This window comes from Mixophyes fleayi, chromosome 2, assembly GCF_038048845.1.
Source record: "Mixophyes fleayi isolate aMixFle1 chromosome 2, aMixFle1.hap1, whole genome shotgun sequence".
Classification (NCBI taxonomy): Eukaryota; Metazoa; Chordata; class Amphibia; order Anura; family Limnodynastidae; genus Mixophyes; species Mixophyes fleayi.
The window spans coordinates 341502813-341574901 of record NC_134403.1 but is presented as its reverse complement, the minus strand read 5'-3'; positions in this window follow the sequence as shown (position 1 = coordinate 341574901).

Sequence of the window (72089 nt, the reverse complement as noted above, 5' to 3'; positions counted from 1 at the left end):
CATGTCTAGCAGTACAGCATCAAGTGTTTTGTACCAATATCGACTACTTTAAGTCCATAAAGTGACTTCTTTAGGAGGCAGACATTACCTTCTTGGTAGACACCCTTGTTGCAGTGTTCAGGTGGCTCCATGTAAATCTCCTGTAATAATTTTCCATTCAAGAATGTAGAGTCAAAGTCAAGCTGATACAATAACAAATCATGGATAGTGGAGATGGCAATCACTAACCTCAGGGTGCTATATCTGGCAACAGGTGAGAAGATTTCTTCGTAATCGATCTCAGACTATTGTGTTTAGCCCTTGGCAACAAGGTGGGCTTTATAGCGTGCAATGCTACCGTCCGCATTCACTTTCCTACAAAAGACCCACTTGTTCCTGATCGTTTTTTCGGTTTCTCGGCCTGTCAACTACAGTCCATGTATTAATGTCATCTAGAGCTGTTAACTCTGTATCAGTGGTCATTTTCCATTGTTCACAGTTGTCGCTTGATTTTGCCTCTTCAATGCTTTGCGGTCACACAAGAGGATAGATTAGCGTACTCCTCGCTATATCTCCTGGGGGAATACCTTTGTTACTCCTCTTAGAACTTCTGTTTTCCTGTTGGGTATCCGCAATTACATTTTCTGATTCAGACACGCTTTCTGCTGCCTGTACATCCAGTGTCACTAACTTTTCTTGTGGTTGCTGTTCCACTACTCCATTAGGTGGCGTGTTTTCGTTAAACACCACATCTCTGGATTTGATAAGACGTTTGTTGTTAATGTCCCAAAGTCTGTATCCTTTACTCTGTTGGCAGTACCCGAGTATGATACACTCCACTGAGTTGCTATCTAACTTACATTGCATTTATTCAGGAATATGTGCATACGCCTTACAGCCAAATACACGGAGATGGTTGACACTTGGCTTTTTTCCGGACCACACCTCCAGTGGCATTTTACCTTTAACAGCTACTGTGGTGGTTCGGTTTTTAGGGTAAACTGCAGTGGACACTGCTTACGCCCCAAACCTCCAGACCTGAGTCATTCAACATAGTCCGTGCTTGTTCAACAATTGTTCTGTTAGCTCGTTCCCTCACACTGTTTTGTTCTGGTGTGTAGGCAATTGTTAATCGGTGCTGTATGACATATTTTCTTAATAATTCTGACAAAGTCCCATTGTCGAATTCTGTGCCATTGTCGGATCTCAAGACTTTTAGTTTCTACAAGGTTCTTGTATTCCCCAGTTTTCCCTACGACTTCACTCTTAGCTCTTATGAAGTAGACATGTGTCATCCTAGTTGCGTCATCAATGAGGGCGAGAAAATATCTGTAGCTACTGACTGATTTCACCTCCATTGGACCACACACATCAGTATGTACTAGAGCTAGGGGTGCTTCAGCTCTAGTTCTTGACTTAGGTAAAAGGCAACGAGTTTTCTTACCCTTTATGCAGCTCTCGTATGTCGGTCTCTCCGAACTGTTGACAGTGATGCCTGTCACCATCCCATCAGTGAGCTTCTGGATGTTGTCATATCCCAGATGACCCAATCTCCTATGCCATAGCTCTATTGATTTACTGTTATCTGAAGCCTAGACATACAAACATGAGAGGAATACACTAGCGCTTCCTTAGAAACATCAAGGAAATCAATATATATATATATATATATATATATATATATATATATATATATATATATATATATATTGATGTAATACACCGAATGAATCTGGTATAATAAAATGAAATGAACTAAGATATAAAAGTCTAATTTGACAAATCTACTTAGCACGATTAAATGCTTCTCCATACAAACATGAGAGGAATACACTAGCACTTCCTTTGAGACTTCAAGGAAATCAATATATATATGTGCTTAGATGTTTATATGTATAAAATAATAGTATAGGTTTAATACACCGAATAAGTCAAATAAAATGAAAATCTAACTCGACAAATCCACTTAACACGAACTCCTTCCAATTAAATGCTGCTTCACTGCAGCATCAAAATCCTTCTCCATGAGTTTCTCCGTCACTGTATAAAGTATGTGCACGATCTGATTTTCAATTTTCCACACAATCGCTGAACTTCCAAGTTTTTGTCTCAGATGGAAAAAGACAGAGAGCGTCCAAACAAAGGGCTGACACACCCGGGCTGTTGCAGTCCTGATGGGCTTCTTCTCGAGTAAATACTCCACAGGTTGATCTACTGCTGCTGTGCAGTAGATCAATCTAAGCACATATATATATATTGATTTCTTTGATGTTTTCAAAGGAAGTGCTAGTGTATTCCTCTCATGTTTGTATGTTTAGATTTCTCCTTGGCATTTTGTGGGTGTTAAATGTTATGCGGAATAGTAGTTGTTACACTTTACTTTTGCTATTATTATCTGAAGCCGCCATCGCATGACATTCTCCAGTGTCTAGGACAGAAAGCTGGTTACACCAGGTTGCTGTTGCAATTACAGTATCTATCTGGTTTTTAACCACACATTTGCCCTCTGTGAATTTGACCTCATAACCTTTTCTTTCATGGATGCTTATAGCGATGAGGTTGGTTCCCAACTCTGGTACATACAAAACAACTTGGATATTTGTGATGATGGTTTCATCTTTTATATTCAGATGGACTGTGATAGTCCCAACTTTTGTTGCAGTAAGAGGCTTTCCACCGATTCCTTTTACTGTAACTGGATCACATGCTTTCAATGAACTGAACCAATCCTGATTGCAGCTGAACTGTCTTGTGGGCCCCCATATACCAACAGTCTATCTTATACATTCAGTGCTGACTCATTAGGTTTTTCACGCTTCTTCTGTTGCGCACCACTTGAAACTTTTAGTCTGCATTCAGATGCCTTGTGCCCCATCTTATGACATATGAAGCATTTGTACTTAGGCTTCTTGGACTTCGCACCTCTTGTGAGTAGAGCGGTACTCTCAGCATTTGCCTCGATAGGAATTCTCTGTTTGAACCGCAGCAGCTTAGCTCTCAAAATATCTGTCGTTAAATTGGTTTAGTTGGACTCCAAAGCTATTACAAGGAAATCATACTCTGGTGTAAGATTCTGCAGCATTGCCATTGCGACTTCCTTGTTGTCCACCTGTGCTCCCACAGATGCCAATTGCTGGGATATCGACAGAATTTTGTCTGTGTACTCATCCATGCTTTCACAAGTACTCAATTTAGTCCCGTACAGTGTATGCCAATTTAGTCCTGTACAGTGTACGCCAATTTAGTCCCGTACAGCAGTTTATGCTGTTGGCACAGACTCCTTAATATATAAATATACATATATGTAGTGGGATACAGTAGAGAGCCTCCAGTCATCTATAGGACACTTTGGGGAACTTATTTATACATGTTGCACGCAGCTTCTATAGCTGCGACTTGTTCCGTCTCTGTCTTAATGGAAGTGCAGTGCGAAAAGCCGAACTTCCGGTTTCGGAGGTCTGGGCATGCGCAGTAGCGCAAAATGGACATTGGCGTCCTGGCCCACTTCCTGTTTCCTCTTAGACCACCCGGGAAACTAGTGATTCGATGGAAATGCGATATCGGAGACGGAGCAAAGCGCTCCTAATACCTTCACAACCCCCCTTTTTTTAATGGCATCTTAAATTGATGGGGTTCTCTTTCCCTTTACTACCCCTACAGGTAGTAAATTTGTGCTTCGCAGCATGAGCCATGCACCCCCCTCTTCACCATCTACACCAATAAGAAGAAACGTGTGTGCTGTTCAACTGCCTCTCTTACCCATGCCTACAGAGCAGTAAAGGAGAATGTACACTGTATGGGAAATATATTCTATTTCACATATAGATTTATTTATTTAATAGCACTTGTAATAGTATGTTGTAATAAATGCTTTTATGGGTTTTCGGACATGGGCATATCTACCAAGGAAGCAGAGGACACAGCTCAGGGGGCTATCTAACTACCACCACTGCTGCTCTGTGCCCTGCACCCCTCTGCCACCTGCCCTGAGCGCTTCAACAGCGGGGAGCTTAATAAGGTCATTGCTGCTTGAAAAGTGAAGGGACATCTGATTTCCCCTCCCTCTCTAAGCAGGTAATGCATCATAGACAGAAGGAGAAGGCAGGCGGCCGGAGTGTAACGTAGGTGAGGGGAGGAAAAGGAAGACATTGATGGGGGGCAGTGATATGAAGAGTTGGGGGGTGCTTTAAATGCTGCTATGGGGTCCACACAATTCTAGCTATGTCCCTGTTTTACCTGTAATTTGGACCAACGTGCCTGAAGGATACAATATTAGATTTAAAAAAGACCCTTGTATGTCCACATATTGTCTCCATAAAGTGACTACAGCAAAGGGATTGTACCAGTGTAAGAAAGACTGCTACTTCTGCCAAGAAGCACACACGTTTGCATAAATTTGGAATGCAAAATATATCACGAACATGTTACCTTTCTTTAATCAAATATATAATAATAAAATAAATAAATAAACACCAATACGAAATGTTTTTACATACCGATCTAATTCGATTTTTTTTTGGGGTGTGGGGTGGTTATATATACACTCTGTAGTCCTCTACATGTGGAAAGTGTTTCTTGAAAAACCAGAAAATTGTGAGCTCTATTTTAAATATATGAATTTAAGCAACCGCACACATGTTTAATATTACAATTAACCTAACTACTATTTTTTTTACAAGATTCTCTGCCAGCATTCTTCTGCATTGTTAAAATATACATAATGTTATCGTTGTGTATACATTATGTGAATTAGTATGTGGGCAAATTAAAGTAAAAAATGTGGGAAATTAACTAAAGAAAAGCATGCATAATTTAAAGACAAAATGTTATTCCGTTGATTGCTGCTTAAGACCCAGACAAATATAAATTATATTCTGAGCACTTTTAAGTATTTTTGTTTTTGCAATGATAGTGTCTAGATTATTTGTAAGCTCTTGGGATCAGTGGAATTTTGCTTATGTTTTAGTTTTCCTTATTTTTATTTATTCCCTTTATTGATATACGTCATGGGGAAACATACTGCAAATCCCAAACATATATGTAATGTATGCAAGGATGCAAGTGACTTATTTTCTTATTGGAAATTAATTTGTCAAATTTAAATTGTGCAGAACCTCATGGGTCATTTCTGCAGTTTTAATTCACTTCTTGAAATGTTTTTTAGTTACACTAAGATCACCAGACCAATGCCCTGTGCCAACTACCCCTTTAAGGGTAGTGTACATGTTGATGTTTTGCAAAACTTTTCGTGCCTGATTCATTACGGAAAGTAATGCAAAAAAATTAGTAGGTCTTCTCCTGGACAAAACCATGTTACATTGCAATGGGTGCAAATTATTATTAATATATAGTTATATTATATTATAGTTATATTATATTTAAATACTGTCTGTTTTTTCATGTAGCACACAAATACTTGATAGCCTATTTGTACACGGAAATTTAAAGTTGATCTAGGACATGTCCTACCCCAACTATAAATCTTCCATCACATTTTAAATTTACCTCTCCCTCCAATGCAACATGGTTTTGCCAAGGTGCAAAGTTGCTTATTTTTCTTGCTTCACTTTCCATAATGAATCGGGCCCCTCATGTTTAAAAATGTGCTGTCCAGAATTACGTCACTACGGGCTTGATTAGCGGTTAACTTTCCCTATATTAAGCTTATCCCACACCACACCCTTTGCATAGAAACATTTTGGGGGGATACTAATAAGATATTTTTCTGTAAAGAGTGAAGGGGGGTAGTTATATCTTAAAGTAATAATATGGGACAGTCGGCATACCTATTTGCATCCCTTGTGTCATTTCTCCCATTAGGTCCTCTTCATACAATTCTGGGGCCTGATTCATCAAGGTACGCAAACTCATGTTTCATACTTTGAGTGACGCAAACCCTTATATTTGCGTTGGAGTTTGAGATTGAGTTGACTTTGAGTGCCGTATCTGCTCTGTTTGCGCTGCGTATGTGGTGTTTTACGTAGCTCAAGTCCCGTTTAGCAGATGCGTATGAGTTTGCGTACCTTGATGAATCAGGCCCCTGGTGTCTATATTGTTTTCACATAGTATGTGCAGCTGCAAGCCAGTAATAGCTTAACCTGCTGTGTGAATGTCCCACATCATTACTGTATGGCAGAAGTAAGCAACCTGTGTTGTGAAATACAAGTCCCACCAGAAGATTCCAGGTGCATGTTGGGGATGGTAGCTCAAAAGCTATATTTTGCCTAATCTGTATACAAAACAAGAAGACAGTTGTTTCAGCATGTATCCTTGCCACTGCATATCTGTGTCTATGTGGCAAAATGAAAACATGAGGTATTGGTTTATATTTTGATATAACCATTTAAGCTTGCATCCCAGCGTCAAGGGTACCTCGTTGAATGGAGGTCCTACACTGACCTAAATGCTTCAAACACCAATAAAATGCAGTTACAATCAGATGCACTAACCTCCCAGATACAGGGGCATACATTTGGCCACACCCAAAAAGGCCTTAAATATGCCTGATAGATACAAAGATTGCATCTGATTTTAACTGCATCTTAATGGTGTTTAAAATATATAGGTCAGTGTAGGACATGCTACAATGAGGTGCCCTTGACATTGGGATGCAGGATTAAATGTTTTGATAAAAATATGGACCAATACCTCATGTTAGATACACACATTTGCAGTGGTAAGCACAAGCACGACAACAACTGTTGTTCTGTATACATATAGGGCATTTATATTGCTGTGCAGCTGATACCATGTATAATATGGGATTGACTGAGCTCTGGGTTATGTCTTCTGTGTATTTTGCCTAAGCTTTCTTTTTTAAGGACCCCATACAGTTCCTGGTCCCAGAAATAAAACATGCTCATCGCCTCTTTTATGTAGCTTGTCAAGTGAGGGTCTTGAATTGCACTGTTTTTCAAGATTGAACGCCACTTCCATGAATTACATGTTCATGACACTTCACAAATCTACAATATTTACATTTCAGTTATTCCTGGCAGTTTAATTATATTTTATTTAGTTAATAAACAATGTTATGCACTCTTACGGCATGAAAAATATTGTTAGTTATATTTTCATTTTCTGGTTTGTTTCAGTAAAAAAAACATACCTATTAATTACTGTGTTTCCTGAAATCGTATTCCGAAAAAGTTATTTATTTCTTGCTACAAAATGGCTAATACAAGTCACATTTTATTTCCTCTGATATTTATGTACTACATGCAATTAAATTTCCTCTATTTTCACTGTTCCATAAAATATGTATGGAACTTGCAGGCAGTGGGAAAATCAAATATTATTCATGTGTCTTGTAATATTCTGCAGAGAAATGATAGAAAGGTTTCTTTCAAAAAGGCTTCTCACATTGTGCGATGAGGCTCATTTAGTGTACAAATAAAATATTTTCACTTCTAAGGGCCTGCCTAATATTTGATTAAAAATAAATACATAAAAAGTAACAAAAATATTCTAGAAAAACTAGGACAGACAGATTTCACAAATCAAATATTCCTCTCTACCTTAAAGTGGATCTGACACATACACACAACCACATATAACATATAGATTAAGATTTATATTTCCTGTGTGGTACAGCTGTGTCGTTCCGTCTAAATGCACTGATGTACATAGTTTCATGATGTTAGTCATCTTCAGAGCAGGTACTAATATTTATTGTAATATGTATTAAAAGGCTTTTCCACATTGTTGGTGCAGTTTGTGAACAACTGTACAGGGGAGGGCTGGCAAATTTTATCCTGGGGGGCAAGCAGTAACTCAGCAGTCTATTAGGAACATTTTAAAAGGAACGAAAATGCAGGTGACCCAGTTACTCAGCCCAAGGAAGCCCACTATGGGACCGGTCCAGGGGGCAGGTACAGGGCCATCTTAACAACATTATGGGCCCCCGGGCAAAGCAGTGCACCGGGGCCCCTACATATATATATATATATATATATATATATATATATATATATATATATATATATATATATATATATGGATCTATAGGGATACAGATATATAGAGATAGAGATAGATAGATGTACTTGCTCAGTGACCCTTGAAGGTTTTTTTTGCAGTTTTTTTCTTTTGCAGGATTATTTATTCTAATTAAGAGGCCGCCGGGCACCTGTCCATCGTGCCCAATGGAAAAGATGACCCTGGGCAGATACCCTCTTACCCCCCATCCCAGCCTGCCCCTGCAGCTGTAGTTGTTAATGTAAGCTGACTGCTAATTATACGTGCACCAACCAAAGGTGATGGCTGAGGTGTATTTATACAGATAAATCTCAATATTATGCTGTCTCCAGAGAGTGCAGGCCTTGAAGCTTCTATCAGTCTCTTTTATGATTGGCTGATAGCAGCCCCCTTTCCTTTCCTTCAGCAGTGAAGTTCAGTACTGGAATGTGAATGCTAACAGTCTATAATTTTAGCATTCTGTTCAAAAGTCTGAATTCATTATGACAGTGGAAATAAAACTGCTATCAGCAAAGGTTGGGAGTAGTTTGGAGACGCGGTCAGAACATAGGGGTCAGGTGAAACATCAGAAAATGACCTCTGTATTTTCCATTGGCCGCCCGATAATGGACTCTGTATTTTCCATTGCCCGCTCGATAATGGACTCTGTATTTTCCATTGGCCGCCCAATAATGGACTCTGTATTTTCCATTGGCCGCCCGATAATGGCCTCTTTATTTTCCATTGGCCGCCATACTATGGGCTCTGTATTTTCCTTTGGCCGCCAGCCAATGGGCTCTGCATTGGGTACAAACTACCAGGGAGTGAGCTGTCCATCATACATTGACCACCAGGGAATGGGATGTGGATTGTATACTGACCAGCAGCCATTTAAAAAATGCCATGTTGGTTAGACACCAGACATTTGGTTCTGCATTGTATACTAGCTACCAGACAATGAACTCTATAGTGTATAAGAACCACTAAAACATTGATTTACTTTTTAACCTTTATTTAAATAGCACCAACATATTACGCAGCTCCTTATAGAGAATGTTTTTTTTAAACATTAACATCAGTCCCTGCCCCAGTGGAGATTACAGTTTAAATCCTCTACCACACACATCTGTGAGTTTTAATGGTGGGAATAACAAATGGAGCTTACTTACAGCATAGAGGGGGATGGGTGTTCTGCCAATTTTGTCTTGTATGCAAAAACATTTTGTCCAGCCACCGATGCAGACTAAAGATTGCAAAAAATTACAATAAATATTTTAACACTGATAATGTTAATTGCACTTTGAAATTCACTAATTGAGCATACTCTGTCCTAGCAGTTTAATATACATGGTGAAATATTATTAGCCATTTACAAATGTCTATTTCCTATGAAGTAAATAAGTATTGACTTGGGAATAGTCTTCTATAGAAGGACCACCACTAATCAATTTCCTCATCACAGCATATGTTCTCCCTCACAGTAAAAACAACTATACTTATATATATAAATGAGTACATAATCTGATCATGTACAATTAGCAGTATAGGAAAGACATCACTGTCATTTGGTACTTTTTAGCAAAGTACATAGAAACAAAGAAAATAAGTTTTAATTACACTTAAAGGAAATAATCAGCTTTATTATAACCATATGTTTTAGAAGCCATGCCTGTGCTTATATAGCAATAATCTTTGCACAGATGTTACTCAGTTTGCCTAATCATGTACTTAATCATACTGGAATGTGGCACAAAACTTTGTTTTGACAGTTTCCAATCCCCAGCAGACAATTAATGGTAAAAGAGTCAAATAACTTTCAAGGGAAAAGTACACTAGAATACACGATATTCTGCAGTTTTGATATAGGACACTTTTGTTGGCTGGGTCATGTGACCTGGTGTGCTAGTATGGTGCAAAATGAAATGTCAGCTTGATATGTACAGTAGCTCCACGTTTATCATATGTCTTGTTTTCAAAGCACACGTGCTTAGTGACTTTTAAGACTTGAAGCTATTTTCGCTGCATTTACTGCAATTTAACATTAGATTTATTGTGTTTGCTCCAAACCTTTTACTTTGTTTGGTACAAATTTGCACTAGTTATATGCTAGGAGCATATGGTCCTCACTTGTTATATCTACCCATACACGTATGGCCAAGGGCAAGTTGTTTGTGACTATGCCTACACGTGTCAGTGTCTTCTACCAATAGCAGTTTCCCATGTGTTTCTCCCCAACCTCCCCGGCTTATAAGGCAGTTGCCTGTTCTGCCTTAATTTGCCCACATTTCAGATATCTCCCTACTCCTGTGACTTCACATCAAAAATTTGAAAAAGATACATTTCATGTAACGCCCCCTGGTGGCAGAATAGAGTATTATGCTCAAAGTGGGAGAAGTCTTGAGTTCTACGGGTAAGTGAGTTCAGTTCAGCGTTGAGTTTATGGAAGAAGAAAGCAGGAGCAGAATGAGAGTTATCATGTTTTGATAACAATGAAATAGATGACTCTCTGAGTCAATAGTTTGAGAGGGAGTTAGAGAGAGAAAGGAACATGCAAGATATATGATTTTGGGTAAAATTACAGAGGGACAAGCCAAGTGTTGTGGTAGAGCATAGTGATTATGTGGTATAGAGCACAATACCTGTAAAGCTAATTCCAATAGAAGTTCCTATCTGATCACTGCAATTATCTGTTCTGTAGCTGCAGTTGAGCTTGATCATAAGAGAGTTGAAATCTTTTGAGTCACTGTTCAAATAGCTTGCTACTTCCTTAAAAACTTGCATGGGGGCAGTAAGTTGTGGAACTAAATGGAGTTTTTCTATTTGCACAAATGCAACTAATTTTCTGTATTTTGCCTGCGGATTCATCATTGTATGCCCACATCCCCACGGCTGCTGCAATATAGATCTACTTTTACAGAATTGCAAATACACACGGTAGAAAGAATGAAAAGTTCTCGCCGAAGTCCATTCTGCTATTTCTTTGGAATCCCCTGTTCGTTAATTTCAACATCCCCATATTTAAGGTGCCCATTAAAGATATTGTCAGAGGTCTGGTTTCACCAGCTCTCAGAGTGAGCAAAAATCCTTTTGCAGATGTAATAAAACTCTGCGATCTGACGCTTAGCAGTGAATTGTGCCTTCTTCAGGCTTTAAATCTCATTTAAATAATTACTTCCCGCAAGTGAAATCTACTTTTTGCATGGGCTCAACAATTAACGCCATAATTTTTCCAGCTTTTCCCATTAGAAGTTACAAAGTATTTCACCCATGCAGGTTTCACAATTTGGTCTGCCAATCCGTGCGCTTCCCTGTGTAATGTGAGCATCAATGCAAAAATTGACTTCACAAAACAGTATATAGGTTGCAGGTGTACATTTGTACTTTCATAGATTATGATATATTTTAAATAAATGTGTTTTTATTGACATCACTGGTCTGGACTATTAAGGTTTTATACAGATTATTATACTAGTTAGCTACAAGCGCTGTTTCTTGGTAATAATGTAAAAACTTGACTTTTGTGTAGACAGAAAAAAATTGTCCTTACACTATTGTTTCTACTGCTGTATTTTGAGTTGAACATATAAGATGTGCAACTTTTAATCTAGTTTAGTCTGGTGCAGCGAGGCGGCCTTCATCATCATCATCACCATTTATTTATATAGCGCCACTAATTCCGCAGCGCTGTACAGAGAACTCACTCACATCAGTCCCTGCCCCATTGGAGCTTACAGTCTAAATTCCCTAACACACACACACACACACTAGGGTTAATTTGTTAGCAGCCAATTAGCCTACCAGTATGTTTTTGGAGTGTGGGAGGAAACCTAAGCACCCGGAGGAAACCCACACAAACACGGGGAGAACATAGAAACTCCTCACAGATAAGGCCATGGTCGGGAATTGAATTCATGACCCCAGTGCTGTCAGGCAGAAGTGCTAACCACATAGCCTCCGTGCTGCCCTACTTGCGCCAGGCTTAAGTAACATTCATATATCTGATAAAAGTTCTTTCATAAGGACACGTTTAAGTAAGAATCAGAGGCATCTCTAAGGGGTGTGGTTGACTTGTGACTCCAGACACTTACTGTACTTAATGGGAATGCCGCTGACCCACCTGTCATAAAGCAAGTGGACACAAGTATAAGTTGCAGTCAAAATACAGACATAAGTCGTGTACATGCGCAGTGGAACAAACCTTATGCAAATCTAATTTTTACATTGCACAAATTGACTTGTGTTCAACTTTAAATTAATGTGTATTTTTGACACTCCTCAAATTTACTGTCTTACACTACCGTTTAAACGTTCTTCACTATAGCCTTAGCTCTTTGTTTGCATGGCTTTACAATGAACCTCAGCATTTATATATCTGTAGATTCTATTTTTTAAAGTCCACCTTTTAAGAATTCCATTGTCCAAGTAGATTTGTTTATTTCTGTTGTCCTTGACAACGGCTCTAGATAATCTTCAATTTGTAGAGTGCGGTTTGTGGTGGCATCAAGGGTTCAATAACAATGAACAAATCTGCCGGGACAATAGAGTTACCTGAAGGTGAACTTCCCCTTTATGTATGTCTCTTAAAAAAGCAGCCTATACTAACGTGTAAAAGGTAAAAATTATAATTATTGACTACATTTAATTGTCTCATGGAAATAGTTTCATTTTTATGTATCCCAATTATTTAGTTTTCAACTGCTACAGTCTGTTTCTCCTTTAATTATAATGTATTGTAATTGTGATAAGTAAAATGCAAAACAAAGAGATGTTTTAATCCACATGAAAACCACATGACATCCACATTTTAATTCACAATTGAACTCTTCTGAGTCTAAACTGCTATCGCTCCCTCTGGCAAAAATAGTGTTGATATTAAAATCATCACCATAAACCAGCCGTAAAGCTCAGCAGACCCTAATATATTTATTTTCAGTTTCATTTAGCACAGGTTGACGTTCATGCAGTTTAGTTGTAAGTGCAGATTGTTTCACGGGTAGAGAGAAATAAACATATGCTGGGTGGTAAGGAACGTTTAACGGTTATATGCAACAGCCTGCTGGTCATTAACACATTCATTTCCAAAGGGGGTTGGTAACTTTGACATTACCTTTGATTGGCAATCTTCCTGGCAGTGAAGAGGTTACAGAAGCAGATGAAAAACTGAGTGCAAAATTAGAACAATTGGAAACAATTTGAATTCTGCTATAACATTTTATAGGATTATATTGAAAACTTAATAAAGTGTCTTTGTTTCTATGTGCTAGTATATGATTCCCAGCTAGTTCTCTAGGGGGAGGTGGGGATTATATTTTTGAGCATATACAGTTGATGACTTCAATCTTGTGTATAATAACAGCATTTAGTAAAAACGTCTATAGTAGTCAAAACTGATTTTAAAAGCATCTACTTTACTAATGATGTTCCAATTTAAAAATATTCTTAATGCACTCGGGGCCTTTTTACAGGTGGAAGCATTTTCACTCCGAAAATATGTTGGAAAAGACACACACTTAAAACGCATACTTAAGTGCATATGTTGAGTATCTCAAGATGCATCTGACTTAAAAACAGTAGTATTTGCTCCAGACATAAGTCAGGAATACAGTTGGATACAATTATGCCCCACGAAAAACAGACACAGTTGGGTCTGACACTAATGGCACGGTGGTTAGCATTGCTGCCTCACAGCACTGGGTTTATGGGTTCAATTCCAATTAGGGCCCTATCTGTGTGGGGTCTGTATGTTCTTCCTGTGTACACGTTGGTTTCCACCAGGTTCTGTAGTTTCTTCCCACACTCGAAAGACATACTGATTGGTTAATTGGCTTCTGACAAAATGAACCCTAGTGTGCGTGTGGCAGGGAATATAATGTAGATTGTAAGCTCCACTGAGACAGTGAGCAATGTGAATGATTAGGTATTCTATCTAAAGCGCATTGTAATATGCAATAATATGCAATGTAAATAATTGTTAATAATAATTATAGTGTTGATATGTGACTTTGCCAGTGTACCCTAACTGTACACAATATAATTATCTAATGAAATGTCATATACATAAGAGCAAAAAGACTGCCATTAATAAATGCAAAAGACACATTTGCCATATAAAATGTAATTAATACAGAGACCTCCTCATCTGTTGTTTACTCCTTAAAGGGAATATTCTCTTCTGCAGTAGTCCAAACAAAAATGTAAATTAAGTAATGAGAATATATGGCTGCAGATCGATATAGTATACAACCATTCTAATGACTTAAGTACTATATGCTGGAGCGGTTAATCAGCCTTTTTTTTTGCCTCAAAATAGCATTCCCAGCGAAACGCGCTTCGGTGTTCGCTGGGTTTACATTATTCTCGTTATAATTATTTATTCTTAAGGGAAACTCTTACTCACTTGCACAATATATCATATCTGCAGAACTAGCTCTGATTAAGTCCCAAGTAAATGGGAGTATAGATAGGCATTTAGCAAATCAATGTGCTCATTTCAACCTGTGCTATATATTTGTCACACATTGCACCAACTAAACCTACATTATGGTCTGTTTTCATCTGTTTCCCTCTGCATTCACTTGCTGGGATGAACTGAGCATGCACAAACCTGGGGGTAAATGTATGAATCTCCGGATTCTTCATCTCCGGCGTGTTCAGCCTCTTCAGCGCTTAAATTTAAAGCGGCGCTGCATTGTAAAGGGAAACTTCCCTTTACAATGCAGCGCCGCTTTAAATTTAAGCGCTGAAGAGGCTGAACACGCCGGAGATGAAGAATCCGGAGATTCATACATTTACCCCCTGGTCTGCTCATTAATTCTTGCACTCTCTTGATTGGCTAATTGACGGTCAGCTCTGCCTATTTAAAGCACCTGCTTTTTTACCAAGTTGCCAGATTTTCAAGCCTCTCCTCCTGGTTAGAAGTGTCCCAGTACTGGCTCCTGTATCCCTGCTTATATACTTGTACTCCTGATTCAACGACGCTACCCAGCTCCACAGGATTCCACCAGCAACAGCTGCTGCAGACTATCTTATCTATTTGTGTTCCTGATGCAACGGTGCTAACCCAGCTCCACAGGATTCCACCAGCAGCCACTGCTGCAGAGATTCTTATCTATCTGTATTCCTGATTCTGGGCGCTACCAAACCCTCAGGATTTCATCAATAGTCTTTGCTTCTGGACTTCTCCTCCTGCTCACCAGTTTCTCTGTTCTTCAGGCTCTCCCTCAGGTTTCGCCCGTTAACCTCTGAGAGGACCGCGTCCTGCGGTTAAGGATACGCCAAGTCCATGCTCCCTTGCAGGAGCCTCTGGTAAAAACCTCTCTCTCCGTAAGACTCCGCACCTTAACGGGGGTAGTGTCAAACCATGCAAACACTTCAGGCTTCCCAAGAGCTTTCGATTGTGACAGTAAGATATGACCATAAATGGATCCCAACGGAGAGCATACCGCCAAGGACATGTTGCAACACCTTGTTGGCAGAGTCGAGCAGCAAGATGCCACCCAGATCAAACTCCACCAGTGTGTATAAGCATTGGCAGCCCGTCCAAATAATATCCAGGCAAGTCTTCCCGCTCCTCCCATGGCAGCAGCTCCTGAACCTCCGGCTCCTGTTGCAGCATCAATCACCTCCACTTTAAGATTACACTCTCCCCAATAGTTTGACAGTGACCAAAAAAACTGTTGAGAGTTCCTGAACCATCATCATTATCATCACCATCATCATCATCATTTATTTATATAGCGCCACTGATTCTGCAGCGCTGTACAGAGAACTCATTCACATCAGTCCCTGCCCCATTGGGGCTTACAGTCTAAATTCCCTAACATACACACAGACTAGGGTCAATTTGTTAGTAGCCAATTAACCTACCCGTATGTTTTTGGAGTGTGGGAGGAAACCGGAGCACCCGGAGGAAACCCACGCAAACACAGGGAGAACATACAAACTCCACACAGATAAGGCCATGGTCGGGAATTGAACTCATGACCCCAGCGCTGTGAGGCTGAAGTGCTAACCACTTCGCCACCGTGCTGCCTATAAACCAGTGCTCAATCCAGTTTGAGCTGCTTCCACATAGCTTTCCCTCAGGGCGCTCTAAAGTCACCTATATTATCTCTCTTCTCTCTGGACAAACATTGGCTTGGGCATCCCCTCTCTGGGAACGGGATGAACACATTCTTCATGAATCTTCAGTCTTCATCTCATCCTTCCGGAAGATATTCGATGAGCCGAGCCATGTCTCCTCTGCATCCTCTAGCATACTCAGACTTCGTCAGGGCTCTCAATCTGTTTCCCAATATGTGATCCAGTTTCGCACTCTCTCCTCTGAACTTCATTGGAACAATGAGGCTCTTCTTGCAGCCTTCTGGCAGGGACTGTCAGACCGGATAAAGGATGTCCTAACCTCTCAGGAACTCCAGCCAACATTGGATGCATTCATTTCACTTTGTCACCGAGTAGATTCTCGTTTCAGAGAGAGGTCTCCCGAGAAAGACGCTCCTCATCACCTCCTGTCCCAAGTGTCAGGGAAACGCCAAGCCCTAACCTGTTCTGGGGAGGTCATACTGGGGACATCAAAACCCTCTCCAAATCTGAACAAATCTTCAATTTGCCTGATCACTGTTACAATTCTGGAGTCATCGGGATCAGTTCATTCTTCGGCCCTACTGGACTCGGGAGCGGACGGTAATTTCATATTCGCTGCCCTGGTGAGGCATCTGTCCTTACCCACCGAACCTCTTCCTCAGCTAATCATCATCACAGCTATTGACAGAAGCTGAATTTCCATTGGAACCATATACTCCTAATCCAAGCCATTAACTCTTCAGGTTGAGGTCTTGCATTCCGAGAAACTTTCATTCTTCATCCTTTCTCAAGTCACCAATCCAGTCATCTTGGGCCTTCCCTGGCTCCGACAACATTCCCCCCATGTGGACTGATCTACCTCCCTGATATTAGCCTGGGGTCCTCTCTGCCATTCCCGTTGTCTCACTCAAGTGAAACCTCTACAAGTTGTATCTTCCTCTTCTGAATCTCCTAAGACAGTGCTGCCTCCTCACTATACCTCCTTCTCAGATGTCTTTGATAAAGCCAGCTCGGAAACCTTACCACCCCACCGGACCTGGGACTGTCCTATTTAGCTCGAGCCTGACAAGATTCCCCTTCAAGGTTCGTGAAACCTAATCTATGACGCAATATGATCGAGAAAACCTCCAACGTGGGTTTATTCGGCCTTCCACCTCTACAGCTGGCACTGTTTTTTGCTTTGTAAAAAAGAAAGACGGTTCCAGGCGCCCATGCATCGATTACAGGGGTTTGAACGCCACTAAAATAAAAAATTGTTATCCCATTCCACTCGTGACAGAACTCTTCGACCGGATAAAAGGGGACCAAATATTCACTAAATTAGATCTGCAGGGAGCTTACAACTTAATGAGAATCTGCAAGGAAGACGAATGGAAGACTGTCTTCAACACCAGGGATGGTCACTATGAGTACCTCTTCATGCCCTTTGGGCTTTGTAATGCTCCTGCGGCGTTCCAGATTTTCGGCAACGAGATCTTCAGAGATCTATTATATTCCTGCATTGTAGTATATCTGGACGATATCCTGGTGTTCTCTAGTGATCTACCCTCTCATGAAGGGAAGTGGCTGACGTGCTAGCCCACTTACAGCGGAATAAATTATTCTGCAAGCTCGAAAATTGCTCCTTTAAACCCACCAAACAACTTTCCTGGGTTATATTGTATCCGGTTCCGGCCTCAAAATGGATTCAGAGAAGGTTTCTTTCTTGAATGGCGTCTCTTCTTCGGGTATCAAGGCAATTCATTGTTTCCTTGGCTTTGCCAACTATTACAGACAGTTCATCCAAGGGTATTCTACTATAGTCTCTCCTATTGTAACACTTACTCGAAAAAGAGCTGAAACTAGACTCTGGTCTTTGGAGGCAATTGAAGCGTTTAAAGCCCTTAAATCGGCCTTCTCCTCTGCACCAATTCTCAGACAGCCGAACCTAACATTACCTTTCCTCAGCAGAGGGGGTAGAAGCAATACTCTCCCAGAATGTTCCTTCTGAGAGGAAGTCTCACCCCTGTGCTTTTTCTCTCATAAATTTCTGCCCACAGAGAAGAACTATGCGATTGGCGACAAAGAACTCCTAGCCATGAAATTAGCACTCTCAGAGTGAAGATATCTTCTAGAGGGCTCTCCATTCCCCTTTAACATCACCACTGATCCTAAAAACCTGCTTTATCTTCAAACTGGTCAATGTCTAAATCCATGGCAGGCACGTCTCTCTTTTTTTCCAGGTTCAACTTACGTATTACCTTTAAACCTGGTTCCAAGAACAAAAGAGCAGATGCACTGTTTTGAGCATTCCTCCACGAAACTGAACCTTTGGAGTCTTCTCCTCATCTAGTCCTAGACCCCGCGACACTCCAGGTTACATCCACTACCACGTCTCCTATTCCTTCTCCAGGCAAGACCTTCGTTCCTCCATCTCTTCTTAAGAAAATACTTCAATGAGCTCCTACCTCACCTTTTACCAGTCATGCTGGAGTTATTAAGACTATTGAGGTACTCTCCAGGAATTATTTGTTGCCAACCCTCCGCACTGATACGAAGCAGTTTGTAGCCGCCTGCAATATTTACGCACAGCATAAGACTCCTCGGCTGAAACCTGCAGGTCCCTTGATTCCGCTACCTCTTCCATCCAAACCATAGTCAATCATCTCTATGGATTTTTTTTTTTATTTTTAGAACCGCATAAACAAAAGTGTACATACATTTACAGTCATCTCTATGGATTTTATTACAGACCTTCCTCCTAGCAAGAAATTAGATATAGTATGAGTCATTGGGGGCCGTTTCTCCAAGATGGCCCATTTTGTGCCACTCGTGGGGTTACCTTCGACCACCCAGCTGGCTTAATTGTTTGTAAAAGAAATCTTTCTCCTTCATGGCTGCCCATTGGAGATCGTGTCAGATCATGGTGTCCAATTTGTCTCTCGATTTTGGAGATCTCTGTGCAAGATTCTCAATATTCAACTTAACTTCTCTATGTCCAATCACCCGCAATCAAATGGTCAGACAGAGAGAGTAAACCAGGACCTGGAGACTTTCATCCAGATCCTTATATTCCTAGTATAATTAGTCCGACCTGCTACCATGGGAGGAATTCACCCACAATAACCTTTTTCACGAATCAACCTCTTCTACTTCATTCTTTATCATTTATGGTCACCATCCAAATCTTCCCAGATTTTCTGCCTTCCCACCCACCCAAGTACTGGCAGTTGATGATCTCTATCATCAAAATTTTTGTTCTATTTGAACCCGAACCCATCCCGTTATAAACATTCTGCGAACAAGAGACGTTGTGCCATTCCTTTGCTGAAGGTAGGTGATACAGTGTGGCTGTCCACAAAAAACATCCGCCTCAAGGTACCATGCATGAAATTTTCACTTCGGTTTACAATCCTTCTGAACATGGGTTAAACTCAAGCTTCCTACTTCCCTTCGCATCTCACTACACCTAAGGTGGATATGGAAGGGGCCCCAAGCAGTAGCTGTATCGGTGCCCAAAATTCCTCTTGGCGGCTCTGATCAGGAGTGTGTAGATAGTGCTGCTGATATATTTATCAATGAGTATAGTTGCCCCGACTCTTCAGTTCCCACAAGAGATACACCTCCTAAAAGGCATTTCTAGGGATGTGCCCTTGCCCAATTGTGTCACAATTACACAAACATGCCTCTACTTTACTCAGCCTACTCTTGCCCACCTCTACCTGCCCCCATTCCATCTCTCCAGGTGTATGGGGACTCATTTTTGGTGCACATGCATAGTATGGAAATGTGTATATTACGCAAAAAAAATTGTGCACGACCAACCCTAAATAAGACCCACGGTTGTCACTGGAGAAATACACTTCTGAAATGCAAGCCACCACTCCACTGATATCGCCAGCCTGCCATTTCCAAGATTTAATATGATAACATCCAGCATAAGGAGCATATTTATCATGTTTTTTATTAAGCAGCTTTGACCAGCTACTGTACAATTATTTCCTAAATAGCTGGTCCTGCAGTGCCTCATAGCCCCCCAACCACAGACCTCAGTGTGGATCCTGGCTTTAAAAAATATATACATATACTGTATATATAATTATTATTATTATTGTCCAAGTGTAGAGAAAAATCTGCTTTCTCAATAAATTAACCTACAATGGAGTTAAATTCCGCTATTTGTTTTCATGGGTTCCTGAAGTCTGATGTGTTACAGCAATCAGCTGACCTCCTGGGGCTCACATCCAATCAGCCCTCAGCTGGAGGAAGTCATCCTGCTGGGAATCCTCAGTATCTTCTTATGTTCCTTTTAAACAGCAACTCAGCTGTGTCAGTCCCTTGTAACAACGTTCCTTTTTCTGTACACCAAGGGCAGCTATTTTTATACACACTTTTGGTTCAGTGATTACCAAATAAGTCCATGAAATGATTATTTCATTATGTTTAAATACAGAACAAAAACAGCATAACAAAACAGGTTTACAGTGGATTGAAGATCCTAACACATAACAGTGTTTCCCAATGTTCACTAAATAGAAGTGTTAAGTAAACCATTTTGTAAATACACTTTGTATATGCTTTGTAATATGGCTACAAATAAAATGGTTGCACTCATAACAACTGGGGCACAGGTAACTGTGCAAAAAAAGATGTTATAACATATAGCAACCAATCAGGGGGTAAATGTATCAATATGCGGGTTCTTCAACACCCGCGTGTTCAGCCTCTTCCGCGATTAAATTTCAAGCGGCGCTGCATTGTAAAGGGTTAACTTCCCTTTACAATGCAGCGCCGCTTGAAATGTAATCGCGGAAGAGGCTGAACACGCGGGTTTTAAAGAACCCGCATATTGATACATTTACCCCCAGGTGTTTTCAAATTGTACCAGAAATAGAGCAGATTCAGATTGGTTGCTATAGGTTACATCATCTATTTTACACAATTACCTAACTGTTTCAGGTGTGACTGTCTACGGCTCAGATGTCCAAAGGACACTGTACGAGAAGAATGATAAAAGTTATTATTCAATGATATTTGGTAGATTGTCAGCTGAACTACCTCAAAGGAATCCTAGGTGAAGTTCAATATTATGAAATTGAAGTATCTTGATGACCAGTGATGTCTTGAAGGTGCCCTGGCACATACCTGAGGCTATAAGATCCGTCCAGTGCAAAGCCACATTGGTAGATTATTGAGTCTATCTAGCTAGTGTCCAGCATACTGGTTCCTGTTCCTTCCTGCATCTCATGTTCCTGTTATACTTGCTATAGATAGTGAGGTGTGTTTAACAAGACTGCTGCTGGGTATTAGAGGTTGCCAGCCATTGGGGTATGTTCCTATATGTACCACTGACTGATACCCGGGCACCACTTTTTTTTAAATGTTGACCGTGTGATTTCAATTGGAGATCACATGTTTTCTGACTACTTCTGGAGGTGACCCTTGTCCTGCCGCAACCCTGCTCTGATTGACTGGTTTATTGATTATCAACAAATGTATTCAATTGTATCACCAGCCCTTGTTGTAACTTAATTTCACCCTTGCTCTCAGCCAAAAGAATATCTCCTTGTAGATAGCAGATTCAGTGTTACCTTTTAATAATTACAATGTATCTATAGTGACTTTGCTACAGTATAGGGCATTCCCTCATACAGCCACAGGGAAAATGTTATCCCTCACTGGGTCTTCTAAGCTGTAAACTCCATTATAGACATGTGTATATATTGATATTAATTAACCAATCTTGTCTGTTTATGGCTGACCTCTGTGGTTGTGAGGTGCAAGACTATCTGCACTTCGTGCCCCACTGTCTTCTCCTTATAACACTCTACTACCTATCTAAGGCGGAATAAACCGCTCTAGGTTATAATTGTCTGGCTACAGTTGAGGGCATACTGTCTGCACTCCGTGCCCCACTGTCTCCTCCTAGTCACTCTCTGCTATCTATCTATAGCGGAATGAACCGCTCTAAGTTCTAATTGCCGGGCTGTTGTATAGTTATAAGGGACTAACTGATTCAGAGCAGCGAGCGCGGCGTCCGCCGACGCGCGTTTCGCTATTAGCTTTCACTTAGGCAAAAAAAGTGAAAGCTAATAGCGAAACGCGCGTCGACGGACGCCGCGCTCGCTGCTCTGAATCAGTTAGTCCCTTATAACTATACAACAGCCCGGCAATTAGAACTTAGAGTGGTTCATTCCGCTATAGATAGATAGCAGAGAGTGACTAGGAGGAGACAGTGGGGCACGGAGTGCAGACAGTATGCCCTCAACTGTAGCCAGACAATTATAACCTAGAGCTTTTTTTTCCGCCTTAGATAGGTAGTAGAGTGTTACAAGGAGAAGACAGTGGGGCACGAAGTGCAGATAGTCTTGCACCTCACAGCCACAGAGGTCAGCCATAAACAGACAAGATTGGTTAATTAAGATCAATATATACACATGTCTATAACGGAGTTTACAGCTTAGAAGACCCAGTGAGGGCTAACATTTTCCCTGTGGCTGTATAAGGGAATGCCCTATACTGTAGCAAAGTCACTATAGATACATTGTAATTATTAAAAGGTAACACTGAATCTGCTATCTACAAGGAGATATTCTTTTGGCTGAGAGCAAGGGTAAAATTAAGTTACAACAAGGGCTGGTGATACAATTGAATACATTTGTTGATAATCAATAAACCAGTCAATCAGAGCAGGGTTGCGGCAGGACAAGGGTCACTTGTCTTCTTAACAGTTTATGTTACAATTCACATGATATGTCATTACAAGTTTTAATATTTCGCTACTAGGATAATTTTATTAATGTACTAATAAAGATTTATCTAAAGATTTTAACTACGAAGTCAATACACATTTATATTTTTCTAAACTCATTTCAAGAGTGCCCCATAAGATCATCCTTTTCTTTCCTCTCAATCTGTATAAATGATGTATTTGTTGATCGGTTGCACCCTTCCTCTATTAGTATCTCTTATATAATTAAGAATGAGAGAAATACGTATTTTGAGGAGGTAACAAATGGGATGCTTGGTGCAGTCTTCTTTTTCCTTTTGATACTTCTGGAGGTCTCAGGACCCATCAGTACTTTTGTATGATCAATATATTGGCTCTTGGCAACACCCACGTGGAGTTACCTTGATCCAATATAAATAAGTTAGGCCAGCAGAAACAAAAGGGTCAACTGCCTGGTGATTAGAGTACAATATAGAGCCTATTCCGTAAGGGTCATTATACAATACAGATCTCATTTAGTGTGTGCCAGTGTAGAATAACATGCAAGAAGCCAATGATCACAGATTATGATGTTGCCTCAGAGCCCCACTGTGTAGTGCTCAAAGGGTCTATATCTGAGGCTTTAGTTAGGCATAATTAGAAGAAGGGGTGAGGGGGTATCTGCTGTGAATGGGATTCAGACAGGACTGAATAGCATCCAGAAAGACATTTGTATTGTAGATAGCGCCCTCTCCCTCAGCTTCAGTACAGTCTATAAGTCAGGGAACCACAACATCAATGCCATATTCAATCCAAACCCCACAACTATATGTTGCAAGATGAAAAAGTTAATAAAATAAATTACCTAACACCTGAATGCACAGTCAAAATACATAGCAGGAATTACAAATTACTTTTACATATACATACGACAATAGATGCAGATGATTAATAAGGATGTCTCTCATTAATTTATTGTTTCTAGGTAGCTAACCAAGCAAATAACATGACTGGAGAGTTCAAACATTTCAATTGCTTTCATGGGACTGATATTTTACTTAAACAATATTAAAGCTGCAGGACCACCTAGTTGAAACGGCAATGGAGGTGGTGTGTGAGTTGGAAGACCAATCACATGTTCCAATCTCTTAATTACAGCTTGTGATTGGTCCTCCCACTGACCATCCCACACTTCACCTCCCCCGTTTTTTTTTAGGCAAGAGCAGTAAAATGAGCAGAGGAGCGCAGGAAAAATGGTTCCAGCACGATGAAGGGTCCCTACACTACCACCTTTAAATAAGTGGTAGCTCAGCTTTAAATGAAGAGAGGAAATTGTTCTGTCAGTCAATGTGAAGGCTTCAATTAGTCTTGAAATAAAAAGTCAGCTGAAGTAAGGAATGCTTTGTATGCTAGAAATGTCCACTTTCCAGCTATTGTATCCTTTCCAGAATGGAAATAAATACCTAGACTTGCAGCTGTTCTGAGTGGCCCCAGTGGAAGATCCATTTTCGCTGTTGATAGAAATCTGGCGTTACACAAGATCTCACTCAAGTCTCCACTGTTATCTGCATAGAGCATCAGCTTAACGTCAACATCTGTTTTACAAGAATCTACTAAACATTGCATGTGTAGATTGTTGTATCAGATGCTGCTCCGTTTCTGCAGGAAAAAAAGTAAAATAAATAATTGTGTAAATATTTTTATGCTACTGATAGATGTTTAACATAGCATGATTTTATAAAAATGCATCATAACTTGTCTTCTATACAGTTTTAAGTTGTACCTGTCCATTTGTGTCCATTGCAAGGATTGATACATTACGATCAAGTTTCTGTTTTTCAGTTTTAACCAAAAAAGCTTTAAAACCCCAAAGGAGTGCTTTCCTGGCATTTTCGGTTTTAAACAAAAATGTAATGTTTTTTTGTACTGTAAACGGTATTGCGTGAGAAACAGGGCATGCTGAGATCTTTAATTTTAATCTCAACAAGAACGACACCATTGATTCCTATATGGCCTTTTTTAATGCACTTATTATGGGTTATTAACAAGTGAAAGCATAAAAAAATGGAATGAGATCTTGCATAGAAAACACATGCACTCTGTTATAAGGTTTCCGCAAAAAGTCTAAGGCCCCCTCCAGGCTTCAATAACACTGCAATAAGCAGTGCTAATGATACACTAAGAGGTAAATATATGAAGTGCCGAAATCGGTGATTTGGAAGTGAAAATTTAAAGCGGCAATGGCTTTAAAGGCATTGTTTTGCCTTTAAAGTATTTTCCGGCAACTTGCAGAATTAGGTACTTAATACATTTACCTCTAAGGGTATTATGTATTGCGCTGCTTCAATAACGTTAGTGTAGGGTAACAGGGTGGATTGGATCATTGCTAAAGTGAAAGAGTGTAAGATCTCACAGTGTTGAGGAGGGTCCCTAATTATTAATACAAAGGTGCTATTACATTGGAGATGGAGGTATATAAAACATTTTTTTTATTTTTTTAAATATGATGTTATATACAAAAAAATATACAGGTCAGCCACAACATTTAAACTACAAGCAAGTTATCAGTTTGTTGGTGTTTTGCTGAAGGATCTCGTTGAATATTAGTGTAAGGAGCAAAAATTAAGAATGTTTAAACACTACGCACACACTAAATTTGGAAGTTTAGACAGAGGCATCAGTAAATATTTAGGTGGCCTGCACCCATACTATAAATCTTCAAATACTACATAATAAATTTAGAACATAATAGGGCCCCCATTATAGACACTGATGCTATAGAAACAGAGAGAGGTCAATGGATGGAAAGTGGTATGTATGAATGAATAGAGTTAGGCATTTATAAAGGTAAACAGACAAAGATGGTCTGCACCCATGCTAAAAAATTCAAAGACTAGTACTATGAACTTCTTAATGGGCAGACCATTCATTGGAGGGCAAGAGCTGAGCTTTCAAATACCTTGTTTTACTTATGTGGCTTATACTACAAGTAAGGTAGATGTGGGCCGTTATGCTGCCCTTGTGAATCAAACAAGGGGACTTTGATATATATGACAGTTACCATGTATATCTACATCCAGTTACCATGTATCTTCATACTAATGTCCAGGTTAAGATTAAAATGTTAATTTTGATTCATCCTTTTGGTTAAACTCAAGTGTAGTATCTGACCTCATTTGGTTGGTTTTGGACACCCTGAATGGGCAGGTCTCCTTGGTTTGATGCCACAAAGCCAGTGGTGTTTGGAGCCCGATGTGCGTGTGCCTGTAGGCAGGGCCATCTTTTCCATTGGGCATGATGGGCAGGTGCCCGGGGGCCCAGCGGGCAAGGGGGCCCCATAGGCAGGGCTCTTAATTAGAATAAATAATCCTGCAAAAAAAAAAACTGCAGAAAAAACCTACAAGGGTCACTGAGCAAGTACATCTATATATATATATATGTAGGGGCCTCGGTGCACTGCTTTGCCCGGGGGCCCATAATGTTGTTAAGATGGCCCTGCCCGTAGGTGACCTGAAAGTGCAGTGGTGGGGGAATAGGAAACCCTCATCTTGCACAACCCCGGAGTCAGTGCCGGATTTAGACCTCATGGGGCCCTAGGCAAGATACTGGTTTGGGGCTCCCTCCCTGAAAAAATCCATAGCACTATAGTTTTTTAGCATAACATATACCCCTATTCAGGGGCTGGCTGGCAGACTTTAGGGGGGGGGCAAGCATATAGCACTGGCCCATAAGTAGTGGCCCATTTTTAAAGGGTGGTCTCACCGCTGGCCCTGGGAGGGCCCTCTGGGGACCGCTGGGCCCTAGGCAATTGCCTAGGTTGCCTAGTGGTAAATCCGGCCCTGCCCGGAGTAAAGGGGACTGCTTGAAACTTGTGGTGGAGGCATTCCCGAATACCCATGTATATAAATATGGAATATATATATAAATATGAAATGTATAAATAACAGTCCAAAGAAAAAAAAAATTAGTACCTAAGGATATTTGAATAAGTTTAGGGTATTTTTTAGTTGCAGAAATCAAAAATGGAAGACGTTTTTCCAAATTGGCTCTAGTTATTGAGATAATGGATACCCTCAATTAATAAGAAGTGCATAAACATTATAGAAAGTGAAACGTGAATATTATAGGCGTTCACGCCACGATCATTCAAGATTATTCGGCCTCCGGATCTAAGCGATCGGTTATCCAACCAGCACTCAGTTGAGTGGTCGTGTTGTCTATTGTGTTTTCCTTGTTTCCTATCCATGCAATATATTTTTATACATGTAATTAATGTAAATAAGTCAAGTTGTATACAGGAGAGTTTCACGCAAGATTAAAGTCAATTGGTTGACAGGGAATAAAATTATTCTCCCACCACTCCATATCAAGCTGGGACTAATAAAAAAATTTGTTAGGGCCTTGGGCAAAGATGGCGATTAATCCAAATACATTTGTAGATCGTTCCCTGGACTAAGCATGCAAAAACTAAAAGCTGGAGTCTTTGATGAGCCTCAAATTCGTAAACTTTTAATGATTCTAATTTCACAAAATTTTGAATGGTGTTGAAGCTTCTGCCTGGTGCAGTTATGTCTCAGTTGAACTTCTATGGTAACCACGAAGCAAACAATTGTGATGAATTGGTGCAAAACATGCTCATAAACTTTAAAAATGTGGGTACTAATATGAGCATAAAGGTACACTTTCTCCATAGAGGACAAAATGTGGCACTCCCAACAAATACATGTATAGATGGAGAAATGATGGCTAATGATTTACGCTATGTGATGAAGTTAGAGAGTCGCAAAGACTGGTTAAATATATTTTTTATTGAATTGGAAAAACCAAATAAAATGATGGCAGAGTTACAAAATCGTTCATTAGGAAAACAGTGGACACAGGACCTCATCTATGGACAGCGGCATTAGTTAACATTTAAAAGATGATGAGAGGACACAATTATTATTATTATTATTATTATTATTAATTTTTATTTATAGGGCGCCACAAAGTATCCGTAGCACCATACAAGGACAAACAATGGCACAGTACAAGGTGAAACATCACAGTACAAGTAACAGTAAGCACTATAACTCTGGGGGCTCAGGCACAGCATGAAAGAGAGGGAGGAAGGAGAAAAGTGAGTATAGGCAGATAACTATGGCCCAAGAGGGTGGGCACGGATGACAGGTTGAGAGTCACTGAGGGGAGCGGAGAGAAGCGAGAGGAGACAGAGGGCAGAGGGACTAAGAGGAGGTGAGCTGAGTAGCTGGAGAGCGCAGTTAAAAGTGATGGAAACAGAAGGTAGGAGAGCTCAAAGGAGCAAACAATCTAAAGGGAGGGGAAGACAAACAGACACATGGATGAGACGGAGAGACGGGAGAAACGGAGATGGAGTCGAGGAAGGGGGAGAAGGGAAGAAGGGATGAGAAAGAGAGGTAGCCGACTGGTGGGAGTTTAGGCATGAGACTGGAAGGCTTTAAGGAAAAGGTGGGTTTTTAATGTTCGTTTGAAAAAGGACAGATTAGGGGAAGTTCTGATGGAGCGGGGGAGCTTGTTCCAATGGAGGGGAGCGGCACGGGAGAAGTCTTGGATACAATGTTAAATGGTGCAAGTCAAGAGGGCATCATCCTCGGATATGTTGAAAAGGACATGCACATAGTTTAACAAACTAAGCACTTTTATGGTTGAAGTGCTTGATTTTTTTGGGCTCCCACAAAAGTCAACATTTTGGTTGTTGAACTGAAGAATAGATATGGATGTTAACAAATGAATCAAGGGCATTTGGATAACAGTGGTCACTGGTCATCTTTCTCAGTGGTGACAATTGACAATGTTATCATCACCCTCATCAAAGTTGTCTACATCAGGTAACTGTTAGGCAGCATATGTGACACATTGGAGAGGGTCAGCAGAAATACATTGGAGATGATCAACAGCAATATTTTGGCCTAAATTGGTGAAAATTTGGACAGTCGTGAAGGGATCATTAGAAAATAAATTGTAAATGAGTGTTGATAAAATACAGACATTGTGATTGGCAACAGTCAAACCCCATGCTGTTTGTTCACCCGATTTTCCTCTGACCAGGCTGGCAGCACTAGGGTTAAAATGATTGGGGGGCAGACCTTTTTATTTTATTTTTATTTTTAACACTGCTTGCTGCAGCGTGGCTCAGTCGCTGGACCCACTGGCATTGCTGATTTAATTTCAGCATTGTGACTGTCGACATTTGACTTTCGGCAATCACAATGTCGGTATTTTATCAGTGTTGGCCAAATTGAAATACTGCCATATTCATATCAGCAGGTTAAGTGTCGTGTTTCTTCCATCGGAAATATGTACCAAATCCTTTTCAAAGTCCTTCCTACCATCACTTTTGGACCCAAACCTTAAGTAATTTTATTTCCATTTTTCCCTACAATATTGCTTGTTGGTCCCTCATGTCGATCTTAAGTAAGTCATGGGAATTAGAGGACATCAGAATTGTCCTTGTGCATTTTAATGTTTTTATTACAGATAGAGCACATTGTGTTTCAGTTGAACAGCGTTGTCATCTAGCCCCTTTCCACTACCTTTGCAATACAATTGAGTTGAAGACAGGACAATCTGGCAGATCCACTGTGCTTTGGGTTTACTGGATCACACCACTGAAGTAAAAGAAACAGGCTTCATCTGTACATTAGTATTTATGTAGGGATTCGTGAAAGCCTTCTCAATCCCTTGAAGTGTATTTAGCTTCTCATTCAACAGGAAATATTGTGTTTATGTTTTGTAGCAAAATAAGGAGCATTCCTGCACATAACAAGTAGTCAACAACTAACTCACTGACCTGATCAATTCCTCCCATCAGAAGGAGTAAGATATTGCCTCTCATAGGGCCTGATTCATTAAGGATCTTAACTTGAGAAACTTCTTATTTCAGTTTCCTGGACAAAACCATGTTACAATGCAAGGGGTGCAAATTAGCATTCTGTTTTGAACATAAGTTAAATACTGTCAATTTTTTCATGTATCACACAAATACTTGATAGCTTCTTTGTACACTGAAATTTATAGTTGATATTTGTGTGCTACATGAAAAAACAGTCAGTATTTAATAGAGATGGTCACTGACCCTCGTGTTTTGGTTTTGGATTCGGTTTTGGATCTGGATTACCGTTGTGTTTTGGTTTTGGTTTTGGTTTTGCAAAACCGCCATTGCGTGTTTTGGTTTTGGTTTTGGTTTTGTTTGGTTTTGTTTTGCTTTTTTTTTGGAAAATCCATGTTTTTGGGCCTAAATTAACCCAATTTAGTGCTCCAACTGTTTTAGAGACAAGTAATCTAATTGTTGAGGTAATAAATCATCCAAAAAAACAGTTTAATTCTTCATTGGTAGGCCTTCATTTATTCTACACACAAAACAGATTGTCTTCCTCTCCATCTATGCATATTGGCAATGCAGCCATCGTCTTTGAATGTATATTACACCCTACACTTATAGTTAAATATGTAAAGAAATGGAAAAAGCCAGTTTGGTTTCTGTCTCTCAAGGCCCCCCTCCACTTGTATAAAATACCAAAAAATTCAGCCATTATAGACTGTACAATATTAATTGACATGGAGAAAGCCAGTTTGGTTTCTGTCTCTCTAGGCCCCCCTCCACTTGTATAAAATACTAATAAATTCAGCCGTTATATACTGTTTAATATAAATTGAAATGGACAAAGGCAGTTTGGTATCTGTCTGCATCAGATCCTCTCTCCACTAGGAGTAAAATAGAAACCTATTCAGCCGTTATATAATCTAGAATATAAATAGAAATTGAGAAAGGCAATTTGGTATCTGTCTGCATCATAATCATTATCACCATCATTAGCGCCCTCGTCGCATACACAAATCTCCCCCTCATCCTCTTCTAATTCCAAAGTGGCATCCTCAATTTGGGTATCACCGGCTACACTCGGGCTATTAAGGCACACATCAGCAGAATGCTCACGATTAGACATCCCACTGTTGGATGGACTCTCCACAGGGATTGTTGTCATTTGTGAATCAGAGCAAATATTCTCCTGTAATGCCTCACTGTTATCTTGCAGCTCGGCTTTGACGCGTAACAGTAGTTGTGCACCAATTGTAGGCTGGGTAAATTTTTGGGATCTGCCACTAATAGCCAAAGGTGAAGGCCTCATTCTCTCTTTGCCACTGCGTGTGTAGAACGGCATGCTTGCAATTTTTTTTTTATCGTCACTTAACTTTTGCTCAGTTACACTTCTTTTTCGCTTCAATACAGTAAATTTTTTGGGGGTTTTTGTTTTTTGCACTAATTTGAAAACACTCTGTTGTTTGACATCGCCTTGGCCAGATGACGTACTGGGAACACTAACATCAGGACTGGTGACAGAACCTGGTTGCTCATTCAGATCATATGTGGACTGCTTTGAATCCATTCTGAGCGCAAACCACTGGGGAGTGCAAAAAATTATTTGGTAGATACTGCTAACAGATATGACTTTTGACAGCCAGAAATATTAATGCACAATTAGGGAGGACACCCCAAAAGCACTGAGGAGTGCTAAAAATGATTTAGTAGATACTGCTGACAGATATGACTTTTGACAGCCAGAAATATTAATGCACAATTAGGGAGGACACCCCAAAAGCACTGAGGAGTGCTAAAAATGATTTAGTAGATACTGCTGACAGATATGACTTTTGACAGCCAGAAATATTTATGCACAATTATGGGGGACACCCCAAAAGCGCTGGGGAGTGCCAAATTTTAAGAAAAAATATTAAACCTCTATCCTCCTCTCTGCACTAGCGATTTTGATTAGAGCAATTGCAAGAACAATATTGTATTCTCTGTCCCTGCTCTAATCAGCCTATGACTACACCCTGCTCTCTCCCTCTGTCAAATGGCGATGGATTGCTGTGGAGGCGTGTATTTATAAAGTTGAAGTATCGAGAGAACCGAGCCCCGAGATCCGACGACGTCACGATGTCGTTCGGCCTCGATTTGGATTCGGAACGGGCGGGAGAGTACCGAGCTGCTCAGCTCGGTACTCGGATACCCAAAGTTCGGGTGGGTTCGGTTCTCGGAGAACCGGACCCGCCCATCTCTAGTATTTAACTTATGTGCAAAACAGAATACTAATTTGCACCCATTGCATTGTAACATGGTTTTGTCCAGGAGACTGAAATAAGAAGTTTCTCAAGTTGAGATCCTTAATGAATCAGGCCCATAGTCACCACCATTCTGATTTGTCCATGTGCAATATCTCAGAAATTGCATAACATCACATAAGGGAATGAGCTCTCCCACCTTCTTGCAGCTTTGTAAATTATTATCAGGGTGCTGTACATACCCACTGGCAGATGAGGTGCATTTTCAATCATAGTAAAAGGGCAAATAGGAATGCATATGCATGCATACATGTGTGGTACGCAATTAATACTGGTTTTATTCACCAGCCTTTTTTATAGCACTTTAGAGGTGACTGTATAATTTTCAAATGCTTTGAAGCATTTAAATACAGTAAGTGCACTAAAATGTAACAACAAAAAATGCACCGTCATGCAACTTAAGTAAAAACGCACATGGGTATCCCTTGGAGCAATTTTACTGTTAGCTTCATTTCTATTTCTATGCATTAATTTGTGTTAAAAATGCCAGATTTAAATGTCACAGGGTGTATGCCCAAAGAGTCTGTTATTATTGTCAAAATTTGGTGCCGTTGTTCTGTTCTAATATATTAAATATGTTTGATAAATTTATTTTCAGTGCAGAATAATTTGTATTAAGTTTTAATGAATATTAGTAAAACTTCTGCTGGCTTAGGTTCTATCTGTTAAGGCTGTTAACAGGATATAGAACAACTTTATAGGATTAATGAATAGCATAAGACAGCAAATTAGTGCAAATTCAGGAAGTATTCTAAGGCTTTACATTAATCTTAGAGGCTTTACCATTTCCCATACCTAAAAAGTGATGTAAGCCTGTTGTGACTAGCTGTTGGTAATTTGAGTACAGTTGGGATTAATACTTGATATTTTTTCTCTCAGAGAAATCCTACAGGAAGCAAGTGCGACCAAAAACACAAAACAGAGCAAAGAACTATTTTTGTGTCACTTCTAGTTATCTCCAAGTCTAAGGCTTACATTAAACCTTACAGTTTCTTTTTGGTATCTCACTTACAAGATAAAACTTCACCTTAAAGATTATCAAATTGCATTACAGTAATAATATTGAATACGGGAGTTTGTATGAATATTGGTTACTTGCACAGCCTGGATAAATTCACGGAACACAATTCAGTACAAGTGTAGAATAGGTTAAAACTATTAAGGGACTGTCAGTCTGGTATCACACATCTAAATAACCAAACTGCAGCACTCTGTTCTAATGCAATTAGTTGGAATTATTTTACTTACAACACAGAATGGGAACATGTTTTCTCCATTGAATGGACATTGCAGATCTTCTTTTAATTTATCAAGGGGTTTGAACAAGAGAAATCAGAGATTTCCCCTGCCTTAACTGTTTAGTGCTGGTTCCCATAGATTGCAATGGGGACTGCAATGTTACCCAATTTAACTAGCTTTTTAAAAAATAATGCCATCTTAAGATGGTGTTAGCTTATCTTTTCCATACAGAGCTCAATTAAGGCTTTTTGGGCAAGGGGCACTTAAGAGAGGGGGGCTCTATGGTCTAAAAGTATGAGTTAGTGCCATCACTCAGGGTTAGTTACTTTCCCAATTTTGAGTCACATGGTTCTGAATATAAAACACTATTAGGTCCCATGATGATGTAAACAATTAATGGTGCCCCCTTGATGATCTAAATTAATAACAGTGTTCCCCCTATGATCATAATGATTAAAAGTGCCCACTTGACGATTTAAAGTAATAATAGTGTCCCTTTTATGATCACAATTAATAAGAGTGCTCCTTTATGATTGTAATTAGTTAACTTCCTCCTTTTATGATTGTAATTAATAATAGTGCCTTTTTGATGATTGTAATTCATAATAATTCCCCCTCAATGGTCTAATTTAATAATAGCCACATGCAGTAGACACGCAGGGGTGAGAGCCAAGGGTCAGGGGAGAAGACGGTTAGACAGGGCTCACCAATATGTCCAGGCTTAATAAATTCCAGCGGCAGTTCATTTGGTATCATTACGGTATCTTACTGCTGCCCACTAGCCACCAATGATAAATATACCCCTTAGTTTTAAAGTATACAGATTCAGCATAGAATGGCCTTGGATTTGCTTTCTTCTAGTGGTGCAATGTCATTGATGCCATTATTGATTACATATGGTCTCCTTGTGCTCCCATTGCTTGAGACATTGCCACCATTCTCCATGCTCTCCTGTCCGTCTGAGTACCTCTCTATTATATTTAGACAGACATCTGGTGTAGGTGCATCTCACCATCATGATACATGGGTGCAAGCTCTGTGATGTCAACCTCTGGGCTTTATAAGGGACTCAGCCCCTGTGAACTGTGACAGAGCTATGGGTTACTTAAATGCTTGTCCAGTCGTTAGGGTCTGCATATCATATTCCCACTGCATGTTCTTGACCAGGGTTACCTTTTGAGTATGTTTGTGTCAGGTGCCTTCGCTGTGCTCTTCTCTCCGTACAGGGATGGCCGCCCACTCTGTAGGAAGTCGTGTCTGGTTGCTCAGCAATCAGCATCAGACCAGGCCGCCTGGCGGCCACTTCTGCGCATGCGCTTCCTGTTGCCAAGCAAGGGGACGCTAGTTTGTTAGCCGACGGTGGCAGCTGTCGTTACCACTGCCGGAACTTCCAATTTCATTACGTCTATATAAGGGAGTCTCAGGTCTCCTCACTCCAGGCGTTTATGTGCTCTAAGCATCCTGCTCTGTCTCCCTGGTTTTGGACTCGACTTCCCTTGACTCTCTCTTTGGATTCTCCTTATGGCGTGGTTACCTGCTTCTCTGTTTTGACTTCCTGCCTGTCTGACTATTCTCCTGGACCTCCCTGGTACTGCGTTGACCGTATGGCTTGACCTTGGCTCCTCTGACTATCCGACTACTCTTATCTACCTCTCTGGTTGCCCTCCTGGTGAACCGTGACCTGCATGCCCCCAACTAATTCCAAACTCCCTTGCGGGGGTCCCTGGTGAAGACCAGGGGCACGTTAGACTCCACGCCTCCAGTTAGGATAGTGCTAAAATCAGCAGGTTGTTCGGCATTCGAGACACAGTTGCAGACAGTTTGATTACTAGTGACCCTGATCTTTGATCGTTTATCTAACTGCCACACTTTGCTGCCTACCCTGAACCCTAGGCTGTTCCCTGCCTATGTTCAGTGTTCTGATCGTGCTATTGCCTTTTCTTGTCACTTGTCATCAGCTGCATAGTAGGGCTCACTTGAAGACAGAGAGCTCTTCGCTTGTTTGCAATACCCAAAACTTCTTTATAGGAGTTCCAGGAAGAAAATCGGGGGGCAATTAGACTCATCACTGAAGAACCTTCACAAAGTGTTAGTGGCAAAGTAAGAACACATCTGGCATTCATAGTAGCAGGGGCGGACTGGCAAATTTTAGCCCGGGGGGCAAGACTCGACTTTTTAAAGGAAAAAAAATGCAGTTGGCTCAGTGACCCAGCCCAAGGAAGCCCACTATGGGACCGGCCCGGGAGGAAGATGCTCCCCTGCCGCCCAGCCCAGCCTGCCCCTGCATAGTAGTTTGTTAAAGTTATGGGATCCTTTTATCAGCCACAAGCAATCTGAAAGCTCCATAGCAATATTTTTATTGGAAAGATTGGAGGGAGAACGTCATTCAACCTTGTCTTCTCAGGGTTCACAGTGCTGAGAGTGCAAAAGAAATACTAACAGACCAGGGTAAAGAAAGTAAACAAACTGCAGGGGTAGAGGAGAGTTGAGCCACTGGTGTCACAAGAGAGACCCAAAGTGCTGACAGTTTTATTGAGGAATGATGAGTGTGTGTAGACATCTTATAACACCAAGTCAAGCAAATCCTTGGTCTGAAAGAGAGACTCCAGACCTTGGCGCATTGTGAGTGAACTGTGAAGGATTTCAAGTAAGGTGACAAGGCGGAGCACTGTCAGCATCCCTGCTTAAAGCTCTGGATTACGATAAGTGTATCTACAATCTCATATACATTCCAGCACACCACTGCTCGTTAAATATGTGCCTACAATGCAGGCTACTCTCGGGAATAAGCACACTTGCCTACCACAGTCTGTCTATCTATCTATCTATCTATCTATCTATCTATCTATCTATCTATCAATCATATGGAGACCATTTGATCAGAGATGAGCTCAGTTCAAGTTGTTAAACCCTGTTGAGAGTAACAATGGACATTTTTAAGTTACACTTACTTTACCATTCCAACATATGTAACCTAGGTTATCGACTATTAAGTACACCAATGGTACCAATTATTATCATTGTTTACATAGGATTGTATTTAAATTATTTAGATGTTGCTGAAGGTGTTTGAGAGGCAGTATTTTGTTTGAAATATAGACCCATGAAACCAATAACCCCATCCAGTTGCTGTGATTACCAATTCGTTATTATTTATAATCTGCATTGTTTACACTGCTTTTAAGTATTAACGTTTTCATAATTGTCTTTTGTCAATTGCGTTTTACCACCAATCCACCCTTAGCCTTATCTACCTTTAACAAATGTGCTGTGGTGGTTTTTATAAAGTGTTGCCTGTGTGGCTCTATAAGTAAGCTTGGTGACAGGTACAAGGGGGCTTCCAAGCTGACCTCTAGCAGAAGAATTCCTTCTGCATCCTTCAAGCCATAACTAAGATTTGAGTCAGAGATATGAAGGTGAGGCCACATATTCCAACAGTTCCACGCATTATAAACACCCCCTTTCTGCTGAGTAAGTGTTCATTTATTTATTTATTTTATTTTTGTCTCTCTGCAAAGAATATATATGCAATAGAATTTTAAAATTATTGTTAAAATTAAATTTTAAAGAATACTAATTACTATAAGCAATTATTATTATTATTATTATTATTATTATTATTATTATTATCCAATAGAGAGATTCAAGAGACAAATAAATAACATACAATGACATCGGACAGAAGGGTAAAATGGCCCTGCCTTAATGACCTCACAGTTTAAGAGCTCACGGCAAGAGTCTTCAACTTGCAACAATGGCTATCCGTCCCCACTGAACCTCCTTCATCTGGTTCTGGAGAAAGCTTTCACTTTCATGCTGCATGGGAGCTCTTGCATTTATCTTATTTTATTATTTAATTTTAAATATAATGAGCATGAAATTTACTAATTTAATTATTTTTTATATCATGTTCTGTGTTAATCAGGGCAGTTGCTACCAATAGGCAAATCTAGACGGTTACCTATTGTGCCAGGGTCTAGGGGGCACTTAAAAACTGAATGAGTGACATAATGTCACTTATTCAATGTCTTTATTATCACCGCTGTACCCCACAGTGAGAGCTGGCCACTGGCATGAAGGGGTCGGCCACTGGCATGAAGGGGTTGGCCACTGACATGATCTGTGAAGCTGTTGAATGCCGCACCTCCATGTTTGTATTGGGCTGTGGGTGTGTTGCTGGGCTATGATGTAGCAGCCGAGCGCGGCAACTCAGAATAGAAGATGCCGTCATGCCCCCCACTCCACACTAGATAAGAGGTGGGGGTGCGACAAGGGTGATGAGCACTGGTACCCCTCTCTCATGCTCCAGCATGTACTAACAAGGCTCTTAATTGGTAGTATTGTTACATAGTTAAAGTAATATTCTTACCTTTGATTAACAGTGAATAACATTAATATTTTTTTGAATAACATCATTCAAACTGTCCTCTTATTGTATATTTTGGTAGATGTCTTGCAAACTTTCAGTAAAGATGTAGCAATTATTGCAACTATTTTTAACTGTTATTGCAGTTAAAATTCTGGATATTTGGCATGCAATCCATGTAAAAAGTTTTCCACTTGCTTTTTAATGTGTTACATACTGACCTACAATATATACATGTTGTAATATTTATGCTTTTATTAGTAGTTTGCACATTTTGAAATCTTTGCTTTCACAGTGACCTGCAAATGAAAAGTGTACCCTTAGCTTATTACAGTGTATTATATTTACTAGCACAGTATAAATATACACTATTTAACTATGCTATTAAACACTGCACAGTATAATGAGGCAGTAGCCAGTGGGATATCTGGGATAATGGGATTGCCTTTGCCATGTCAGAGAGATCAGACCACTCCCTCCGGCTGTCAGCCTGGAAGACCAGTTACGAGGCAGAGAACCAGTGATTTGTTCCAGGCTCTGTAGCTGACTGCTGTAGAATGCTGACTACCCAATGTTGAAATGCCAAAGAACTTCTGCATGTATTAGTCTGGGCTACAGATGAGCAAAATTTTCAAAACGCTCCTCGTGTTGGAGCTGACATTTCACACATGTTGGCAGCAGACTTTGGCTTTAAGTCTTACCCCAATAACACCACACAACACAATGAACTGACTGTGAAATTTGACTGTGTCAATTTACAAATATATTGCAGAATGGCATTCCGTGAAACAGCAAGCAAAAGCGAAACACAATCACTAATGCCATATTTCTGTGAAATGCCTCCCCAGCCAAATTTCATTTGCGTAAAATTTTGTTGCATCTTTGCGCATCTCTAGTTAGTTTTGGGCACTCCAAATATTTTGAAAAAACAATCTATATGACTCACTGCAGCTCTGACAGATCAAGATGAGAGGAGAGTAAAGAGGTAAACTCTGGAAGTCAACTGTCTTATTGCTGACAAGAAATATGACCAGTGAAATCAATATACACCCAATTAAGCCCATACAACATTAAGGGGTCTATTTACTAATACAGTGTAGTAACAATCAATATGCTTCGGTGGAAATCGCAGCGATGCATAATAAAATACTGTTGTAATTTAACATGCTGGGGCTGCTCTCGGGGCCCCGGCAAACACTTCCCTCCTCAACAAAGATTTTTTGGTGTTCACCAGCTGCCGACGAATGGAGGAAGTGCTATGTACATTGCACTTTCAAAGGAGAGAGATCCAGCAAAACTGGAGAGGCTTCAGGTGGATCCCGCTATAAAGGACAGGTAACGCCATCCTGAGATAAAGTTACTTTGTGTAAAGCGAAGCTTTTCTCAGCTTGATAAATTAACTAGTGCTTTTGTCACTGATAGAGTTATAAGGGAGCAGTGGTAAGCTCCATTAAAGGGGTTAATCTCTGATTTCTCAGGAGTTAACTCTTTTTAAATAGCAAAAAGCCCCCTAAATATGGTAATTCTCTTCAAAGTCTCTTCGAACTTATGAAGTAGTGTCACAAATCGTGGAACAACAGCTCTAACAAACACTATGACAATTTAGACAGACATACAAAAAGAAAGAGTTTTTCGAATGGTTTCAGTATTGATGATAGTGTAACCTCAAAAGGTTCTACGTTTAATTGTGCTTAGCATGGGGAATAAGCAGATAGATCTCATGTTTATATGAAACAAATGATGCAATGTGTCTCTTGTTACACGACTCGTCATATTCACATACCACATTCACAGACACATAGTAATGCCCATAAATTGCTGTGCGGGCTTCAAGCTTACATGACACAGAGGGAAACTCTTCATAAATATGAGTAAATATAGCAGTAACATATGTGGCAATAGCTGCACATTGAATCAAATAGTTATTGGTGTTCAGACTGCAAATCACACTGTATACATATAACATAGAAGCAGGAATTATTGGAGAGACTGTACATAGAAACCGCTGCTAGTTTGTGTTGAGCATGTCTGCACAGGAGCGTGATCACTCCAAGCCTTGCACTGTGCCTATGTTTTGAGCCAATCAAGACACAGGGCTCGAGCTGTGGAGAGCACAAGCTCAACAGGATCATCTGTTGTGTGATGTGGGCAGCATCTGGAGTCGAGCTGCCACAAAGAGACTAGAAGCTGACAGGAGAGAGATGAGGGAAGAAAGAGAATGAGAAACAGCTCAGAAAAGTAGGAGTAGGGGAAGATGTTATTGAAGGGAGGGAAAGGGGACGAGCAGGAGACCAAGAGCGGACAAAAAATAAAAAGGTGAAAGTGAAGGGGGAATATGCAGATGGGACATTTCAGAGAGGGGGGGGGAGAGTATGAAAGAGGAGTAGACAGAAAAGTAAGATACACATTGAAAAGTGAAAAGCAAAATAAAGTAAAGTAAATATAGACACAACCAGACAAAAGAAGTAAAATCAAAGAAAAGGAGGATGGAAATATAGCAAAACCTGAAGAGAGCAAGACTACCTTACAAGATTACCTAGACAAGTAGGAGGGGTAATAGAAAGCAAGCAGTAGGGACATACTAGTATATCGCCAAGTCCCATAGCAACAGTTGAGTAAGGGCGTGGCAATGTCGTTATAACGAAACAGGTCTCTGAAAAAAGTAGAGAGTGGGCCCCTTCTGAGCATACACGGTCCAGCACATTCAGCTACTGCATATGAGCCATTCAGAAGAGGGCACTGTCCTATTCATTTCAGAGCACAGAGGGAGCATTGTGGAGTGCTGTTGGAGCCTAAGCAGGTGCAGGTGCCTCAGAGGGGATGAAGAGGTGGTATTGCTGGTCCCCTTCACTTCTGGGCCCCGTAATGGCCACATCACCGGCACCCATGGTATTTCCGCCACTTGCAACCAGAGAATGACAGTTAAAGATGACTAGGTATAGTGAGAAGTAACAGAGTAAAAAAGAAATGCAGTCAGTTATAAGAAGTGATAGATAGAAGCACCTAAAAGGGAACAACATCTGAGGTAAAAATCAGAGACAGGACCTAGAGAGTAAAGATAGACAGGGGCAACAGAGACTGTAGCATCTGGAACGCTCTGCGTTTGGATTTGGCAACATTCAATCTCCAGAAGAAGGCAACCACAGTGTAACGGATGAGGATCTGTCTGTCTGAAACTACAACCCAGATGGTGTTGAACCCATTAGAAAATGGTAAATCTGTAATAAAGTCCATAGACAGATGACTCCAGGGTTGGTGAGGAGCAGACAATGGTTGAAGTTGTCTAACAAGATATTTTATGCTGGGCACACTTGGAACAGGAAGCTATGAATTTCTGGATGTCCTGCTTGAGAGTAGGCCACCAATAGAATATTTGAATGAATTTGAGAGTCTTTTGAACTCCAGAATGTCCGGAGTTTCGGGAAGCATGAGCCCTTTGAAGCAATTTCTTGCAAAGTGCTGGAGCTACGAAGATTTTCCCTGGAAGCAGAATAGGAACAATATTGGTGGTTGAAAAGGACACAGGATCGATGATGGAACCTTTTTTTTTTGTGAGGCAAAGATCCTCATCTTGAACCATAGAACGAGAAAGGACATCGGCCCTACAATTTTGGGGCCCTGGCTGGTAGGCTACCTTGAAGTTAAACCTGGAAAAGAACAAGGCCCATCTAGCTTGTCTTTGATTGAGACACTGGGCTGACTTTAGATATAGAAGATTTTTATGATCTGTGACGACAGAAATGGGATATTTGGCACCTTTCAACAATGCCAACTTAATGGCTAAAAATTCCTGATCTGCTGTAGAGTAGTTTTTCTCTATGCGGACAGAAATTTGCAAGGAAAATAGCCACAGGGATGAAGATATCCATCTTCGAAATGCTGGGATAAAACAGCCCCTACACCTACTGCAGAGGCATCCACTTCCAGGATAAAAGGTCAGGACATATCATGCTGGTGAAGAACTGGAGCAGAAATGAAGAGTTGCTTGATTCAATGGAATACTGATTTAGCTTCTTCAGACCAATTGGAGGCATCAGACCCCTTTTTGGTAAAGGCTGTGATGGAAGCCACATGAGTGGAGAAATTTCTAATGAATTTCCTATAGTGATTTGCAAAGCCCAGAAAGCGTTGAACCGCCTTGAGAGTGGTTGGAAGAGGCCAATTAAGAATTGCTTTGGCTTCTGTCAGTACATATAATGCAACCTAAAAAGGAAGTAGACGGTACTTCAAAGGTGCATTTCTCCAATTAGCAAAAGAGGCAGTTGGTATGGAGTCGTGAAACAACCTCTTTGATATGGGCACGTTAGAAAAGATAAGAGTGTTGTCCAAGTAGACAACAACTGTTGAAGGCAGGAGTCCTTACAAGATGCACCCCAGGATATAACCTGAGATGTAGTACAATCAATCTGGGGGTTATGTAACCGGAGCCAAAGTAAACTAGAACTAAGGAATGTGACGCTTTCAGAATGATGAGAAATTCTGAGTGCAGAGCCCCCACACTAATCATGAGAGGATGAGTCTGGTGGGTGATAATACTATCGGAGATGCGACTTCCATTCACTGCCGTGATGTTGAACAGTCGGAGTAACGACTTCGTGGGTAGCTGCAAATCTTGAACCACTGTGGCGGTAATGAAGTTTCCAGCAGCACCAGAATCAAGAAGAGCTTATAAGTTCTTGGGTCTCTAAGCATGTTCAAGAGTGATTGGTAGTACACAATCAGATTTTTGTGGAGAAGTATGAACTACTCCTAACCTGGCTTCTCCGTCACAGATGGTGCTTGCTGTGAGTTCAGGAGACTAGAGAATATGAATGGCAATGGACACTGGCAAGTAGTGAGAATAGCAAGATGGTGGTCAGATTTAGCAAAGGAGACCAGACTGGAACCAGAATGCTGAATTGGATTGGAACCAGAATGCTGCACTAGACTTAAACCAGAATACTGGACCGGACTGGAACCGGAATGCTGGACCAGATTGCTGAACAGGACTGGAACCAGTATGCTGTACTGGAACAAGAATGGAACCAGAATGCTGAACCAGAGTGGAACCAGAATGATGGATCGAATTGCTGCACCGGACTAGAACCAGATTGCTGTACTGGACTGGGACCACATTTCAGACTGCACTGTCTGAGCAGGAATAACTGGGAATACTGCCAACTGCTAGGATGACATCTGAAGAATCAATGTTGCACTGGCAAGGGCTTCAGGAAGTCAATTTATACTAACTGTTATCGCCTGATTGGAGGCTGCGGTCAGCTGAGCTGAAGCAGCAGTCTGACTGGCTGAGAGGGATCAGGTGATTGGATCCAAGATGGAGGCATCCAAATCCTGGGCAGCATCCTGCAGAGAGATCTGTGACCAGCAGAGCCCGCGGACTGCAGGGAAAGCTTAGAGAGACAGTGAAGGGGTAATTAACAGGACCTGAGAGCCTGGTGCATGACACACCACAGTCAATAGAGCACCAGCATTACATTGACTGTCTGGACTTAATCTGTCATGATGCTGCATATTTTCTCTGATCCAAAATGTAAATGTGTAGTGTCAAGAAATTTGTCTCAAATAAACAAGCTCCATAATTTTATGTTATCCATTTGTGCAGTCTATGAACAAACTCAGGGGTGGAGGAAGTCTACCACTTAATAACAATACAGATAAAGACATAGTAAATAGTTTCTGATTTTTGCACTTAATGACAATAATCTAATAGTGTCCATGTAATGAATATTAATTTATCATCTGGTTTATTTTACATTAAAAGATAAAAGAAAAAAAGAGGACAGAATACTAGGAGAGAAGGGGGGAGTGGAAGAAAGGGGGAAAGTGAGGTTGCATGAATTCTACCCCCTCTGCAATGTCAAAATGTATGTGGTTTGACATGTTTGATCCTGTTTGACCATGCTAGCGCATACATGTGAGAACCAGCTCAAACATAATCAAGCTTAAATTGATACATTTTAACTTTTTTTAATGGTGAGAGGCAAACCTCATATACAAAAAGAAAACTTTGATCTTCAAATACAGTAGTGTTGGCACTTAGAAATTAAACAATCTTCTTTTTTTTTTTTTTTAATTATTCGAAAATATTATTTAATTAGCATTTAAAAACATTAATTTTGACATTGTGAGCCATGAATGCGTACGACAATCCTTGATCATGGACAGCCATCCTTTAAGAAGGTGACTAACAGTGAACCCATGCCAAATATTTGAACCACAAACTGGAATCAATAAGTGATTGTACTGCAAACATAATTAAAATCTATTAAATTTAAAACCGGTTTGGTATTTTCAAGCATCTCTAGAAAGCATGTCTGTCTGATCACTTGTACAAAATACAAAGGTTTACTTTAAACATCATTTAAGAAATGTGCAATCAATTTTATTTTATTTAAGGATATATTTGAAATTGTGTCACCTGTAACTTGAATTTCTAGGTATGTTTGAGTCTGTTAATCTACTTATTAGTCTGAGAGCTCGAAAGACTTTTGATCTTTGGTCATTTGCTCCAAATATGGAATACAGAGCCCTGCTGTTGTTAATTTTGTTACCACCAATAAATCATTGTGTAGAAATTATCATTAAAAACCACATTAACAAAAGAGAAAGATTTATTTACCCTTTTCTAGAGCTCAAATCTAAGTTCAATTGTATTAGCTTAACATAGGTAAGAGAATATTGCTGGGTTCATGCTCCTTTGGAGCTGATAGACAGGTATAGACCTTATAAAGACAATACATACAACAATTAGAGCTTCAAGAGACAGATAAGATAAACACATCAATTTTTCTAGGTACTTCTACAACTCTCCTTACAGGACAAGAATCAAATCTGTACTGGGGCAACAATTGGTAGGGGATGTACCTAGTACTGCTTGTTTGTAGCAATCTCCTTTCTAATGACTTATGTTATGACACTGACATGATAATTTTATGTCTATGTTCCCATTTAATTTGTCCTTTGACCTCTTCAACCTTTGGGGCCTTACTCCGCCACCTTCTCCTATACCCAGGCACTGATTCCGATACCTGTCCTTTGCAGAGTAGGAACTCAGAGGCTAAGGGAGAAAGAGCCCAAACCAAAATGAAAAATAATGTTTTGGGTGTGGACATGGTGGGGTTCCACTGACCCTACTGCCAACAGTTCCAAATTTTGCATGACTGTCCAGATTTCAGGGGTTCAAAAGGGGTGAGGCTTATATGGCTTATATATCTAGGGCTGTGCCCTAATATAATGAGGCAAAAGGCAAATTGTGAACTGAGTGGATGTGGCCTGAGCAGAACAGGGCATGACCTATTGTGTCACGAATGTTTGCCCTGGATTTTTGATATGTATAAAAGAGGAAAGGGTCAATTTTGTCCAAGAGAGACTGTACACCACAAGAGGAAGAGATAGTCTACGGTGTTGAGTGTTAGCTCTTGTGCAACATCTGTGAAACACTGTCAAATTGTGTTGCAAATAAGTATGTGTTGGAGGTGTTAAATAAAAAGTATACGTAGTTGATAGATTGTCTGGCATCCAGGGATGTAAAGTGACTGATCTATCCTGGTGGAACCCTTAGTTGGGGGAAGGTGCATTGCCAGCTAGAGGCCGCACAGTTATACTTAAAAAATGGCTTTGTTACTATTCATTTTTTAACTTACTGTATTTCCTTTACTGGGGGATTAGAATTTTAAAGAGACCAATAAATCATGAAATTCAAGGACAGGTCAGATCTGGGAACTCCTACAGTGGCTAAAAAGACAGTGCACACAGTAGGAGTCCTATTTATCCATTTAATGCATAGCTTCCTTTTCAATAGCTCCAAATACAGCTGGATGTGCCTCTTTCAAGTGCCTTTGTCATGCAAGCTAATATTAGGAACACACCATTTGTCTTACACTTTACAGCCATGTCTAAGAGACATACAGAGTGTTTTGAGAAAGTGCTGATAATCATCATATTGCATACTAGGGACCTGGTTCATCTTTGGACGTAAGTCCGTTTGCGTGCAGTATTCTGTGTGAAATTGCTCTGCACATCCTCATAAAACGGACCTTACACAATGACCGCTATTGCATACAATTCACGTCTGAACACAAATGACACTCACTGCTGCTTATGACTTTAAGGACAGTATAGGGGCGGAAAGGGGCAGATTAATGTAGGCAAGGGGACGCCAACGCAGATGCAGCCGATTCAAGTTCTGGCCTTCTTGTACGTATGTGTTTTTTAGCTGTATCCTTTGCACCAACTACAGGGCACATGTAAGTGCCGACTGATAGTGAAATAATGGAAAACATTTTTTTAAAAAATTGTTTTTAAAACACATTTTTTATTAATGATCATAGTGTTATGAGTTGGTAATTCTTCTAAAATGTTTGTTTTTTGCACGTGTTCTGATGGGGCTGGATACTACACGTATTCATGTGTGTATCCTGCAGTCTGTTCAGTCTGTAAACATATGACAAGTACTGTTTAGGCAGAGCATACTTATACCCAGATCGAAATGGAAAAGTATCTTGAGATCTACTTGCATTTAAATACAGGCGCACGTACGCTCAAGTTTTGTGCTTGTTTTAAAAACACATTTAGGGTGCAGGTTGCTTTCGAAGATGAATCAGGACCTATATTTTTAGTACACTTGTTAAATCTGTATGTCCATATTGTCAAGTGTATATTGCACTGCGTGTGATGACTTGGTAAAGCAGGAAAGAACAATTATACAATAACGATCCACCTCCTACAGACGCTCTCACTCCAAATAGAGTTAAGTTTACACTTCAGCCGTCAGACCCATTTCAAGCACACCCAGACAGCTGCAAACTAAAGAACAATCCTTCCACTTTGCACTACCATCTGGCTGTAGATGGTTTAAATATGACCCACTGGGAACACAACTCTGCTATAGAGGAAATATTTTTGCATGGACAATAACAGTCATTGATATCTGATTTTTTTTTTTTACTTAATTGCTGGTATGATGTTTTTGTATTCAACAATTTTCTAACATAGAGAAATAGGTAATATGTCACATACAGGTACCGGCCAATACAAACTGTGAACATAAAGGCATGCAATCTATAGGCCTGATTCATCAAGGAATGCAAAATGAACGTAATGTGCGTTTTTTTAAAACCGTGCATTTATTGGGCATATACGCACATCTGTATTCAAAAAGGGGTAAAGATACTTCTGCTGATGAATACGGCTCTAGGTCCGCTTTGCTCTGACAGACAATACACTGCAGGAGACGTCCAATACATACATAGAATATAAAGTCCCAAAAGAACACACAGAAAAGAAAAACTATACAATGATTGTAACTTGGTAATAATATAGTCATTCACAAAAACATTTTAAAAAAAAAGGTTTCTTTTTGTCTCTCAATAAAATACATTTATTAGGATGTTATGGATGTCTACTGTACATAAAATGCATTTTTACAGTTGCTCCTGATTGCAAACACATATTCTAGCATGTGCACTATCACTTGGCACTTACACCTGACCTGTAGCTGATTCAAGTTGCTCCTGATTGCAAAAACATAGTCTAACTTGCATACACAGTCGTCATCACTAGTAATCAGCTGGTGCAAGTGATTCGACAGAATAACACGTACCTAGGGGATGCCCAAAGCTTGAATCGGACGCTGCTTCGTGGCATGCGCAGTGCTATTTTATGCAAATTTATTTAAGCACGCTTTAATAAATCAGGTCCTATATGTAGAAAGGAGACAAGAAGCATATAGAACTGATTCATTGTGATATCTTTGTATACAGGCATATTATATATCTCCATCTCATCAGCCATCAGTTGTCTGAACATTGTTATACTGGCAAGAAATCATGATCATTTGCATTCGGTTTATCTCAGTACCCAATGATCAAAAATGACCCTTACCATGTGTAGATAAACAAAGTAAAAAAAAAAAACCTTTTATGATTTATGAATAGATAAATTGTACTTGTTCATTGTACCAGGATCACTTGCTTTCGGACACCTGCCATCCCAGGCAGGATTTGATTATCTTGAGTGCAAGCTCAAGGTAACTGAAATTACAGGTAGATGGAGTAACAGACAGTAACTGTAACAGCAGCGTTGGTCTTGAGCACATCCCAAAAGTGACAACTGTATAATGAACAAGTACTGGTATATTTCCCCTTTAAATTAATTGCAATGTCATACCTTTGAATATCTAAGTAAACCAAAGTACCAGTTGTTTCTAATTGTAAATGCAACAAATTCCCCTCTGTAAAATCTGAGTTACCTATACATTTATTTAAGTGCTTTCCTCTTGCCTTAATGCACCTGATGTATCGTTGTATTTTGCAGGTAGGATCACATTGTTATTAATCAAGTCATTCTGTGAGTCACTGGTGTAATCTGACCTGTATTCAGGGTCATTCCTCCCATTAGACAAGGTGAGAATCCCATCACAGGTGCTGCTGAAACAGTTCTTACTCTGCCTCCTGATCCCCAACAAGCCTCACCCCTGCTCCCCCAGGGCTCATGTCACTGGCTGCTCTGCAATAATTTATTGTGGCACAGGTCTCCTGCTTTCCTTCTTGCAATCATTGTTGTGCCATTACTGACAGCACGAGAGGAGTAAGGACACCTGCGCCAACTCCACTCCCGGTGTCACACCTGTGATCATTCCTGCAGTGAGCAGCCAGTCTCAGGACTTACAGTAACTGCTGTGTGTAGTACAAATGCAGCTTTATGGCAGAAGTAGGATGCAATGCCCCTATGTATATTTTACATTGATTGCAAGTGCATAAAAAAGATTGCCTTTGGGCAGATGCCTTAGAGCACAGTTTCTCAGCCTTATAATGTACTTCCTGTATCTGTAAAATTTTACTAAGTAAATTGTTTTGTCTCTGAATAATATCATTAGATCTCCCTAATTTGTTTAGAGTTTATAGCACGTAAATTATTTTGACAGTTAATGTTTAAATGATAACTAACCTACTAAAATATCATTAATATGAGTTTACAAATTTTGCAAAGCGATGAAAAAAATACTTTGCAATGGTAATAGTTTTTTTTTCCTGTTTTAAATGTATAATGCAGTTATTCCCCAGTCTCTGGTTTCAGCAAATTGCCAAAATCTGTCATTGCTGACATTCCATATTACTATAATACACAACTGACATGAATAGATGTAAAATATCCTAGAAGATATATCCTTATATTTGGTCATTAGTGGTTTGATGACTCATGTTTGTAGAACAGTGAGGTCACTCGTATTAAACATAATTTATACTTACAGAGTAGTGTCTCATATTGAAAGTTTTCTGTGATCTAATGCATACCTGGCAGTGCAGGTAAAACACATGTGGACTAATATAAAACCTGCAAACTTCAGTTGAAAGATATCAGCTACAGCTGGAACAAATAAAAATAAAACTAATTAAAACAATAATTAAAACAATAAAAAGGTTTGCAAATTTTCTACTTTCAGTGGTTCTTTTATGTGACTTTTTGTAACCATATAATTTAGAGAGAGAACTTGTCGTAAAGATATAAGATATAAATATATATATATATATATATATATATATATATATATATATATACACACGATAGAAGTCTACAGACATGCACTTTATTCAACAACTAAATTAAAGTGGTATTGTACTAAAAAGGTATTATCAAAGCCTAACTAACATAGATGACCCATTGCCTAATTATGCCCAAAACGTGAACTCCTACTTTAGTTGGTAAATGACCAGTCTTTGGACTGTACAGAAAGTAAAGTAAAGCATTTCGCAAAAGTGGTACATGTCTAAATAGTTAAAGTTAAGCTTTGTACAAGATGTTTCATACGTTTATGCCAGAAATAAAAAGACCTCAATTAAGTGATAGATTTTGCCCAGGGGAAAACACACTTCAGCTGTGAAGAATTCTCTCCAGATGTCCTTCTGTTCACCCTGCACAGTTTTTGACTCAACAAGAGTCTCTCTCTCTTATTATGAATTTAAAGCTTCGCAAAACACGATCAACATTACTCTCATACACACTCAATCAATAATTTAATCCACAAAGAATATCCACTTCTCTTAAGTCTTGGGTGCACATTAAAGTTTATTGTATAAAAGAAATCACGTTAAATTCATAGCGTTTGGAACGGTCCGAAGAAGGCACTCCAATGATTTATCAACCCATGATTCAGTTTTCAATCAATAATTCATGTCCTTTGATTACTTTCATTTTTAACTATTTTTTTTTATTATAGCAAGTTATAACATACTGTATATGTGAAAATTGAATACAAAATCAAGTTTTACTTTCAGTAGCTCAAACAGGAAAGAATGATTATAGATAGATCTATTTTGATGTAAAATACAATATAGCAACAAGTAATATTAATGGTCAAACTGGACAAAATCCTAAGGGCCAGGTGTTGGCATTCCTAACCATGTGCAAATCTTTGAAATATTGAAACAAATTCTCAAGCAACACTTAAAAGGAAAATGATTACAAATATGACACACAAACTTCTTTGAAGTGTGGGAGAGTTCTATTAATACTTTATCTCAGACTTTAAAAACTCAAAGTTACTTCCAAGGAAATTGGGGGATCATCAACAACCATTCTCATTTTACACCATGTGCTATTTTTAAAGCAAATATATATTTTTCAATGTCTGAGATAAAGTACGAATAAACTAAATAATGGTGCATATTTCTTTATGTGGGGGTGTCTCTATTCAATCCATTCTGAAAACATAAATAATTTGCTTTTAAACAGAGGAATTGTTGGAGATCGATCCTGAATCCACATTTGAAGGATGTATTTTCTGGCTGCTGCTGAAATAATTAATAACAATTTTCTGCTGTCCTTAGTTAATCTGGAAGATACGGCGATCCACCCCAGAATCTTCCACTCAGGGGACAAAGGGACATACGGTAATAAAAGAGGCGATATAATCTGCCAAACTGCTGCTTTCAAAAACTTTTATTGTAAGGCCATTTCCATAAACAGAGTAATCGTGAAACATCCACTGACAGGCATTTTAAGCATAGGTTTGAATATGATGAACCAGAAGAATAATGTCTCTGATGACAAAATATGTTGTAGAACATTTCCTTGTAAGTGCTTGTGTGTTAGTGTGGATCTAGAATATGATAAGAATCCTAATAAGATAAACCTGACCTCACTTTCTGATGAGCAAAAGATAATAATTATACTGTACTGAAATTGACATTCTTCTGACCAAGAGTTTAGACCAGTTCTCAGGGCTCCCTAACAGTGCAGGTTTTCCATATCTCCTTGCTGGAGGACAGGTGTATTCATTACTGACTGACACATTGTAACAGATCCACAGGTGGTCCTAATTATGTCACATGTGATCCGGAAAACCTGCACTGTTAGGTAGCCCTGAGGACTGGGTTTGAGAAACCCTGGTTTAGACAATACCAAATCCAAAACATTTGACCAGTTCATAGGTGAAAAATACTTAATAGATGTACTCACATCGTTTTAAGTAATGTTTGCTTATGGGGTGTTTACTTTTTATCTGTGTTAAGTGTTATGGTAAGAGGGTTTCTGGTGGAAAAATCCATTAAAGATATTTTGTTAGTAATACCCTTTTCCAGCTATGCATTAAGTGGGTCGAAATCCAATACTATGTCAAAATTCTGGAAAAGTAATTCAAAAAAGTTAGTAATGACTATTAAGATCGTGTTTGTTACATAAAATATGCCAAGGATTCCAAGGGGCAGATTCAATTGACATTGTTACTCTCAAGAGTAACGCGGTCAATTGAATCTGCCCCCAAGACTATATTAACAGGGGATTTTTAAGAACTTTGGGATTTCCTGTTTGCAGTCATATAACAAGGAAGCCAATCTCAGATTTCTAAAACCAAAAAAAAAAAGATTTCTTCCGACGTGTTGGCATAATTATCTCTACTATGTAGCTAGTTTTTGATAAATATAGGAAGTCCTTCATAAATGTTATGGTATAACTTCAGTGTAATCAGACTTATCCTGCAGTGTTTATTTTGCCAAACACATTTTCTTAACTTACCATATCTTAATTTCTCATCTTAAGGAGTATATAGTACGAGCAACATCTGGAAGGGTATAATAGCTTGGAAAATATACACATTGTTAATAATGTTAGCTCTGCATTTATTACACTGCTTAATTAATGAGTTGTCACATGTTAGGAGTATAGAAATTATGTATATTCTTTGGTAAATTTATTTAATAGATTTATTTTACATACATTTAAATGCTCACTCCAATTAGGTTAGGTTATGTTGCTCAAAGATATATCTATTGATTTATCCTGATTCATGGATATTTCCCCAAAGGATTTAATATTGTCAAAAAATAATTGTAAGGTTTGATGAGGATTAGATATAAAGCAGAATATCATCAGCAAATGCAGTAAATCTGGTTTCCATGTTTGCTTTGGCTATGTCCTTGAAGTTATCCCCTGTAAGGTTCTAACCAGGGAAACTAATGTATAGCTATGTTAGCTATATTAAAATTTATTATACTCATAGTCATAATAACTGGAGAACCATATAATACATTGATAATTAACGAGGTGGTATTGGTGGTACTGGTATTGGTGTATATAGATTTTATCATTTTTGAAAAAGTGTGGACAAAAATCCACAACAGATGTATCCAAAAAAACCTTATCAAAATCTTTCACAGATTCTACACCAACTAACAAATCTAGTACATGCTTTTTGTTTTTTGTTTTTTTTGAGAAATGTTCTTTTTTTTCGGGGGGCTTCAATTTGAATAAAGTTAGTGCTTCACTAAACATAGAAAAATAAATTTGGTCTTTATGCCTTAAATTACTTTCAACTGTTGACTACAAGTAGCCAAATACAATTGGTGACACATCTAAAATAATAGTTACACTAATATAACATATAATATAAAAAATATATATATAAATATATAAATGTGATTAATAATTAGTTTAGACGTTACACACTAGGATTACAAGGACAGGATCAGGAGACCCATGCTAAGTGGCATGGCAGCCCACATTTTGACAGCCGACCACTAATTTAAGTTTATAAAAACATTATATTGTACATGTTATTCCCTATCACCACCGACAAGAAAGATGGATGAAGTATCTGTCCCACAGCACCCTATATACACTTCTATTGGGATTGCTGTATTTGGTCAAATATACCTTTAAGCTATTGTTACAGTCTACCTTTCATTTTTCCCAATTTTACGTCTATTATGTACATTTTTATGGTTAAATCTGTTTGTATATGTTTTAGTACTTTGTGAAGATTATGGAAGAGAATATTAGGATGCATCTTGTGATGTGAATACAGTTATAATACTAGTTCTCATTCATTGTAATGTCTGGACTATTTGATAACTTATATTAAGATATTTTAATTAAATTGGATAAGATTCATTATTGTGGGAGAAGTGATGCTTTATCTTATGCTAATTTAACTTAAATATGTACACTCAGTGGCCACTTTATTAAGTACACCTTATAATTCGTGGTAGACCTACCCTTTGCCCCCAGAACAGTCTGATTTTTTGTGATATAGATTCAACAAGTTGCTAGAAACATTCCTTACATATTTTGGTGCATGTTGACATGATAGCATCATGCAGTTGATGCAGATTTGTAGACTGCACAATCGTGCTGCAAATCTGCCATACCGCCACATTCCCACGATACTTTATTGGAATGAATTCTGGTGACTGTGGGAGCAATTGGAGTATACTGAACTTATTGTCATGTTTGTGGAACCAGCTTCAGATGACATGGGCTTTGTTATGTGGCAAGTTATCCAGCTCCAAAATAATCATTAGGAGAACGGGTAGACTGTGGTCATAAAAGGATGCGCAATTCTGGGTTTGGCGGTGGCATTAGACCAATGCTAAGTTGGGTCTGTGTACCAAGAAACATACCTCACACCACTACACCACTAGCCTGCACAGTTTACACAAGGCAGGATGGATACATGGATTCATTTACACCAAATTCTGACTCTACCATCTGCATTTCACAGCAGAATTCAAGAATCGTCGGACCAGGAGATATTTTTCTAATCATCAAGTCTACTTTTGGCGGACCTGTGCCCACTGTAGTTTTAGTTTCCAGTTCTTATCTGACAGGAGTGAAACTTGTGTGGCTTCCACTTCAAGGTCGACATGTCATGCTTTCAGAGATATTCCTCAGCATACCACTGATGTAACGCATGGTTATGTGAGTTACTGTCGCCTTCCTGTCAGCTTGAACCAGTCTGGCCTTTCCTCCTCCAAACTCATTAACAAGGCTTTTTTGCCCACTGAACTACTGCTCACTGGATGTATTTGTATTGCGCACCATTCTTTGTAAACTCTAGAGACTGTCGCGCGTGAAAATCCCTGGAGATCATCAATTTCTGAGATACTGAAACCACCCCATCTGGCACCAACCATCATTCCACGGTCAATTAGATCACATTTCTTCTCGATTCTGGTGTTTGCTCTAAACAACAACTGAACCTCTTGACCATGTATCATCATCATCATAAACATTTATTTATATAGTGGCAGCAAATTCTGTAGCGCTTTACAATTGGGAACAAACATTAATAAAACAATACTGGGTAATACATACAGACAGAGAGGTAAGAGAAACCTGCTCGCAAGCTAACAATCTATGGGTTTTATGCTTTTAGCTTCTGCCACATGATTGGATGATTAGATATTTTCTTTAATGAGCAGGTGTACAGGTGTACCTAATAAAGTGGCTACTGAGTGTAAGTGTGTGGCACAAATATTTCTTGGAAAACTGGACCAAAAATATGATATGCAATAACTTACAGATGATTTATTAAAACAATATACACAATGAATATTCTCAATAATAAGGTTTAGATTACATTTTTATTGATAATAGAAACTACATCTGCAATGTTTTAACATTTTCAGAGCTTTATTAGATATATTTTGGCCAAAACATGCACTGGTTTTTTTTCCCCTGAAAGGAATGCTACACATTTCTAATAATCATTATGTTTTATGAATACTGCAAAGTATATTTAGTTTAATGGAGTTATGGTATAAATTGCCAGTTCCTGATCAATATAAATGTTCATGTTAAAATGAAGGGTGAGGTTCTGTAAACAAGAAAACTGTAAGTAATAAAAACAGTTTTAAAGGTTTACTGGGAGTTCAGAAATAAATATAATCTTCTGCATTGGTTATATTCAACGGTAATATCTTAGCACCACCTCTCAATGTACACAGCTGTTTTATATACAGAAAAAAATGTAATCATCATAGAATTAATAACAATTGTTTGGAGAAAAAAAACATTTGGATAAGTTATATTGGTCTGTTATAATAATGATTCATGTATTTGATGAAGAGATAAAGGCATGAGGTACACTAAGCCATTGTACAGGGATATTTATATTGATTTGAAAAACATGTTTATATTATAGTTTAATAATAAGTCTAGATGTACTGTAAAATTTGACAGTTAACCATTTCCCCAAAAATACATTCATAGATATGCACGTACCTACAGGGGAATTCTTAAAGAAGCAGCCTTGTATCTCTTATTTCAGCATTTCAGCATTTCTGATTAATTTAGCACTAAGACAGACCAAGCAAGAGGTAGCATTAGTAGTGCGCAAACAGATAATGTTACGTTATAATATATCTGCTTCAGAATTAAATATATATCCTCTAGATTTAAAACAAATATTATTAGTAATTCATTAAAATATTTCCTAGTACTAAAAAAATAGCAAAATATTAAAATGAATTGTATATCTAGTGAAAAGTAGAAAGGTGAAAATAAAAGAGTTGCTCACAGAGTGTTGTAAGTATTTATTAATAATCTACTAAATATGAGCATCCTAATGAAAACCCATAGTTTCTAAAGAGGCAAATGAAATCATAATCCTTATTATAAATTACAAAAAAAAGGATGTCAAGATTTCACCTGCATGAAAATTAACATATTTTTTTTAGAGGGGGAATCAATAGGTTCATTTTGTATCTCCTCTTTAATCCCCACTATTAGAAAAGTATTGCAGGGGGTATATTTACTAAACTGCGGGTTTGAGAAAGTGCAAATGTTGCCTATATCAACCAATCAGATTCTAGCTATCATTTTGTAGAATGTACTAAATAAATGATAACTAGAATCTGATTGGTTGCTAGAGGCAACATATCCACTTTTTCAAACCTGCGGTTTAGTAAATATACCCCAAAGTTTCTACGATGCAGATAACAGCAAATAGCAATTATGGATATCTTCTATGCACCTAGTATGTTGCAATTTAATATACTGATACTCGTACAAAATAGATGAGGTCTTATAGACAATTTAGTACGTCTGTTTCTTATAGAGTTTTTCACCTTACCTTTACTATATAGTTATTTTAGACAGTTAGGCTTTGTCACACCATTTTTAAATGGAAATGTCTGACATTATATATATTATTGCAGTATCAGCTTTCAGATTTCCATCGGGGTATCATTGCCAATTAATCCAAAGAATATGGATGATTACTGTCTAACTGTGTTATCCCTCACAGTTGCAATGCTGCATCCTAATACTGCATATAATCTATCAAGTTAGGATGAAGAAATAACCTCTTTATTATATCAATTTATTTCGGACCTTGACACTCCATGCCAACACACGACTTGTTGTAATTTGCTTTATCAAGTCTAGATAACACTAGATATACACATAATTTTAATATTTCAATGTTTTTTAGAACATAGGAAATATTTTAATAAATTACTAATACAGTTTATTAGAATTTACTTTAATTCTGATGTGTTTGACACAAGTTAGGTTGTAGCACTTCCTTGTAATCTATTATTTATTTAGCACCTTACACAAAATAGGGGGAGTTGGCAGAAAATATACTCACTTGTCAGATATCTAGAGCGGTAATTATTTTCTTCCTTCTCCCATATAATTTAGCTCTAAAAGAGATTGCACAATGACACCAGATGGTCAGTTTCATGACAATTGGTAAATGGTATTTTCCCTTAATCTATAGAATAATCTTCAAAATTTAGCCTGTAACTATTTAAGGTTCTTCCTCCTTTGACTTCAACAAGTTTTTTCTCTTGGTCTTCTGCAAAGTCTTTAAGTAAGTTAATCAGTTCTAGTAGAACCTGACAATAAAAAACAGCCAGTGTTTAACATATATGCAAAATAATAAACTAATTTGCACCCCTTGCATTGTGACATGATTTGTCCAGGAGAAGACTTACTCATTTTTTTTGCCTTACTTTCCTTAATGAATCAGGCCCATATTCTTTAAAACATGGGGGTAGGGGAAGCTTGTTACTTTGTTTCAAAACAAGACACAATGAAAAAAAAAATCTCAATTTTAATACAAAAAAGTCCTTAGCACCACATTAATGAATACCACCCTAAATATTAATCGTTTTTGCCAGTCATCCCATTTCCAATTTTCACTTATCTGTAATAAGATTTCCATGTTGCACATCACATACTGGTTTTACATGGTACTCTGTAGATGTGAATGTTGATCAAATGAGAAAATTGAGGATGCATAATTGTGCATGCATGTATGGATCATGTGTGAATGTAGGTTTTATAAAGCCTTGATACAGTAACTATTGCACAGAGAACACTATGAGAGTTGCATGTTATTTAACGTGGTGGAAAAGATTGGAGTAGGTGTGGCTTATTAGGAAAAATGTGAAAAGCATGTGGGTAATTAATGAGACTATCTAGGGACAGGACACCAAAAAAAGAAACTAATAATGTATTTAATACGCCCTATTTTCCTTGCCCAATTTAAAGTTAATAGTAAAAGTGTAACACCCTTTAGGCTAAGCACCATTTAGTAGAGAGTGTCCCATAGATGAGTTGTATTGGAGGTACTGTCCCAGGGTGGTGGAAGAGAGTAAGTGGTTGGACTGGAGGATTTAATAATGCTCTCTCCAATCCAGCAGGGAGGGGGGCATCTTCAAACAAAATGATTCTGAAGACCCTCCACCATGCAGGAATGTTCTTTCAAGCTAGTGTGACTAGTGTTCTAGTCGAATCCAAGTTCAAGCCCATTATGCTAATCTTGACCTCATCTTACAGCCAGTTGGAGGTACGCTGAGACGAAGACTGATATTAGAGACAGTAAAGGAGCTATAGCCAAGAGACATACAGGGCAGTAGTCCAAGTGGAAGACTAGAAAGAGGCACGTGGCGCTGCAGATAAACTGAGTGCATTTACGGGCATACTGGATTCGATACTGTGCCAAGTCCAAAACTATTATGTGTGCAGATAGACCGGGTTAAGGGCACACCCAATTTTAACAACTGTTATGTGAGCTGTACTTTATACCGGTATTATCAGAGTCCATACGTGTGCAAGGGATCATGTGATTGTTTAAATCAGGAGCCAGGAGCCAGTGTATTGAAAGTCAGCTCCTGATCATGTCATAGGATGTTTCTCAGGACCACAGTTAGTGTGCTGCTGCCACAACATGGGATGTATAATATAAGATAGGCCATAAATCTTTAGCATCACCCACAAACTGTTAGGCCCCTCCTCAATCCTGCTTTATAACAACATACCTCCTAAATATCCCCATTTAGGTGGAACAGTCCCAATTCAAGGGGACTGCCCCATGATCCCGACATTCAGAGTAGGTTTGTTCCGACTTAGGAGGTTAGGAGGTCTGTCCAAGCTCAATGGTGCAAATGGAAATTCAATAGTGATTTCAGGGGAGGGAGTTGGAGGCGGCCGAGCCACCGTGAAACATGTCAGATATCACCAGGGTGAGCCACACCCATACCTTGGCATGGCCACACTTCTTTCAGGAGGAAGCCTAATGTTGGCAGACATGTAACTACAGTTTCCACAACCCCTTGCTTGAGTCAAACCATCCATAAGGGATACCATCCTAAATTGCACAAACCTCAATTGCACATTAATATTTTCACTGCCATGGACATAACAGGTATGTCATGACTGTTCTGTGCCTAGACTATAGTGCCCTGGGCTTTAGTCACTGCCAAGTTCATGAGCATCAGTTTGCAAACGTACTGGGCAGATTTTTTCCATGTCTGTCCCCAATGCTTAAATTCTATATTTGCAATTTCTTGCTTTTTGCCTTTCTATTAAATCATTTTTATTACGGTGCTACAGGAGAAAGTGGTGCATTGACACAGGTGACTAACCTTATTGACAGCTCCTGCTCTCAGTTCCTGTTGACCTTGGATGGACCTTTTGCTTTCCCGATGTGCTGTTATCTTGCACTTCTGATCCAACTTACTGGCAAGAAGCAGCCAGACTGCATAATAGCAGTCAGCCACTTCAGTGTTACATTGGTCACAATTGTTTGTGGTATTCACTGCTGTTGAACTAGATCCCAAAATAATTAGGAGAAGCCCTTGGCCTTCCCTTGCATGCCCCAAAAATAACAATCTTCAAAAACAGCTGTGATGACTGGAACGTAGACACGGCTGACTGCCATACACAGTGTAAATGCTTACAGCAGAGATGAAGAAGGGAGCAACAAAGAGCTTACATAATTGTACTTTATTTGGTATACTAGAAGCAGGGCTGTAGTAAAGCAGTTATGGTGCCCTGGCCAAGACCAATATTTCCATGTTTTCTTTAAGTATTAATAACACAGAAAGCAGTTTGCAGTATCCATATTGCTTTCCTGTTCTTGCTTTCCTGATTTCACAAACTTTCTTCCCAATAAAAGTGAAAATAAAAATCCAAAATTGAAAAAATAAATAAATAACTAGAGAATTATTTTTAAACATTCAGAAGTGCACTGAAAATAGTCTGAGTGATGACGGTCAGCAAGTGCAACTGACCACAGACACCCCATTATTTTTAAGACAGGTCAATAATCACAATGAACAACAAAGTAAAAAATAGTAACTAGTAGTGATTGCTCTTGTACATCAATTCAAGAAAGATCAATTGCATGTATTTCAATTGTGTGTGTATTTATATTTGAGTTGATATTATTACTATTATTATTATTATTATTATTATTATTATTATTATTAATAATATTGTGCTGTTATAAATTTTGAGTAATTTGCAGTGCTCTAAAAGTACAGTTTGACTGATAATGAACAGCAAGTGCAACTGACCACAGTGATATGGGAGCTAAAGAATATAGAGATCAATAGGTGTGTTAGCCACTAACCAGTGGGTAAAATGAATACTTATAAAGTAGGGCTGAAATTTTTTTAAATGGGGGGCAAGACTCAACTTAGCAGCCTATCAGGAACATTTTAAAGGAAAAAAATGCAGCTGGCCCAATGACCCAGCCCAAGATAGCCCACTAAGGGACCGGCCCAGGGGGCAGATGAACCCCTCCATGCCCCCTAGCCCAGCCAGCCCCTGCTCAGTAATAATAGTAATTCAGGTATAACAAATCAAGATCAATAATATTTGAGTTTTTATTAGTAGGGTGTCCTAATTTGACAATCCTATGCAGTTTGTGGAAACACAATCTGAGTGATGTTCACCAGCAAGTGTAACTTACCATATACACCTATTTGGAGGTTTGTAATAGACAATTACTTAATGCAACAGGCCAGCGTAATTTTCACTACGATCTTTAGGTGTGTTAGTCACTAGTCAGTGAACAAATATGAACAACCAGTATTATTTCTTAATTATTACAATCATTTGTATGAATTTAAACTTCTATTGCTATGCTGTTAGCAGTACTTTTCAGTGCACTGAATACGTGATCAGTGAGTGGAACAGACCACAGGCAACCCCGTAGGTTTACGAAAGATAACTATTATTAAATGTAACAGGAGAGTGCAATTCTCACTATGATCTATAAGGGTGGTAGTCACTAGCCAGTGGGCACAAACTAACCAGTAGTAATTATTCTGATGCACCAAATCAAGATTAATTATTTAAATTTGAGACGCTAAATTAAATATTCTTGCAATGCTTTGCAGTGCTAGTTCTATAGCTACTCCCACCCCAACCACGCCCAAACCACGCCACAAAGCATAATGAATTGACTGCCATCACCTAAGTTCTATTCATAGAATATAAATTCCTAAAAATGCAAATTTACAAGAACACTGCATTTCTTTACAGTGTAGAAAAGAAAAAGTGGAAATCAAAGATTATATCACCGGGACTAAGGATAGGCCTGGCAAATTTTAGCCTGGGCAGCAAGACTCAATACTTTAAAGGAAAAAATGCAGGTGGCCCAGTGACCTTGCCCAAGGTAACCCACTATGGTACCGGTCCGGGGGGGCAGATGCCCCCCTGTGCCCCAGCACTGTTGCAAGACTCAATTTGCTCAAAATTTTACTACTACTGAGCTCATCTCTTCATTGTGTTTTCCAAATCAGAGGTCTTCTGTAATTTGGAGCACTGTGCCTAAAATACCATTGTTTACCAATGTTCCAAAGAGTGATTGTAGTAAAATCACGTCTGTATCTATGACCAGTAAATTTGTTTGATGCAGCTACAATAAGGGCAAGTAGAAGGTCGACTCCGGTAGGAATCTCCCTCGCTTCAATATTTGGCTATAGGCGACTTATTGTTGTTACACCACTGTGTATAACTTATCAGTGCACAAGTAGTACCATTTATTTTACTTCATTCTTTATGTTTTGCAGAACTCTCTCGATGATTGGTTTCTGGTTAATATATTCCATAGCTTTATGCTATTTTAGGTGGGTTACTAACAGGGGACGGGCTGGACCGGGGGGCAGGGGGGCAGCGGTCCCCCGGGCCACTCTGTCTAACGGCTGTTCGGGCCGCCCCCCACCCAATACTCTAACTCAATACTGGGCGAATACTACCGTCGGCCGCATCGCGTGTCATGTGATGCGGCCGCCTGTGCACCCCCCGGGCTGCAACCTGCCAGCCCGCGCCTGGTTACTAAATTTTTCTTTTTTACACTTTATTACTACATGCATTTTGCAATTATACCAGGAGAAACACTACATAATAGATTTCATTGATACTTATTTTACATTCAAACAATTCACATTTGATACAGAATACAACTTGCAAGACAAGTTGAAATAAACATAGGGACATAATTTATTTAATAAAAAAAATATGATTTTTTTTCTTTCATTGTCAAGAATATCTTTTGTACCATAAAAACAAGAACATTGGCTTACCAATGTAAACCTCAGCTGACTTTATTTCTCTTACAAAATTCCTGAGTAGGCACTTCTCTTACCAATACATGGAGGTATAAAGATAATAAGTTGTATTTTCTTTTGTCCACCAATCACTTTATAGCGATCATTAAAATAATCATTTTCAGTTTGTAAAAAGTCTTTTCTGAGACACAGTTCTTGAAACAGAACATTCTGACTTCACAACAAAAAAAAACAAGTTCTCAATCGGTTCCTGCTGGCGCATACACATAAACTTACAAAAATACCTTGTGCATTTTTACAAAAATAGATATGTAAGAATAGGAATGAAACCACTACAGGCTTTTTTTTCACTAACATTGCTCAAAGGTGAAACGTGCAATAAACTATAAGATAGCCACCAAATCTACATATTTGCTTTCATTAAAGGTAATTTGCGAACCGCAAAAACAGTTGCAATATATATGTATGTACACTATAGTGGTAAATTGTCCGCTTTGCACATAAGAAAGACCATGCCCAAAGCAGGCCTTCATTCTCGTTTTGTAGGTTTCTGGGTACTGAAAATGTGGATGGTGGAAGGGTTAAAAATATTACTTCTAGGCTCATCATATTACAGGTTTATTACCTTCCACTTATAATTTCAACTATTTTCTACTGGTTTCCAATATAGCCTCATTCAGTGTTTTTAATAAATTATCGGAATAAGAGGAAGTTGGGAGTGAATTTATTCCATGTTAATGTAATTGAATAATTATTTTATTGGTCAAATGGCACCTAGAAATGCACTTAGACATATTAAGAGCTTGTAAGGTGCAAAACTCATCATAGGAGTGGAGGACGTAGCTGGTTTTCCACCACATCTGAGGATATGTATAAATCCAGTCCCTTTTGCAGGGAGAAAAATGTTCTCCATAAACAGGGAGGACCCCAATAAGGCACTTTGTACAGCCCTTGAATATCATTTAAATAATCACATCACAGAATATAAAATTGACATTTTGCATGAGGGTGCATAAATTGATGCAGTCATGCACTTAGATCACACTCATTAACGTAAGCCACCATCCATCTACATACATCCTCCGATCAGACCATGCAAAATATTGCAACCATGCATGGGCAGTAAATTTCACTGGTAACATCCACGCACTTTGCATAACATTAGAGATGCTCACTGACCCCCGTGAACTGGTTTTAGTTTTGGTTTTGGATTTTCTAGAAAAAATCCTAAATTATGCTAAAATAACATAATTTTGCTCTTTTTTTGTTCCTACATTATTATTAACCTCAATAACACTAATTTCAAGTCATTTGCAGTCAATTTTGACCACCTCACAGGTCACATTATTATTTTCATACACTTTCAGACAAATACTGCAGCGAACTGGCTGGATGGTAAGTGACAGAGCAATGACACAAACACACAGCAGTTCCTAGCACTGTTAGGACACTTTGGACACAAAGCAGTGGCAGAAAAGAAAAATGAGGGTCCACCCTAAATCCCACCCACCCTTATGTTAGGATTTTAAAAATGGAATCCAAAAATCGCGAGACCTGAGATCCGACAACGTGACAACGTTTTGCCTCATTTTCAAATCCGAAAAAGCACAAACGTAGCGAGCCGGCCCGGCTTGGTACCCAGATCTGCTAATTTCAGGTATGTTCGGTTCTCGGGGAACCAAGCCTGAGCATGCATTTGCACACACAGAGGCACAAACATCATTAGCACAGCTGGAGGCTTATTTTTGTACTTGAGTATATGGTCCCTAATGTCTCACCCGCTCTAGGCAGAGAAAGGTTATTACCTCTTTAGCTTACTGCATATTTGTACTTTTGAGCAATGTTAGTAAATCCTCAATTTCACTTCTTGTATGGAGAGAATAGATGTGGCTAATGCTTTCATAGAAATTAGTACTAAAAAGTTTACTCATTCGACTAGGCTCAGAAGCTAAATATCATTTTATATAAAGATTTTCTATGCATAGTAATTTCAGTCCTTTTTCCTGTTTCCCCCCAAAAAATATGTCATATGTGTTTTTCTAAAGACGACAATAACTTTTTTTGTCTGTGTTGTTCCATTACTGACCCCTCCTACTTGTGTCACATGTCAGCTTTTAACATTTTCCATGCCAATCAATGAATGCCAGCCACAACTAGCCAAGAAGAACATCTTAAACACGCAGCTTGTTGCTGTCCATATTTCAGTTGGATATACAAATATCGTTATATCTTCTTTAAAACCACGAAGTCTCCTTGCATTTTTCCTGATGCTGGTTACCTAGAAGACAAAAACAGTGTTTTGATACAGGTATAATCAATGTTAGCATTTAATATGTATTATTGTAAAATAAATATAAATTTGACAATTGGATTGAAAAAGGCTCATAATTTTGGATATAAACTAAAAACAAATTATTAACCAATATTGAATGATCGACATGTAATTAACTAAATTCGGTGAAAGTTTAGAAAAAAAAGACATAGGATTAAAGAAATGGTGTAAAATAAATGGATTTCCAGAACAGAGGGACAGACAATAAAGTGAGGGAGGAAGACTGAAAAGTAACTAAAGGAAGATTTAAATTTCCTTACAGAAAGGATCTGAGAAAGGGTCTCCTAGCAGTTGTGATGGGGTCTCAAACAGTAAAAGAATTCAACAATGTATGGGTCAAACACATGCCTATTGTTAAGACTTAAATATTTAAAATCAACCAAAACATAAACAGCAAACAAAAAACATAAAAAACATAGAATAGATTATTATGTGGACATGTAGGTGAATTTCTCCTGTCATATTATATGTTTCAAGTTTTTAAGTTTAGAAAATAAATTGTAAAAAAATCAATTGTAGAGATTTTCAAAACCATTCCACAAGATATTCATCTAAGACTGGGTACACACTACAGGTTTTTCACCCGATTATTGGGCTAATCACACGATAAATGACCGTTCGTCCCGAAATAGCATTAGTCAGTATGCTCAACAATTATCGTTTCCAAAACACATCATATCGTTTGATTTGATTTTATAAACGGACTAAAAATCTCATTCAACAATGGAACAATGTCGTTCCAATTCTGCAGTGTGTGTGTACTTATGATCAGATCTGCGTAGAGATTACATAGTTATGATCTTTTCAGCCAATGGTTATGAAGGATGAAGAGCACAGATCTGAAGGTAAAACGTGTATAGTGTTTACACATGAATCTGCATGCTGATTTTTGCTAAAACCGTTAATGATATCGCATTGGGAGAAATTTTCTGTAATATATACCCAGCCTAATTCTGAAATTGGCTGCAAAATGTGTCACTCTTCATTAATGAAATTTTGCCTTAAGTGTTCTCAGTCCTATCCCAACTATCATTTCGTTGTTATCATCCCACACTATATATTCTACAAAATGTGAATTTCCAAATACAGGGCCTGATTCATTAAGGAACGCAAATGCCTTTATGTACCATATTTTATGTAAAATCGGTCCACACATGTCAAAAACCATAAGACACGCCAGTGTCTTACGTCTTCGAGTGCAAACCCTTACTACAGCCTGCGATTTCAGGGGCAGAGCGGGGAGGGGCCTGGGCGTATGCATGTAGTGACTGTACAGTAAGGGCGTGCCAAGCTCGAGCACATGCAGCAAGATCCCAAATATATATGCTTTACTGTTGTATGACTTGCACCAGCTACAGGCCAGGTGTAAGTGCTGAGTGATAGTGCACATGCTAGAACATGTGTTTGCAAGTAGGAGCAAATGTATAATTGCATTTTATGTACAGTAGACATTCTTGAGATCCTAAGAAATGTATTTTATGAGTAAAATTTTTTTTTATGTTTTGTCATTAATGACTATATTATTAACAGGTGACATTAATTGAGTATATATATTTTTCTGTGTGTTCTTTTTGGACTTAATCTTCCACATATGTATTGAACCATATCCTGCGGTCTGTTAGAGCAGAGCGTGCCTAGACCGTATTCAACAATAGACATATCTTGAGATAAGCTCCTAGTTGACTACAGACGTGTGTGTGACCGATTTATACACATATGCTGTATTACGTGCATTTTAAAAAAATAATAATTTTTGTTCGTTTTCGAGACTTATTGAATCAGGCCTACAATGGGGAATGGCAAAGTAAATGTGGACTTGAAGATTGCATTACAGAAACTTTTCAGCTCTGTGTACTCTTCTCTTTTCAAATGTCAACATATTTGTAACGGGTCACTAAACCTAGAATGCAAGTTGGTGTATTTATAAAAATACTGGCAATAACATTCTCAGATATATATGTCAGAGTTACAAGAGTTTATCATTACAGAAAATGTTTGAGATGAAGTTGTGATCATGCTATTGTCCTACACATACAGGATCATTAATTGGGTAAATGGCTCCCGTGTCCATAACAGGATGATAGCAGCTTATATTCAGCAGCAATGTCAAATATATCAAGTTCTTGCAGATATAATTTTGCATGTTATTATTAACGATTTTTTTACATTCAGTTTATGGGGTTTTTTAGGTCTCGTAGGTCTACAAGGAAACATACATTTTTGTCACATTCATAAGTAATTTATGGGGCTTGAAAATGCTTTTCAAGTGTTGATGTATGAAAAATGTCCCATTCCTATACGGCATTGATATAAAGTGCCCTGTGCTCAATGCTGTTGACACAAAGGCAAACTCTCAGCATTGGTGATTTTTGGACCTCGTCCTACATTTTTAATAGGGCACATTTTTCACTTCCATGTTTCACTTCAACAGAGGGATTTATTTCCGGGCGTACTTAGAGCAATGTAATAAAATGTTTCACACACACAAAATTGTCACATGTGATAAAGGCAGTCCTCCTCATGATTACCTAAGCCAATAATGAGTCTAAACCGAGCAGTATTTAAGTTTATTTCAGTAAAAAGGGTGGTGCTAAAGACTAGGGTCCTAATTCATTAAGGATCTTAAATGAAGAAGTATCTTATTTCAGTCTCCTGGAAAAAACCATGTTACAATGCAAGGGGTGCAAACTAGTTTTCTGTTTTGCACATAAGTTAAATACTGACTGTTTTTCATGTAGCACACAAATACTCAATAGCTTATTTGTAAACTGAAATTTAAAGTTGATATTTGTGTGTTACATGAAAGAATAGTCAGTATTTAACTTATGTACAAAACAGAAAACTAGTTTTCACCCCTTGCATTGTAACATGGTTTTGTCCAGGAGACTGAAATAAGATACCTCTTCATTTAAGATCCTTAATGAATCAGGCCCCAGGTCACTAGGGATTTTCATAGCACCCCAAACACCTAGGAGTCTACTGAGAGCTCACTTTGCGCTGTCTATTGGGTGCGATCTGTAAATTAGCTCTAATGTCACCTACATTTATCAGAAATAGTGGAGTAATTTCATGATCATTTTTATGTAACTATATGAGCAAATATATAAAATAGACAAGCAACCCAACCCACAAAACAGTGGTACAAAATGGCATACTGTAATAGGCTGTATTATAAGTTCAAAAGAGTGATAGTAACCCATATCAACCAAGCATCTTCCAGTTTTCATTAGTCAGTGTATACAGATGGAGCAACGTTCTGTTAGCCGTACAGTGGAAGCTGGGTCTGGTTAGGTTGAATATTTTGCGCCATCATTTTTAAAGAATATTGTTCATCTGTAGCAGGACACTGCAATATACAAATGTATTGTATAGGCCAGTGATTGCGAACAGGCGGCTCTACGGGCCTTAACCTGCGGCCCCTAGCTCCGTCATTTTTTATTGTCAGATTTGTTTATTTTAGCTTGTAACACTCGTTTAGAAGATCTGCTATGTTACTACAGATAAGTGTATCTTCCTTTGATTAAATGTATAGTTTAACTTATTACTGATATTAAGTGTTATGCGCTTTTGAAGTTTAGAGGACCATCCAAGCGGCCCCTGACGTGTATCAGGTTATCCATCTCTGGTATAAGCAGATTAAATGTCCTATAATACCTTCTTAGATTCACAACTGTTGGGTGATTTATGAGAGCAAAAAAATGTGTAAATGTAGCGTTTACCTTCCAAATGCTCCAATTTCAGTGTCATGTTCATCCCATTTGATGTTTGCCTGTGCATAAGCTACATTTTGTAGACTTGAGATCCATCATTAGATTGATCATACTGGCAAAACTAAAGACATCATATAAAAGTACTGTGTACTATCTCCTTGGAACAACTTCTAATGTATTGTATCTTTTATTTTTCTTCCTTGAGCTTGTTGAAGATTCTGTTGTTGACATTTTAATATTTCAATTACATTGTTTTATCAGTACATACAAATGCGTATAAAATGTAACAAGATGGAAAGTGATATCCAGTGCCCGGCCTCTGCCACATAAGGGGTCCTACCCAAAGGAGGGGTATTTACACATATAAAAAAGGCACTTCAGCCTCCTTCCAACTGTTGGTCTAAAGGTGCAGGCTCCATCCCTTGATATTCATTAGGATATCTCACCCCACAAAGGAAATCAAATTTTTACACTTAAGCAGAGAATCAGGTGCATTACTGCAGCTAGTCCACAGTCACCACTAAATATCCAAATCCACCTATATATGAGCATTTCCTCCAGTCACCAGGAACAAATATTTTTGACAGGACCATCCTGATTTGCAGACAATGAAAGTGCTGGGTCTCACATTGATATTGACAGAGCTTCTCCAAAAAGATTGGGTGTAGCGTTTGTGTGTTTGGGTGGATTGGGAGCCGTTTGGGCGGGGGTTTTGATGGATATGGGGTGGGGCTTAATTTCAGGGGCTTTAATGCTGGTTGGTGTACAAATACACAAAAATATACGCATGGTGTCACAAAAGAAGCCTTGTTTTTTAATCGGCACCTCCATCACCATCATCTATTTATATAACGCCACTAATTGCACAGCGCTGTACAGAGAACTCACTCACATCAGTCCCTGCCCCATTGGGGCTTACAGTCTAAATTCCCTTCTACCAGATTGCAGGACTCACTATTGATGAAGTATATATAGGAGAAGATATTGTATATGTAAAGGTTCAGGAAAAGCACAATCAAAACACACAGACAGAGAGACTAGAATCAATTTTGATAGCAGCCAATTAATTCACTGGTATGTTTTGGAGTGTGGTGGAAAATCAGAGCACCCAGAAACCCACACAAACATGGGGAGAACATACAAACTCCACACAGATATAGCCATGGACGGGAATCAACCTCGTGACCCCAGGGCTGTGAGGCAGAAGTGCTAACCACTAAGCCACCATGGTGCCCCTCCACAATCTTTCACACTCATTCATGACCTGTTGAATTTCTAAAACCTCAATAAGGATTATTCCAATTCACTATGATGAAAACATTCCATCCATGCAAACTACATATTTGAAGTCATCTTTCTTTTTAAATTCCAGAAACCTTTCTCCTACCAGATTGCAGGACCGACTATTAGTGAAGTATATATAGGAGAAAATAATGTATATGTAAATATTCAGGAAAAGCACAATCAAAAATCTTCTTGGAAGACATTACTGGGACTCCACGCCCCTTTACAAAACCCAAGGTAACTTTTTTCTAACTTTATTATGACCCGAGAGAGGTTAGGATTACCTTGATCATGAGTTCACTTGAAAGATAAATCTCTTTTCTTTGAAATTCATGGAATCTCAGGACACCAGGAGACTCAGATAGAAGCAAAAAAAGAACTCTACATTGTAGGCTGTATAATAAAGTTTGGGTAGTGGTCCGGTGATGCAACTGTAACCTCCACTTGGAATTGAGCCTTCTGAGCCTCTCAGAAGAAGACTCTGTTCTGCTCTTTTCAGAGCAGAGTGCTGGCCTGGGGGCGATGTGTTGGGCTGGTGGTGCAATAGGATCTCCACAGAGGCCTCAGACATTACCGGCCCCTTCACCTCTTGCCCTCTACACCCTCAGAAGTTTCGCCACTTGGTAGAGGCTCTTTCATTGTTGTTCCGATGGAGGCTCCACTGTCCTCAAAGGCACAGGACAAATGTCCCTATAGCCTATTTTTTATACAACAACCCTGATTATCCCTTTTGCCATTTTAATCCAAATAAAAATAATATGTGTTCCAAAATGTGCTAAAAAGCATGAATGGGAAAGAGATTTATATGCTGACTTTAGACATCTTACAATCTATAATATAAATGTCTAGTGACGTGTGTTAGTCTGTATGTGTGTGTGTGGAAAAAATAAAACCAAGCTGCAGCGCCACCTGCTGGGCGGAGTTATACACTGAGCTACTAAATTCTTAGTGTGTGTGGGAAAAAAAATTCAGAAAGGGCTGAAATTTGGTATACTAAGATGTTTTTAATTTGTTAATTTAATTTGTTAATTGTTAAAAGTGTTTATAAAGATTTAAAAAAAAATATATATATATTTCTTGAAGGAGAAGTGACAGTTGGGAGTGGTTGGTGGTTGCCGGGGGTGACAGTGGGGAGTGGTTGGTGGTTGAGGCCTGGGCTATGGCCCAAATGCATGACAAGAACCTTTTTAACACCTTAAGTAGCTTGATTTGACTAGAATGCATGAGTATCATGCACGGGTTAACTTGTAGTATATAATCAGAGACACCAATTCACTTTCACTAGTCTGACAAAGCCATCTGTTAACCTGTTTGTTAAACTGATACAGTCATGTATAAATTCTGACCTAATAATCTCCGTTTTCCTGTTGAGAGACATCTTGCAGACTGTAATTACAACAGAATGTGAGTTTCACGAGGTGCTAAAGCTTAAATGCAGCGCTCAGCAAATCTCCGTGTTAACTGGGTAACCTGACTACCCCACAATACTGTGGAGGTTTATTTCTGTTAACTTTGCTTATTTTGGAAGTCGTTTCCATGTTTTCACACTATGCCATGAGCATTTTGTTCTAAGCCTTTCAATGATTTGTTACGTATGGGCGGAGAGTGAAAGGAAAATAAATGAAAGGCTAAAGTCATCTGTGCACTCTGAATAGAATTATGGAATATACACACACACTTTGTAACTCAGAAATGGACAATATAGAGATGAGTGAAGTTCAGTGGAGCAGACTATTCGCAGAGGTACCAAATTCCAGCAATACAATCTTTCAATTGTGATTTTGCTTGGCCAGTACACAAAATCGCTATTTCACAATGTATTACTTTTAAATTTGAACTTTGCTGAATTTATAGTCCATGAATTTTGCTGGAACAACAAGGTCACTTCATTCTGCTGTGTGGTGTGGTTAGGGTAGAACCGGGAACACGTAAGGCAAAATTTCACAGTCAAATGCAAGTTATTAAAATTCCGCTCATCTCAAGCTCATTGCTTGCGTATAAGTGCAAGCGCTCCGTCTTCTCCACCAATTGCATTTCAAGATGAGCACCAACTTCATGGACTTTAGAAACACCCCCATAAAATCAATCTGCGCCTAGATACGTCATGTCCAGCCTAAAAACACTTTAGGATCACTCCTTTATTCTTTTAAACCAGGGGTGGGAAAACTTTTCGGGCCTGAGTCATTAAGGTAAAAAAGGAGTAAATGTTCTCTGGGACAAACCATGTTACAATGTAAGGGGTGCAAATTAGTTTATTATTTTGCACATAAGTTATATACTGGCTGCTTTTTCATCTAACACACAAATAATTAATAGCTTTATTATTACACTGAAATTAAAAGTTGATCTAGGACATGCCCTACCCCAACTATAATTATGTCCCCACATGTTAAATTTACCTCTCCCTCCAATACAACATGGTTTCACCCAGGTGCAAATGTTACTCCTTTTTTATGCTTTGCTCTCCTTAATGACTCAGGCCCTTCATGTTGAATTTCCACATTAATTTAGCTGTAATCAAATAAGGCCGCATTCAAGAAACTTCAATTGGATATACTTAAAAATGTATATTATTATGTAAAAATATAACTGCTATGTAGTTACTAACCTCAAACAATGAAAACAGTTTGTTAATTCTAAAGTTAACTAATCTTTTAATGACTTTGTTGTTGTTTGTGTCTGCTTTTTGTTGATAAGCATTTGAATATTTGAGTGCAGCATGGAGGTGGCAAGTTTAAGCTGATCCTCTAGATGGGTATCCGTCATTTGTGACCTAAAGTGCGTCTTGACCTGGGTTAGGATGGAGAATGTAGATTCGCCCAATAAGTGATTGAAAAGCAATAAAGTATTTTTCGGGCAAGTCGTGGATATTCTACTGCATTTTTCCATATTTTAAGAATAAAATAAAATTTATAGACAAACAAAAATGTGTTAATATAAATAAAAGGATTTATTCTGTAAAATTTGGGTTCAGTCAAAAGGCCGCACTTAAGGGCCTAGAAGTCCGCATGTGGCCTCAACGCTGCAGGTTTCTCACCCCTAATTTAGACCTTTCGGCTTTTATCCTAAAATACTTCTCAGTTCAGTTTCATTTATATCTTAATTTAATTACGAGACTGATTGGGAATGTCATTATTACATGTCACACTTTTGTTTGTTTGAAGGTTTTTATTATTTTGGTGGATGTTCACCTTAAAAGCAACTGGAAGGTTCAAAATATGCC